The sequence below is a fragment of the Bemisia tabaci genome, chromosome 3 (genome assembly GCF_918797505.1).
Source record: "Bemisia tabaci chromosome 3, PGI_BMITA_v3".
In the NCBI taxonomy this organism is placed as follows: domain Eukaryota; kingdom Metazoa; phylum Arthropoda; class Insecta; order Hemiptera; family Aleyrodidae; genus Bemisia; species Bemisia tabaci.
The window spans coordinates 28212063-28283650 of NC_092795.1; the positions used below are offsets into that span (position 1 = coordinate 28212063).

Here is a 71588-nt window from a genome sequence, read left to right on the forward strand (position 1 = left end):
AAAGAAAGGAGGAGTGGCTTTTAATCACTCTCATTTGTAGAAGGAACAGTTCACGATGCAGCGGACTGGCTCCACATTTCCAGGGGGTGGGCCAGTCCATAAGAAGATTTTGGAGGTCCTACCTCGGAAAATTTTTAAAAGTACGCCCCGCTTTATTCACACTTTCGGCTTTTTTATATTCAAAAATAACTGGACAAATAGCATACGAGATATAATGTTTATATCAAAAATCATGATCTCATGACCAAACAGTTTGTCTGGTACAGTCATAGGTATCTTTTAGGAACTTAAATTAATGACCCAGGTGGTGTGTTTGATGTCCACTTTTAAAGAATTAAAGACATTTTACACAATTTACAGTCCTTCAAAATGAGCTTTCCGTGTGATTTTACCAAGAATCAACTTTGGCCCCTAGCCCAGCCCCCCCCCCCCCCCAAATTTTAACGTACCTCAAAATCGTTTGACGTGCATAAGGAAATTATAGATATGGTCTTCTCTGCAAATTTTTAATGAAATTGAACAGATAGATTCTGAGATATGGCTGTACACAGATTTAGGGGACGCCGGCGCCGGACGGACGGACACACATTTTTTCAAGAATGATTATTTTGACTCAAGGACCTTAAAACGTCTAGAAATGATGAAATTTCAAATTTCTCTTCTTTTTTTTTGGAGGATAACAATACTTCCTCTATCCTAGGGGAGCGAGAAAGTAAAAACTAGCATAAACATGAAATCGTGCGGATCACAGTTTGAAATTTGCGTGAAAAATTTTGAAAGTATGCATTATCGAGTATTTGACAATTACGTGTAAGGTTTATCCTTGCTTATCCTGTACATTCAAACGAAGCAGGACGGCTCGTTGCCTAATGCTTACTTAAAACTTGGTTCTACGCGATGCATAGCTTGCTCACCTTCATTTCATCGATTGGTTGAAAGCTGTACTTACGCGTCAAAATAGTTGCATCTTTACAGATTGAAGGGACTCGGCGAGAGGAGGCTCATCCTTTCGAATACCGCTCGCTTGCCTACACAACTTGACGTATCACAAAGCCTGACCTTACACCAATCAATAACATATTTTAGCATTTCTCTATTTAAATTAATAATAATAATAAATAAATAAATAGATACATAAACAAATAAATAAATAAACAAACAAAAAACTCGGATTTGTTGTCAAGGGCTTTTCAGGTCCTCAACCCTTTTTACCGATAAGGAACAAAAAATTCTGAACAAAACTAATTAAATATTAAAATAGGTAAGAAATCGAAGACATTTCAAATCGAATACAACTATAAATTGGATTGTATTTTATAAAAAGGAACCAAGAGCATCCCATTGTCAATAAGATTGTGCAAGTTTTTTTACCTTGCAATTATGAACTGATCATCTAAACTCTGAAAAAGCTTTATCTTTACTCCTAATGAACTACAATTTCAAAAAGAAAGTTGTCTTTGTAAAAATGTTTTGAATGATTTTAGTAATCTTATTGCAAAGAATGTAAGTTGCACAATCCTAGCAACACTGGAATGCTCTTGATTCCTTTTGGCAAAATGGAATATAATTAAGTAACAGTATGGTAAAAGCTTTTAAACTATAGAGTCCATCCACCTTTGGCACTGAATTCAACCAAAGGGTGCCTGTTGAACAGATAATGTCGTGGTGATTTGAGTGTGTTTTTTGAAGGAAAAATACACCATTTTTTCATATCTTTTGCTGATGGCAATCAGCTTGACAGGTCAAGCGCCGTAAAGTTTTGGGAAATATTGTAATTTTGCAGGTCCGTTCAGAACTGTGCCAGTTATAGGCATTTTCTCTCCCTGACTTTTCTTGTTTTCCTGGCTGCTAGACAACCTGAAATTTTCAGTATTATTCCAAACGATCAGTTTTCATTTGCTTTTCTCCTTTAAAATTATCTTTTCAGTTACATGGAATAGGAAATATTGAAATGGTAAGTGGTTTAACTTGTCTTCCACGCCCCTCAATTTCGAAACAGAGTATCAGATCCCGCCAATATACAAAGCCAATCAAATGCACCCATTTAGCACGCACCGACGCAAGATGGCGATGGCTAATGTTGACATCACAGCTCACGCTCACATTGCTGCCATTTCTCCAGAATCCTCCTCATTCCTCGCCCTCGCCATGTGTGCATCTCTTCACTGAACTGAGGTCAGACGAAGCGGTGGAGTTTAATTACTTTCTTAGCCGTTGAAGTAATTCAATTCAATTAACGGTGAGCAAGCTACATCCTATCCTCAAGTAAATCTTCAACAATTTTCTATTAAGTAGAGCCAGATTCCATTTTGACTGTACGGTCGGCAATTCACATTTCTGCATGCTTTCTGTGCTTTCAGCCTAGAATGATATTCCATTGTTCAAACAAGTTTCGAATGAGTCTATATACAGGGTTTTTAATGTACTTGGGAAACCAATTGGTGAAATTTCTCAACATTTTAGGGTAGCTCTAGTCGATACTCACTCTTCTTACTTCCCAAACCCAGTAATGAATCATCAGACTGATCGTGTGACCATTGGATGGGACTCCTCGTAAATTTAATTTTGGATATGTACCACCTCCCTTCATGTGAGTGTCAAGTCTGAAATTGCATACTTGTCCCTGGATGCTGCTAAGTGTTATCTACTGAAGTTGTAGGTTGTAGTGTTACTGCTAGTTGTTGATCCAATGATGTTGTCCTCTGTTAGGTTAGGTTTTTTTTCGTAGAGGTGTGCTGCTGAAGTAAACTTATGGATGGTCGAATATTTAGATAATTGTATATCCAATGTTCATATCATTGGCACGGAAATAATCGCATCACATCCAAATATTCACTTCCGAAGTATTCGAAATTTCAAGATTTGATTCCTCAAATAATCGCAATTGGAAAGTTTTAAATATTTGAATAATTACATTCAAATTCGATAACCGTCCATCCCAATTGTCAATCTCGTTATCAATCAAAACTCGTCCACAATTCCACACTAGAATGACTGATCGTCTTCGTTAAAAATGTCATTTATCTGTATTAATAACGGTACCACGTTCCACAGTTCAAAAGAATCTAAGTGATTATCGAAAATATTGGAATATTCGCAAGATTCGATTTCTCAAACAATTGCAATCAAAAAGTTTCGATTAATTGCATTCGAAATTGACAATCGTCTATCCCAAAAACTTAGGTCTTTGTTGAAGTGAACTTGTCCAATTCCGTTCTGTTAATCTGTTTGCTAATCCAACCTAAATGGTTCCACTGACCCTCTGAGATTGTTGAGCGTTTGGTACATACGTTGGGTTTTCACATGTAAACACCAGTCACAGGGCAATTCTAACGAACTCTATAAACGTCAACCGTTTGTAATCGGCCAATTCTGTCTCTAAACAGTCCCAAACAGTTTACCTTGACAACGCAGCTCTTATCTGCTGCTGTTGGAGACCTCTGTTCACTAAATGCAACTCTACAGTCCCATCTACGCACTGAGACCCTTGAGAGTTTGGTGAAAATGTCTTGCATTCACTTGTAAACATGCATGTCATCAAGCATTACCATTTCTTTTGATAGTTCTACCATTTGAACACAGAAGCTCTTAATGTGTATTCTTATTTTTTTTCGTCTTCTGTATGTACATCTATTTGGCTATATTTTGCAATTACCAACTACAATTCCTGGCTCATTTTCAAAAACACGATAGGGAAACTAATCGGTACTTATGTTGCCTTTAACTGTTAAGCCGTACGCCCGCACACATACGGGCTCGGCGCACTGTCCTCCAGGGCCTATGCCTGGATGTATTCAAGTTTCTCCAAATAAATTTTCATTTTGATAAATTAGCTTAAAGCTTTTTGAGCAAAGCTAAAGTAATTTTTTTCAGGCATTGTTAATCTTCAAAGCATAAAGTATAAATCCTGAAAAATTCAAGTCAATTCATGAAAAAATAAGGGGTATACATACATTTTAGTGGAACTCCAGCATTTTCCATGATTTCCCATTCCTCAAGACGTAAAGACAGAGAGCTAGAAGAAAAAAATTATGCTAATTCATGCTAACTCTCTAATTGGCTAGAGAATTGGTGGCGAAATCAGGATAAGTTGGAAATTCAAATATTGGTCTGGAACTGAAGAAAATGGTGTAAACAAAGTATTCTAGGTTGACTGTTGCTCAAACTCACTAACCCACATATATTTTTTTAACTTAAGGTTATTTTTGGTCCTTTGTTTTGGTCTGTCATCGACCGATTTATTTCATTTGGGAGTAATGGTCATCTAGGACTGTAATGGCCTGTTCGAACCGGCAGGACCACCATGAGCAGAAGAAAAACTAACTTTATCTGTGATCCTTGCTTGTTACCTAATCAAAATAGGTGTATTATACCGAGTCACCGTCCCAACTTTATTTATTTGTTTGTTTTAGTGACTTAAAACGAATTTAGAACAAGAAATGTGCAAAAATCAAGGGTACAAGTTTAAATCAAATTTCCGTGTGCCGCCATGGATTATTCCTGTGCTTATTTACACACTCACACAAAAGCAGAGCACCAGGGCTGCATCCAAAGCTGCATCACTTCTTCCCTGTGCTATTAGATACCAGTGCTCTGTCTTTATGTCTTTGGTGCATACTCTGCCCACCTTAACCTAGGGCTGGACAGTTAAACTAGGTCAGGAATTGTAGTTCTAAATTGCAAAATATAATGAAATCAGATGGATTCACCTGGAATAAGCCTATCTATGGGAGACATTGCCTAATTTTCACTGATGTGTTACTTTTTAAACTGAAAACAAAGCAACACAGAGACTTGACATGTATGAGAATTTTCTCCGTTATCTCGAAAAAATTAATCCTATTAACTCAGAGAAATTAAGCGCTGAGAGATGTAAGCAACTAGAAATGCAGCCAGACTGCTCGGGTCAAATCCATCCAATTCACTGTGTAGAAACTGATTGACCCTGAATTGGACACTTTGCAATTAGGAATTATAATTTCTGGTGCATCCATAAAATACTAATGCGCACAAGGAAACTAATGGTTCTCGTGTTTTTTGTCAACTGAGCCGGTAATTTTAGTTCCGTATTGCAAAATGTTGTCTGATCATAGCTGACTTACCCGCTTCTCTGTTTTGGTTCATAATAAAATACTTTGTTTCAGGACTCAAAGATCTCGCTGCATGATTGAAAAGTTCCAGTTGATAGTTTGATTAACGATGGACAACTTGAGGATTGTCATTTCCAACATTGGAGCAGGAACAACTTTTGTAAGTAATTCCACTCTTTTTTTCTTTCCTGTCTCAAAATGTGGTACTGACGTTATTTTATGAACTATCTTATAGCTCGCGCATCGTATGTTGAGACAAATGTCAAAGTATTGTTTATGTCACCATTCACCAGTGGTGCCACCTGACTACATGTATTAACCTGTTGAGTGGTGCGAATTCAGAGCTAATCGGAGATTGACGTTTGTCTCAACATACGATGCGGGAGCTCTAACCGTGTTCTATATACTTTTAATGAATCTCTACTGAGTACTTTATGAGGCTTTGCAACTCAGTGTCACTAGAAAGCAGTTGTTTTTATGAAGAATTAATATAGAATTTAGGGCTGTGCGAATATTTGCTTCGTCTGACTCGCGCATCATTCGCAAATTGGGAATATTCGCGCTGTTGCAAATAGTGAATTTTCTAACCGCTATTTTCAGTATTCGCACCGTCAAAAGTAATGAACTTCTGAGTGGCAATTGTGAAACGTTGCAAGGACCTGCGCAAGGCTTCCATCCAAGACATTGCAAGCGGTGGATCTTCCTTTATGTTAACCTACTTTGCTAAGTTGCCTACGTGCACGTTTGCAATTGGCCCCTCGTATCTTGGTTGCTCAAAGAGTACCACATGTCGAAAGTTAATTAACCTAGACGGAAAGAGGGAAAAGTTCATCAACACATTTTCATTACCTAAGACCGAAAAAAATAAAATACTAAATGTGTCTGGTGATCCTTAGATACTTGTTTGACTGCCCGCCCCGTTACCTTTAAATCCTGGAAATGCATACATGACTGCAGGAACAGTCAAGCCAGCATCTGGGGATCTTGAAACACATTCTTAACAGCCTAGGTTACTATCATAACATGTCAGTGTGTCTAAGCAGGTGTAGGAGCAAATGGAAAATTCTAAAAAAAATAAATCACACTTATTTGTTGACTTTAGTATTATTTGCAAATTTTCGCACTTAAAAAAGTCATCTTAAATTATTTGTTTTAGTATTCGTAGTTGTGGATAATTGACTTAAATTTTTCGCCATTTGCTTCGTTTGAAAAATTCACTCTTCGCATATCCCTAATTGAATCAACAATGTTCTCCTGTAATTAGTGGAACTGTTATTCATGGACTGTAGGATAGTAAGGCTGATCCTGCATTCTCCGAAGTACAGGTCACAATGAATTCTCAGGCTTCACCTAATAATTGATATGTCAATACTAAACGTTTGAGTATAAAATAATGAACAAAATTGATCTTAAGGTACGGTAAATAAGGCCCGCAATCCGCCGGGCGGAATGCGCTGCGACCGATGACGGAAAAATCTGTCTTACACTTTTTGCATGGGCACGGCAAATAAGCAATGGAACGAACGCCTGGTGGATTCCGCCCGGATCTATCCAGGACACATCGGGACGGAATCCGTCAAGATTTTGTTTCGATTTCACAAGTCGTGCCTGTTATTCCCTGGTAGCCCTAATGAGAGACCCACCAGCTTCAGCACTTCCTCGAACTCTTACCTTGTCAGTCTAAAATATTCCTTGAAGAGGGTGTCATTGTCCACCCGCTGTGGGGAGCAAATCCCGCCTTTATGGTCCCTACGTATCAGAAATGTCGCGATACCGCAATGCGCAGGTAATTGTGGTAGGACTGAGGTATTTCTGATAGGGACGGAGGAAAGGACTTTTCGGGAAGAGGTGGTGGCAGCAAGAGGTGATTAAAAGAAAAACACAGATTTTCCTTTTGATGAAGTGGACAAATCACCCTTGAGAGGGGAAAAAAATCGGGGCGAAGCCACAGCCTCCTTCGGTCACGAATTTCCAAAATACTCTGTCCGAACTCTCTCGACCCCGCGATGCGGCGTCCGCCGATCGCGGATCCTCGCTAGTACGCGCATGCGCTGTTCGAGGTGTGTATCAGTAAAAAAAGATGGAAAGTAGAGTTGTCGAATAACCTCCTCAAATCGAAAGATTTTATGGCGGATATTTGGAAACGAATACTTCTCCGACACCGCAAAGGAATAAGGTGACAGGATATAAGATTTGAGAATGTCCCTTCCCTCCTCCGCGCCTGGAATACTGCACTCGAGGGCTGTCGTCCAAATAAGTTGCGCATGTATGTGAATTGCTCGAACTCCTCCTGCTCTATTTCCTCTTGCAAGAAGCTTAGAAAAAGTAAATTATTCATTTTACACAGCACGTCCCCCGTGAGTTAACATGGAGAACTGACCGGTCGATATGACGGAATGAGGGAGTCAATCCGCCGCTTATTTGCGGGCACGACAGAACCGAATCTTTGCTCGACTCATCGCTTGCTTCAGCGTCGGTCGCGGCGGATTGTGTGCCTTATTTGCCGTGCCTTTAAACTTTGATAAGGCAGAAACAAAAAGGTATTATTATCTGTCTGTTTTGAAAAGTGTATAACCTCCTTTCAACCAGTAAATAAAGACAAAAATTGAATGAAAAAAATGCATTAAAAATGAGTTGTCAATCACTGTTATTGCATATAATCATAATATTCATCCTGATCAAACAAGAACAAATCATTTTTCCTCCACTTTACTTAAACTCGGATGGATTTTTTAACATCTTCATTTTTCTTTGCACTTGATGTAGCAAAACATGAAGTTGTAATACAGCTGAAACTTAATGTAACTCAGAGTATTTACATTAATGACAAATGTCAATATCCTTAACGATTGTGGCAAAATTTTCAGCTTTCTGCAGAATTTTAATTGAAATGATCTAATGGGGTTGTTGCACGTTTCATTTTAATTCATTTCCAAAAGGATGTAAGAAATGAGGCAACACCTGTCTTTCCACTGTTTATTTAACCAAGTTTAAGCTGAAAGCATGAGTTACAAAATCCATCCTTTTAGTAACTGACATATATTGCAGGAACAAATTTCACATGATGCCTCCTACTACATCGACCTCTTTGTATTTTCACCATGAACGCTGTCAGTCTTGAACACCATGCCACTTGAGGTTACGTGGAAGCACCAGAAATTTCCTAAGTAGGAATTATAGGAATGTTCTGAAATATGAACAACAATGATCTTAATGTATGCAGCTATATCATGTGACATTGTAAAATCTGTTGGCATGACATTTTTCTGCATCAAATGAAGTTAGATTTTCTGTAACTCGGAAAATCATTTCCTAAGTTATAATTCTATTGCATTATAGACAAGTAAACACTCGCTCATTTTTCAAATACCTACCGGAATCAAAAAGCATTCATGCAACTGTCTCTTTTGCTGAGATTAAAGGTTATCTCATTTTCGCCCTGCTGTCAACTCCTGTCATCACAGGCAGGCACTACATCACACATCAGGCAATGTAAGTACTCCTGTGGCAATAAAACATTCATAACGGACTTCATCAGTATATATTTTATGAATTTTCTTGGTGAAAATTCCATGCTATGCAGTTTTGCAGATATTTGATCGAATTTGAAGGCATGACAATTTTTTTAACTTGTTCTCTTTTTTCTAGCTTGAGTTGAATGATCTTTTCGCAAAGTATGGTAATGCAAAAGTTATCTCCTTGGTACAGGAGAAATTTGGTGGAGACAGGCTACGTGCGTTTGTAGATTTTTCTTCTCAACAGTAAGTTTTCTTTCATGCTCTAATTTTCCTATTTTTCAAAGTTGAGGGGCTATGTTCCCTGGCCGCTTTGCAGCTCAACCCCTAGAGGGTGCCTTTTAAAGCGCCCTCTAAGGCCCTTTTTTAGCCCGTAATCTGAATAAATGAGGCTCATCTAGGGACTATGTCCTATTGATATCTGCCATAATCTTGAAAATCCGCTTGGTAGATCTTCAGAATGAACTGTGACGAAAAAAGAAAATTCATATTGTTAAATGGGAGAATTTACAACTTGATCATGTAATTTTGACTTGTAACTTGGACTTTTTTAATCATTTAACTTGGGTCATATTTCTTAAATCTGATTTAAGCAAGCAAGTTAAGTGACTATTACCTGTCAATGGCTGGAAAAGTCATGAAAATCGGCCAGGTAGAACACTAAAACGAACTGACAAGAAATGAAAATTAGAGGTTCAGAGAGCTTCTATAAATAATAAGTAATTTGGATCAAAATCCTTGGTTTGTTTTTCTTTACGTGCATTCCCTCAAAACTATGGAGACCACTTTAAAAGTTGGTCATTAATTTACTATAGAGACTTGTGTGTCAAAATTTTCTCTTGTATGATGGTTTGAGGAATGTTTAATCTCGTCAATTTATATCTTTATGTGGGTAGTTGTGGCAGAAAATATGGACTTTACAGCCATGTATGTATTTTCATCTAATTATTCCTGTACAAAGTTTAGGAATGTGATGCTACCCCATTACTGAAAGAGTAACTTCCTTTCTGTTCAGAACAAAAAATTTTAAACCGAGACACTCACAAGAGTAATTTCTGTTTTATAAATGGAGCCTTGTAATTTAAGTCACTGAAAGTGAAAATCTATCTAGAGAAACATTGAGATAACTCTGCTCAAGGGGGTGCAAAACTTCTGTGACCGGTCCGGTAATAGAAATTTGAAAGCCACCAAAAAAGGGTTTTTGAAATGTGAAGGCACCTGAAAAGGAGGGAAAAAAATGAAGGCAGCACTACCTCTTTTGATTGACACTACTGAGTACATTATTTTTTCAGAAGGGAATTGCCATGTGCATTACTTTTAGCAAAATAAACTGTGAATTGTGTTTTATGCAGAAAAAATTGTGAAATGTGCAGTCTTATATGAGCTACAAAATGAAGGCAGCCTCAAAGCATATGTAGGCTGCCTCAAAGCATATGTAGGCTGCCTCAAACAATGTGAAAGCAAAAAATTTTTCTGCACCCCTGCTCTGCTGAATTTCTATCGGCAAACTAGTTTAGAAGTTCATGAAAGTTCATTTCTTTGACCCAATTCTCTCCAGCGTTGAAACCTAGGAAGTTCCTTTTTTTACTGTTTTTGAGCTCTGAAAATCTCATAGAGCATCATTTTTAAATATAGTGAAATCTAGCAGGTGCCTTTTAGTTTCAACTTTTAGGCTCCACCACAACTATTTTCAATAATTTAACAATCTTCAAACTCTATCTTTACCTACCAATAGTTCAGCTCATTAGATGATTTAATTATATACTTTTTACATTTTGAAACCAAATTTGTTCCAAAATTCTGTCCCATTTATTCTGTTTTTGTTACGAGTTGCATATTTGCTGTGATGCTTTTTAGGTAAAATATATTCATTTGGTCTCGTCATTTTTTAGGGGGAGTTTTTTAGGATTGGGCCGGGGTGGCTACCACTATCTAGAATCCTCGACTGTATTAAATAATTCTCTGATTATTAGTATCTGATTCAGTAAACATCTCACCCCCACTAGACAGGAGGATAAATTTTGACTATTTATGTGAAAGTTATTTTTCAATTTCAGTTCATTAGGAATGTAATTACCTCAATTTCTAATCATTATTGTTCTAACAGTCATGAGTCATCACACTCTTTCTGCAGTCATCAATAAATACCAATTTTATGCTGCACTCTATAGACTGATTTAGCCGTTATGTCATTTGATATAATATCAAACTCTTGGTTCAAACTAAACAGACTAATCTAACCTCATGTACGAATTCTTCATGAGGTTTTTGTGTTTATTCATTGAAATTTAGTCGTTGATTGGTCATAAATCAACTGAAGACTCATTAAATACGCAAAATTCTGATTGTAAGAAACACTTGGACGTATTTTACCACCATGGCGCAAGGGGCGTGAATCAGAAACAAAGTTCTGTGTTTGTTTACGTTTTTAACCAAGGGTTCAATATTATATTGAATGATGTAACCACTAAATCAGTTTGTTCCTGACTTTTTTTTTTTTCAGTGCAATAAATCAAGCTAGAAAAGATTTAAGTAAGCAACCGCCCGGCTATTGGGAATTTTCAGAGCCTTTCAGAGGCAAGAAGACTTCCTTCACTCAGCATGATAGTGCAAGGTGAGTGATATCTCAAGCCAAATCACACTGTATTACTCCTCTATTCTCAGCAGGAACTTTGTATCTTTGCTGCAGATTATAACTACTTTCTCTCTCTCTTTTCTTCATCTCTCTTTTCCTTCTTCTTTTTTTCTCTCTTTTTCTTTTTTTAAGCAAAATTTTCTTCTAATGATACCCTTTACATCTCGTGTACACTCTTTGAGTATGAGTCTCAAAGACTGAACAGTCATCCTGGAAGTATTAGTGATGAGTCTTTGCTAGATCTCCGATCAAAGTGCGTTTTGTCACTCAAAATGTTGTAAAATTTACAGTAGTGCAGGGTTGCCAGCGACCGGGAAAACCGGGAAAAGTCAGGGAAAAAAAATCAACTGGGAAAAGTCAGGGAAAGTCAGGGAATTTCCGTGTTGGTCAGGAATTTTTCTGATTTTTCGTGGAATTAGGCGCGGGCGGTCTCGGGCTCGCGTTGCGGGATCAATTGGATCAATTTCACTTTAACAGACTGCGTCAGATCCATACTTAAAAGTCAGGGAAAAATATTGGAAAGTCAGGGAAAAGTCAGGGAATGGAAAAAAATAATTTGGCTGGCAACCCTGGTAGTGGTACAGCTTTCTTGCTAATAACAACAGCATTATTGATTCCTGAGGTTATTGACTTAAACACTCAAGTTTCTTTCACTGTCTCTAACAAGTCTGCCTGAGAGCAGGTTAGAATAATCATATTAAAAATCAGGTCCGAAAAAATCCTGTGCAACTGGAAAAGCCTAGTGACTGTGAATTGCAGCACTGGTTTATTGACTAGATCAGTGCAGCTCAACCAATAATTTAAAAAACAAAAATAATTAAGTTTAAGTTTCCCAAAGTAAATGAACTTTGAAATCTGGAAATATTACCTATCAAAGGACTTACAATGTAAATATGTAGTTTGATTTTTACCACTACTGCGGTGGATAACGTCAAAGATTGTGTTTTTCAAAGAGCGATATCTTGGTTAATATTGAACATGGAAAGTTGCTGTTTGGGTATATCTTATTACTTTTAGCTCTTCTACAAGAATAAAGTATTAGAACAAGATTTGGTGACCAGCGTAACTACTGTTGATGTACAGTTAAGTGGTAACCTCAAGTTACCATTCAAGCAACTTTTCTCAAGCAGCTTAGATGTTAAGGCACAATCTTGAGATGAGAAATCCAATAAAAGAACCTCTTTCAAAAAGGGATTAAAGCCAGTAAACCAACAATGGAAAAAAAAAACCCTTTGAAGATTTGATGTCAAGGTTGAAGGTCAGACCATGTTGGTATTGTGCTTCATTCTAATGTGGTTTGCAGGCTGTATTGTTTTCCTGCCATAAAAGCTGATGAAATAGTTTTATCAGTTTTTTTTATTCCAATTTATTTATTTACTTTTGCAGAGGCAAGTCCAATTTTAAAGATCTCAGCACTAAACAACACTCCCAAGAAAATATTAACCCTAATATGGATATTCCACGATCAATCAGTGTAAATTATGAAACTGGTGTCCGGAGGGCATTTTATGGTCATGGGTCGCAAGAGTCCTCAGTGTAAGTCTAAAAACTTAAGTATTATATTCCTTGATACACCCTCTCAAAACAGTGTTAGTACGCAAGATTAGTTAGTTAGTTAGTTAATTTTATTTAACGACGATCAGCATCTAGGGCTATTTACATTAATTGTGGGTTCTTGTTTCTTTTTTATTTTAATCATGGGATTCCTCAAGTATCAAATTGCATTTATTTCTCAAATTCATATCTACTCACTCCGCATTAATAGCCGAAGGTCAGCCCATGCCAAATCAAGCCAAGGTGTTGACCTACTGTTTCAGAATTTGACGAAATTTGGTTCACTCATTCTTTGTATCAAGTATGGTCATTTTTTTTTATTATTATTTAATTTGACTTCAAATTTGATCAATTCTGAAAATGGGGAAAATTGCCCTATTTTTTGGGAGGTCAGCACCTCTGAATTTCTTCATTTCAGAAACTCGTTTAAAGTCGTAGGTCACATATTATTTGAAAGCTCTTCATGTTATTCATGGACCTAAAGTTTGTAAATAAGATGCACAAATTAAGGTTCTTTTTAAAAAAGGGGAAAAAAATTCAATCCTATAATGTATATTTATCAAACAACAACGTTTTAAAATTATCATGTGGATTTTTATAGATCACTGAGCACCTGTTCAGCAAATTTGAAAGTAGAATAGAAAGTTAAAGCTGTTAAAATGACAAAATTTCAATTGTTTTGTTGCGCATGGAGGCCATAAATTCATACTTTATGAGGAGTGAGACAGTGCTCTTCATTAAGTACATAACTGGCAGTCATTTAAAACAAGTTCCGAGCAGGGTTGCAAATTGTTCTTGACTGCTTATTGCGACCAAATTGTGGAAAAATTGTCTCCTTTTTTTATCTTTGAAGGTTTTCAGATTTCAACTTTTGTGGAATAATGCTATTTCGGCATGCACCCTAAAATTGACCATTAGATAAGGTACGAATTTCAGCATTCTGATACATGTTTCTTAACCAAAAAATTTCTCGTAAAGCACGATGCACACAACGAAAATTACCGATATTAACTCCTTACGAAGATATTTAATGATTCTTGATGCGTGAATTCTAACCACCCGCTCATGAAAACTCAATGCTCTACACACATTCACATCGCGCGCTAAACATTATCATGACAGTCTCTGTGATATAAAAATCTGGCAACCTCAATCTTGACGCTTTGGCTCAGTTATAGCAAATTGCTAATAGTTTGAACAACACATGGTGGGAAATGAACATTGCTCGATTGAGAAGCTTGCTGAGACCGTTGTAGTGGGCGATTTGACTCACGTAGAGCTTTGAGTTTCTTGTGAGCAGGCGGTTCAAATTCCTCGTAACCAATGTGAAGTAAAAGCGTTAATATCTTCGTCAGGAATTGGTTTCAGTAATTTTCGTTGTGTGAATCGTTTTCTACATAAAATTCTAGTTCAGAAACATGCATCAGATCGCTTAAAGAGCCGTATGCAAAAACGACATTTTTCGCCCCCCCACTAAAACTTATTCAAACTTCGTCTATCAGTTACTAATACTGAAGCGCTTCTTTCCCCAAATTTTCAGACCCCCAAAAAATTTTGGGGGGGCGCTAGGGGGGGTGGAAGTCAAAACCTGTGACCCTCGATATCTCTCGAACGAAACAAGATATTGAGGCCCGGTTTGGACGAAAAATCGTCTAAAATTGCATACTTTAAGATTCTAAAGGTCAAAATCCCAAAATTAAATTTTTGGTTAAAACACTGGTTTTGGTTCAAATCAAAAAATGTGAAATTTCAGTTTAATCTGTTTAAAAGAAATTGTTTTTCCTCAAAAACTGAAAAAAAGCACATAAGTTAAGTTAAAAATTTAATTTTGGGATTTTGACCTTTAGAATCTTAAAGTATGCAATTTTAGACGATTTTTCGTCCAAACCGGGCCTCAATATCTTGTTTCGTTCGAGAGATATCGAGGGTCACAGGTTTTGACTTCCACCCCCCCTAGCGCCCCCCCAAAATTTTTTGGGGGTCTGAAAATTTGGGGAAAGAAGCGCTTCAGTATTAGTAACTGATAGACGAAGTTTGAATAAGTTTTAGTGGGGGGGCGAAAAATGTCGTTTTTGCATAGGGCTCTTTGTACCTTGTCTAGTGGTCCATTATCAAAAAATTTAAGAAACTTTTATCAGTGCGTTGTGTTTACAATTTTGCAAAAGCGCAGTGCGTTGCAGACAATTGCGGAGGCGTAGTACAACAGCATCCTTGAAGCTTTTTTATCCAGGAGAGTCTGCCATTTAGAGAAGATAGCTTAGACTTATATAACTTTCAAATGGTTGAAGAATACTCACTAAAGAATGAAAAGTGCCTAAAGTATGGCCCCGCAAAGATACTAACCTCCCAGAAAATGTGTCATTTTTTTTTTTTTTTTTTTTTTCTAAACTGGAAAAATAAAATATGACTTGATACAGCTAGATACATTTACATATGCAGAATGAGTATACAAGATTTTATCCAGTTTTAAAAGGGTCAGGACTCAAAAGTTGCTCTTTTGATCTGATTCGGCATAGAATGACTGCAAGGCAATGGCAGTCTCGTGAGGAAAGTGCAAGGTCCTCATGTGTGAGCTTAATATAATGTAGCATTGAAAGGAATGTAGCTCTCTGGAATTCCAGTTCAGAAGATCAAAATGTGCACTGGTAGTAAGAAGACAATCTGATTAAGTCGCATAGTTGTGTAAAAGTGAGTTAGTAGACCTTACAACATCAACGCAAGGAGCATTACATCAGCCTTTTTTTCAGTCAAAATTTCACGTAAAACATTGAACATATTGTAAATTTATCAAATCATCCATCCTTTAAGAAATAGATTCGCATCTATCATTCACTTTAAAATTGATTGATTCAAACTCTCTGCCTGCAATTAGTTCTACCTCTCCACTTATAAAAAATTAAAAAATAAAAATCCAAAATTATGAATGTATTTTTGGATAAATATCTATAGATTTGGGTTCCGTGAAAATCTCCATCTCTCCCCACGCACACTGTACCTCTTAACATTTTCTGACGAATTCACCTACTGAGAAAATCATTTGATTTTAATACTCTTTAAAATTAGATCAGTGTCCAACTTGATCTTTTTAGATTTTGGTTTTTGGTAAGGAGAAAACTTGAATCAAGGAAAACAATGGACGCCAATTTCTCATTTACGAGTTGAAAAGTTTCAATGTAGAATCTGTGTTTTTGTGAAATGTTGATGGAAAATTTCATTTTGCAACATCTTTGTTTTAAACCCTGTTTGGTGGTTTATTGGCTACTGCCAGGGTCTTTTTAGTTCTTGTTTTTTTTTAACATATGAGTTTTATTGCATGAATAAAATAATTAAATCATTCCGTTTGTACATTGCTCTCTGCTGGTAACATGTAGCACTGCGACTTGGCAGCCCTCTTATGTATCAACACTTGACATGCTTTTTGACCAGTCAGAATCCTGTTGTGTAACAATTGTAACAATCAATTTATAGATAAATAGCCGTGATTAGCTCTCTTTGCGAGCTGACACGCCGAGGTGGGGAGTGCTCCTGGACAGGAATCGATGTTCCAGGAGCGGAGACTGCATTATAGTGCACGGTCGCCATCTTGGATTTTGAAATGTTGAAAATCTGACCAAAAATTCGATTTTCCCATCGAAAAATATCCATTGACACTGGGTTTAATGAAATTGATTGAATAGGAGCCGAGATGGCATTTTAGGCCACGTTCGCCATCTTGGATTTTTAAATTTTGAAAATCTGACCAAAAATTCGAGTTTTCTGTTGAAAAATGCCTCTTCGCATGGGGTTTCACGAAAATCGATTAAAAATGAAGGAGAAAGAAAAAAGAGAGGAAGTCAAAGAAACATATGGCCAGTAAGGCGAATGACCCATAAGATGGAACGTAAACGCACAGTAAAAAATGGAAGATAGTTGTGAGGAGATTCTTAGGTGTAGGCAGGCTAACACTATGTTAAGTGAAAGGAGTAAAGAGATGGAAATGTTCAAGAGGGAGCATACAGTTGGAAGATCGAACGCGATCAACGGATCGAGGCACAGGAGTGAGGCTGCTGTGACATCACGCGACACAATTCAACCTGTTCAGAGCGGTGCGTGTAAACAACCTCGTATCCCCAATGCATTACCATAGGTAGAAACAATTTTTCACTCTTGCGGGTGTCCTGGGCAACGTATTGGACTCGGAATAATTTTGATCAACTCTTAACGACAAAAGCTAACCATGTACTAAGTTTAACCCATTGACTTATGATTTAATTTGGCGAAAACCAGTGACTTTGAACACTTCAAAATAATCCAGAAATTCTTTCTCTAAGGGTGAAAATTGACACAATAAGCATTCACAGTACAACGTTTGAGAAAATTGGTGAAAACTTTGAACACAATGATTTTTTTACTGTGGTTTATAGCTGGCAAAGCCGCAAAAATCGCAAAATCAGCGAAAATCAGAAAATTTTGAGGTTATTTCATGTACAAACGCACAGTACTATGAAAATACTGTAACAAAATAAGAAATTACCGTCCACAATAAGTCATAGGGTGGCCACACTACTCATATAAACATTGATGCGAACGTTGTCTACCGAAGAATGGCCGAAGTAACGCCAACAATCGACGGACGGCTGGGAGCCGTCAGTTTAAGTCGATGGGTTAAAAGAAATCGCTTCGTCCAATTTTTGTCTAGGGGGGGCAGAGTGAGCTGGTACGGTACTTTTAAATAGAGTAATGATTTAAGGAATTTTTTTTGTCCTAATTTTGCAGAATTGACTTTACCAGACCCAGTTATGAGGAAGACTATCAACAATTTGGAAGTGACACAAGGTTTGATAGTGGGAGAGGTCCTCCTGAAAGATTCGGTAGGAACGAGGTGAGTTTTCAAATATTGAATTGTAATAACTCTATTGAGGGAGGGGATTGAATTCATTCTGATTTGTCAGCAGTTGTGCAGTTTCTTCCTGGCAGTGAAAATTGAGAGCTCCTCAGGAATACAGTTTGGGGTATCATCATGTATTTTGTTCAAACCCTCAATCTCTTGGCTCGATTATTTTTGATTCAGATTTTTCAGTTTCAATCAAACCTATTTCTGTCTACCTGTGTTGTTCTACTCATCCTAAAGGGTGCAGGTAGTGCATTATTGGCTGATTGCAGGGGAAATGTGAGGGCACCTGGAAAAGGGAAGCAAATGTGAAGGCAGAAGGCATTCAAGATTCCTCTTTTTTAAACTGTTTTATTATTTCTTCTTAAGAATGCGATAATTTTTGTAAAGGGAATTATCAAATTTGTCATTTTTTGATAAGGAAACTACTGAACATATTACTTTTTGCGAAGGAAGGTGTGTAATGTGCTCTCTCTATGCAAAGAAAATAGTGGAGTGGGCAGTCTTAAGTGTTCACTGTAGTTAGAAATTTTCATTCAAAAAACATAAATACCTCCGTTATACTTACCACCCCTGTGATTTTAATTTCAATTGATCCAGATTTGTTGATTATTTAAATCTAAATAGTTTATAAAAACATGCAATGGTAAGGCTGCTTCAAAAAATCTAAGGGAAAAGTAGTCCTTTGTGAATAACATTGTGAATGCAGCCTCAGAAAATGTGAAGGTACAAATCTCTCCGCACCCCTGCTTATCACTCAAGCTTTTGATAATCATGTTAAGCTTCTTGTTGCTCATATGCTACTCTTCAGTGAATCCTTATTTGAAGCACCTGTTGATTGAATTAAATGAAAATAAATTTCTTATTGCTAGCATTCGTGGATGCCGCTTCATCAATATGTAAGTAATAAGTCAATGTCAAGAGTATCAAACCATCTATCCCAGTTTTTGATGTTGCGAAGCTCTTGTCAATTTTTACGCTCCTGAAGCAGACCTCATCATTGTTTTGGTTCAAAATTTCATTCAATTTTTCCTTCGGTCTTCCAGCAATATTCTTCGAAAATCTGGCGCCAAAAATTCAAGCAGTCTTTATCCCAATTTTTCGTCATCATTCATAACCTAAAATTGGTTAACTCAGAAAATCCACCTAGTTATTAAATTTTTTGGTCTCCAACTTACAAAGATCTTGTAAAATGTTCCGCCAACTCATAAATTCCCTCGTGGGCGTTTTTTATTTATCCTTTAATATTTTGTTTTGTTTTCCAGCGTCCGCCCTCACAAATGGACAATCGATATGAGCAAAACCCTTATCCACCAAGAAATGGAGGGCAGTTTAATTCCGCGCGAGGTCCATTCAACAATGACTACAAGCAGTCTTTTGGAAGAGGCGCCATGTTTTCCCCAGACAGTAATTACAACTACAATCGGCCATTCGGAAGGGGAGGTATGCTTCCCAATATAAATGAATATGAATATGGAGGACCTAGATCTGCAAGACCCTACTCAGACTATGGCTCCACCGGACGAGGAAGGGGAAGAGGAGCACCTCTGTACAGAAACAATGGGCCACCATTCAACGATTACGGCCCAGGGCCGTATCCACCAGGAAACCCTCCTTATGATCCCTATCAGAACGATTATTGTGGACCCTCTCCCTACTATAACGATTATGGAACTCAAGCATCCAATTATGATAATTATAGAGAGCCTCTTTCAAATCGTGGACCCCCTCCAAGAAACAGTTTTGGGAAAGGAGGACCACCTCCCCAAAATTACTCAAGGAATGACCGCTTTGAAGACGCGCCTCCACATTATGCAAGCAACCAAAATGAGTACTATGATTCACATGGTGACTTCCGAGCTCCTTCCAGGGCAGTTGGTTTCAGGAATGATTCTTATGGTGATTCACATGTTGACTTCCGAGCTCCTTCCAGGGCCGTTGGTGTCAGAAATGATTCTTATAGAAACCGAAACTCATGGAGTCATGAAACGTCTTCAAACGAATCTTTTTCACAAGGAAACACAGATTTCAGTAAAGGAAGGGCTTCACCGACTAAGACCAATCAAAGGCAGAAACAAAGTGATTCTCGCGATGGAAGTCGGCTCAAAGGCAAAAGTTCAGCCAGAGAGCGGCCAGATAGTTCAGATGAAAATGTTGACCAAAAAAAAGGTTATGAGTACAAGGAGGACGCTGATAAATCCATCAGGCCAAAAAGCGTAGCTGCCGGGTCCTTCAAAGATTCATCAAAAGATGCCAAGTCACAAAATTATGACAAATATAGTAAACAACAAGGACCAGAACGTTCATCAGGCGGAAGCTCTAGTCATTTTAGAGGCACTGGACTGAAGAAAGAGGCAAGTGAAGACTGGACCAATAATCGAGGTCCAAAGAGCTCTGTCAACGAGCGTTTACAACGGAAGAGGCAAGACGATCAGACTGTTGAAATTGTTGATGACTCTAACAAGGACAGGAAGTCAAATAGAAGGCCAAATCAAGAACCTTCCTCCAATAATTTGGACGGAGCTAGAAGGAAGTCAGATGGTGACAGAGGAAAACAAAAAAGGCAAGATGACGGTGCCTCTAACTTTAATGGCACTAGACAAAGTAATTTTTCAAATGAAAAAAAAGACAATGCCCCGGAGAAATCTAGAAGCAGAATGCCTTCACAGAAGGACGACAATAATGATGAGAGATCTAGTCAGCACGCGTCCGCATATCGGAAAGACGGCCGCGCTGATAGAACTAATAGCCGAGCGGCATTTGGGAAAAAGGACGGTGAATGGGACAGGCCGAAGAGTCGAGGAGGGTCTGAGAAGAGAGACTCCAGGGGACCGAGAAAGGGGATGGAGGCGGCAGCAGCAGCTTTCCCGGAGCCAGTTAATGAAACAGAAGAGGACATTCTCAATATCTCTTCCAGAAAAATTGAGATCAATGGTGATGGTAGTAGCATGGTCAATGGAGAAGTCTCTATGAGGTAACCTTTCAACTTATATTTTTGCTATAAATTTGCATAGGTAAAATTCTGTGTGTACTTGTCAGTCCAAATTTTGAATCCTCTGTTCGTATCAGCTGAAGATTTTGCATCAAGAGATGAAGTTGCAGGCACATTAATAGATCAATTCTTACCAGCAGTGTAACTGTTACAAGATGACCGCATAATTGCCCAATGCATCAAACGGGCAATCATCCCCCCCCCCCCCCCCCATTCATCAATTTTGCTCAGCTGTCATCCAAAGTGTGAAAAAGCACTTAAGCCGCAGCCTGAATTAAAGTGAGTTGAATAAAATCGAAATAAAAATCAGAAGTAACTCTTCTAATTATAATTAGTGTACACCCTAATCTGAAGGGGTGATAAGACAAACCGCAAATACGCTTATTTCTGATGCCCTTACATTGAAAAGTTCACCCTGTCATTTTTTTTTTTTGCTAGAGCAGTATATCAATGGCCAACGAACAATACCGCTTATCTGCAAACTGACGAATTTGCTGAATGAAAAAAAAAACTTCAGTATCCTTGTAATTTTAAGGTTAGATTTGCATTATTTTCATACATTACAGTGTCACTGAAGTCCTCCCCTACAGAATTGGAAAAAAACGAAAATCATCAGCTTGCATATTTTATACTGTAAAATGTTGTAAAGTCGCTAATTCTTTTTTGCCAAAATTGTCAGTTCAGTGCTATTGTTATTCAGCCCTCGATATGTAACCTTGGTTGCTTCTAAAGGAAATTTTTTGTACCAGTTCTTGAATACCTGAGCTGTTTTGAAGGACTTTTTTCGAAAAATTTCCCACCCCAGTTCTTGTGTGTAACATAACTGCATTGAGCAGCATGTGTTTAATTCACTTTTAAATCAGATTATGGCACCTAAAAGAGGGACAGCTGCCAATGGCAGTAAGAATAAATAAGTGCAGCCCTGATCCCTGTTTCATCTTTGCTCCAGCCGAAATTTCATACTCTGCGATGGAAAATCATTACAAGCCCCGAAAATTAAGCTTGCAAGGCCAATGGATCTGGAAACCTTGGAGTGAATATCGATATCGAATATCGATTTTTACTCCCACCCCTCCTCTCTCTCCTAATTATGATAGAATTAAAGAATTAATTCTGTTGATTTTCCTTATTATATCTCATGCTTTTTATTAAAGCATCAAGTACATGAAAAAGCAAAAAAATTGCTCAGTATTGTGGTTTTTACTGCGTTTATAACCTCCCCTGTAAACTTAAAGTCTGTAAAAAATTCTTTGATTTATCTATTTTTTTCTGTCTTCTTTCAGATCCCAAAAATTTGGCCAACAGAAGCATGGAACCCGTGGAGATACCACGTCACACAAACACTCTGAAAAACCTCATGCTGATTCATCAACGGTAAAGTTTTTTTTTATTTTCTTGGTAGTTAATATTCAGTCAAACCGCCATTCAATGCATTTTTAATACAAAATGAATGCTTCAAAAATAACCTTCAAACCTACTATATAGCTGGTAACCGTATCTATCAGTGAAATATCAAGAATTGTTACAAAAATGAATACAGTCTGTTGGACTTGAATAGTGGATATTGCAAACAAAGCGAATAGCGAATAATTTTGTCAATTATTTTAGAATACAAAGCAAATAGACAATAATTAAAGTTAATTATTCACAACTACGAATATTAATATGAATAATTTAAAATGACTTTTTCAAGGACGAAAATTAGCAAATATTACAAAAGTCGACAATCAGAGTGATCAATGACCTATAAGTGTGGTCTGATAGTATCAAAATTACCAAGGAAGTAGTGTAATTTTGCTCTGAAGCTGTGAATTGGCTCCTCGAAACAGCCAAATTATTTTGCTGTAACTCTCTGTTAATTCCTGCGAGTTTTAATTGAATTATTTTGTGTACCAAGATAATATAAGTCAGAAAATTTTCTGTTTAATTTGTGATTTTCATTCCCCCCTTTGTTATTTGCTGCAGGCATCAACATCCGCCAAGTTATCCTCCGGAACTTTTACCAAGGTATGTGTACTTGAATTGGTTTTCATTTTGCAATCGTCTTGGAAGGGGAAATTACTCTTTATGTATCTTTCCGTAGTAGTGGCAGCTTCAAGGGAGGGTCATATGGACTACTGCCTATCTCTATTAATTGTGGAGTACAATATATTTACAATGGACTATAAGACAGGGCAAAAGCCACCTATCGATAAAAAATGCATCCTCATCCAAATTTCTCATAAAACAAGTTTGAAAATATGGAAAACTTCCTAAATTCAGTTGTGAGTGAATAATCCTCATTCATAGTTTACACTGAAAATAATGAATTCAAACTTCCTCCTTGTCAAAAATCATAGTCAACAAGGGTCAAATCCACCATCAAAAAACAAGCTGTTGAACAAATGACTAGAACATGGTTTCACACTCATTTCCTTCCGCCTTTAATACAAGGCACCTCTAATCTTGCCAAAGACAAATCAGTACACAGAAAAATCCTTCCATTCAAAAGTAACTGAAATCAGTTAGTCGTTTGACTCTGGTTTTTTAGGAGCGTGAAGTGTCAAGTAACATGCACAAAAAAGCCATTGATTCACTTATCAACTGAATTTGGAGAGTTTCAATGTATTCGTTGTATTCTACGTACAATTTTAGCAAGGGAACAAGTATTGTGGTGCTCAATTTCATTCTCTTTCCAGTGATCCATTTTTAAGGACAAAATATGGTCTTTTTAGGAAGTGATGTGTAGCAAAATTGCAGCTTATGTGATAGCATGTTTCTTTTTTTTGGAGTCACAAACATAAAAAAAAGAAAAAAAAAAAAAAAAAAAAACAGGTTTAAAAACTACTCTCAAGGTTTATGAAAAACTCAGTTTGGCCCATGGAAATAATTTCCTCAACCTTCCGTTGTAAAATCTTGGATGACGCTAGGGTGTAAATATCTTGCTATGATGGAATAGATGAATGGACAAATATATGTATCCTTTTAAATTTCCAACTTACACATTTTGTATCTGATCGCATTTAGAATGAAATTAGTTTTCTCAATTGATCTGGTAGTTCTCATTTTTTGTTGAATAATTTTGCAGTCTGAACCCTCATCATGAGTTCACGTTTGCCTTCCTCTTAGCCCTCAAATTCCTTTTCGAGGTCAATTCACCGGCATTCGCATACTAAAACTCAGGCGCAACTAGTAAAGGAACTTCATTTATTGAGAGGCAATCTTTCACACCTGCGAAAAAGACCCATCAGCAACTTCTAATAGCAAAAACTGAGCAAAGGATCTTAAATAGTTCAGGAACATGCCTACAAAGGACAGGGCATCATTTTACCACTGAACTCTCTGTCGAACATAGTTGCAAGCTTGCCTGTTCAACAGTTCTATAAATTAAGAGTCAGCATGCAAGTGTTAAGTTTAATTTTGTACCAATATAAAATTGAAAATCATTAATTAATACTCTCTTTTTCTACTTCCTTCTTTCTTGCTCTAGGTTTTTGTGAGCCATAGAATTTCTCCTGGATTTTTTTTTGTACAATCTACTGCTGATGCAAATAAAATCTGCAAGCTAACATCAGAAATCAGTAACATCAGTGATGAAGCTCCTCCACTGAAAGAAGTTATAGTAGGCGCAAAGTGTTTAGCACAATACAAAGATGACAAGCTATGGTACCGTGCTCATGTTAAAAAAATCAACAAGGAAGAAGTCACCGTTGGTTTTATAGATTACGGAAATCTCGAGGTTGGTATTCAATTCGTCAGTAATTCTTTGAGAGGATTGAAATGCACACATAACACCAATCTTTTGCCATGATTGTTATTTATTCATAACAGATGTGTTTTGGGTTGCCACCCGTTTTTTGTGCTAAGTAATGAAATTATTAAATAATGAAGAGATCATATCATTAAAAAATATAAAGAAATTTTAACAATGCATCATTAATATAAAATATGGAAGGATGTAAAAAAGACATTATAAACTAGAAGTTGTTAAATATCTGTAGTGTTACACCAATTTTTCAACACAAGATACATTGATTTTATCATATTATTTGCATAATACATCAGTGTACAAGATTTTACAAGACAAATTTGGCACTTCTTTACGGATTTGAAAGATTAGTATGTAAGTAAGTAAAAAGTGTGTAGAATTTCTGTGAAAAAGCGCGAATCTATAGGACTTTAATGATGAACTTAACAGAAGCCTGCCTCAGGGGCTTTCAATTTCCGAGTATATTCCATTTTATCAAGTTTCAGCTGTTCGATTTCTTGCGTTTCGGTTCATTCTAAAAGAAGTATGAAGTAAAATTTGCTAATGGTTCTGTTCATTATTTTTTCTGTACAAAATTTGACAAGTTTGAGATTGACAACTTAGTATCAAAGCATTACGGACGTTGGATACTGTAGGCTAAGGGTGAAACAAATTATCAACTAAGTGGTTAAGAGGACAACCATGTAAGGGACTTGTTATTTACATTTTTGTCAAAACCTTTTTTTCTCTAATTGAAGACCAAGTCTCAAGGTAGTGAAGAAGGTAGCCTTTTTGTAAAGGGGTACGTGCAAAACGGGCCATTTCACGCTCGTGTCGGATACCATTGAAACTTGCCCTATTCATTCATCTAACAATGCCCCATGTTTTCCCAAAGTTTCAAGTCCCCAAAAAATTTGCTCCCCCTCCTCGGTTTGGCGAATCACCCTCCTCTCATTGTCCGACCTCGCATTGTTGCCACATGTCTCCTGATCCGTCGCCGCGCGCAGTTTAAAATAGCCGATTTTCCCGACCTTCGCTCCTTTCCGCGCTTATAACTCGCGAACAAAGCGTTTTCCCAGGATACGGTAAAGACATATAGGTGCCATAGAGAGTCAGGAACAACATATCAGCTTTTCAAAGAAATTAAAAATGGAGTATTTTGGGGATCGGCCCGAACGTGACAAAAAAGCGGGTCATTTTATAGCGTTCCGGCGCTTCGGAGGCGATAACTCGAGTTTAAGTCGACAAAACCCTATGGTATTATACATTTTCTGAAAGCTCTTTTCACGCTAAAAACGCTCGTTGAAACCGCGTTTCGAAATATTTCGCGGTTTTCGAGTAAAAAATTTGCGAAAATCTAGCGGATTTTCAACTTTGACCCCTCGCCACTTCCCCCAAAAATTTTTTGGGGACTTGAAACTTTGGGAAAACATGGGGCATTGTTAGATGAATGAATAGGGCAAGTTTCAATGGTATCCGACACGAGCGTGTAATGGCCCGTTTTGCTCGTACCCCTTTGTTGCAAGCCCTTTAAAAGGATGTTCTCAAGCCTGAAAATTTTGTTCTTTCGCTTTTATCTTTGCTGTTAATTCAAAAATTTGTATGATTTTTAGATTTGCCAAAAGGCTGAATTAAAAGAACTTCCCAGTCAATTGGCTTCAGTGAAACCTCTTGCTTTCAAGATCAGACTAACGGATGAGTCACCAAAAGAAGCAAAATTTACGAAGAATAACGAGACTTTAGATGTTCGCCTTGTTGAAAAGAAGGACGGCGGAATCTGGCTTGTGGAAGCGAAGGAAAAAAGGCACAGTCATGATGATCCAGGCAATAGTGTGTTACCAACTGTGGTATGTTCCTTAGAAAAGCATCAATAATGATAATGATATTCTTGTCTAAAATCCTAGTATGATTCCACTCTGGAAGTGATTAAATATCAAACCAATTTTGCAACAACACTAGTTTCACTTTTAACTTATTAGAAAAAACCTTTAGCCCTTAACTTAAAGAACAAAACGGATCACTATTACCATATTGAAAGAAACAGAAAACAACAGTGTTGAAGCATGCTGGCCAGATTTAATTTAAATTAACCCTAATGCATTTTATAATTGCCTTAATTGCCGCATATGTATAATTCTTGTGTTTTATTTCTCTCACTGAAAACCAAGCTACTCATTGCCCTTACACTCTCTGTCAAACTACCACACATTATGGAGAATATACTCACAAAATTTCAAGTTTCAGTGTTGCCTAGTTTTCTGTTAAAATAATAAGAATCAGAATAACAAGCAAAGAAAATTAGGCACTGCTTGATGTAGTTAGTCTAATTCCGGTTGACTCTGTCCATTTCAACTCTCTATTTCTGAAAGTATATTTTGAAAACTCTGAATTCAAACTAGGTATAAACCATGCTAAACATGAGGAATTGAGGGGTATAAGCCCCGAGAGTGTCCGCTCTTCACAGTATTGGCAGTCGGAAATTTTAATTTCTAGCTACTAGAATGATTTTCATGCTTGGTAGGCTCTCTTTTGCCCTTCCCCGTGTTCCTTCTTGGAAATCTCTGAAAAAATATGAACTTTAATTACAGTTAAACAAAACTGAGTGTGCAATGTGAGACAAACCATGAGAGGATTTTGTTAAGTTTTTGACTTACTGTTAAACTCCATTACCCCACAACAAAATTCCCTTTAGGCAACAGTGCACCCTCAACATAAGGTTTTCATGCTAGCAGGGATGACGACCACGTTCTCAAATCTCGGGCTACCTTGTGAGGTGGGTCAAAAAAAGAATGGATGCAAACGTTCTCAAAATTCATCAAGCAACTGAGTTTATACTCTGTCCAGCAAGTTATGGCACTTTGTTCATTGGATGAAAAGGGACAATGTGGTGGCGGCTAGCCGCTACCATTTTTGTTGTCTGTTAATGCACTGACTCAGTCTCTCATCGCATAATGGACCACGGAACGGCAGTATTGTGCTACAGGCTGTATTTTAGGAACAAATGAGTTGAAGGTTGACTGAATCTCTTTTAGGTGTATTAAGCTTTCATATGATGCTCTTAATCTTAACTTGAGCTCTTCTACAGGCGATGATCAAAGATTCTTAAGATATAGACCTTTGATTGGTGATCAATACTATCCACTGTGCGAAGGGGAAAAGCCAGCAGTGTTGACAGGTGACAAGATTGAGAGTGGCTGTGCCGCCACCACATTGTGCCTTTTATTCCAATGTACCAAGTGCCATAACTCGCTGGACAGAGTATAGTTCCTGACTTCAGCAGAGTGTTTTTCTTCATTAAGTTGCAATCCTACTGATCTGGTCTGAAAAGTTGACCCAATCCACCCGCAGAAACTCGTATATGGCATTTAATCAATCTAATAAAATGATGAAATTTCATCAGTCCTCCAACATAAAGCCTCTTGATTTTTCTCGAAGGAGAAATAGTGCTTGAATAATTCAACGGAGTCAATCTAAATTCAGCTTTAATTTCAGTGAATGCTTTTAAATTTGGATTATAATGGTTCATTATTTTCAGATGGAACCATAATGTTGTTTTTCTCCTCTTTTTCAGAGTGACAAATTAAAAGAACTTGAGGTAGGAATGCAGTCCTCTAAACCCAGTGGCAAATCAACAGCTGAGCCTGCCTGTCCTCTACCTACAAATGAGTATTCTGAAGTAAGTAAAGAGTCTTATTTTGGTCTCTTGACCCAAGTTTATTTGACATTTAACTCGCTGTATTGATGATTTATTGCTCCTGAAAAGAAATTTTGCGGAGTTTGAGCATTTAATTTACTCAGCAAGTCTTTAATCCTTGTTAGCAAACACTGTATTATTAAAGACTTTGAAAGTTACAGGAAGAAGAGGGACGTAAGCCCTGAATGAAATGCCTATTTGCTAAGAAAAACTACTGACATGCAAGTTCTTTCCCAAATGCGCCAGAAATAGCTGTTCCTTATTGCAATATAAAGTCCAACGGTCGCCTGGAGAGCTTTTTTACGTCCTAAAACTTCAAACCAAAAAGGAGATATGATAGTTGGAAATTTGCCATGCAAGTGATGGAGTCCCAAGAAAAAGCTGTATTAAGTTTCAATCTGATCTGTCAGGGGTCCCAAACAGTTAGGCTGTATGTATCCTCAGCTAACTCCTGGCATTGAAACAATAACTTGTCAGCACCTGATTCTGTGAGCTACTGGAGAACGTTTTTCATGGAAAATTCAGATCCTAATTTTACGCCAAGTGGTCTTTCAAGACATTCGCCTCTTTACATAATAGCTTCCTCTCCTTGAATTGGTCACATATTAACAATGGAATCATCGGTAACTAGAAATTTGGTCCTGTTTACATAAAAGACGACCTGCATGGATAGCAGATACTCTTTTCTGCTCAAGTGTGTCCTAGATCTTAAGCATAGATGGATCTGTGTCCTGAAGGCATCGAAAGAACCTATTAGATCAATTACCTCTTGACCATAGGTGGTCAATGCACGAACAACTTAATAAACCAGCAATTTTTTTAAATTTTATTTCTCCTTGTATTTCAATTGTTTTACTCTCTTTTAATTTCTCTTCTTACTTGTTTTTTCAGGTTGTCGTGCAAGTAGCTGAGGCTCCAAACATTTTCTACGTACATACCATGGAAGGCGCTCGTAAAAGTCTTGAATATATGAAAAAAATTGCTTCCACTGTGGAACAACAAAGATCTTTGTCAAAAATTTCCAAAGATTTAAATTGCCTGGCTTTTTTTAAAGAGGACAATAATTGGTACCGAGCGAAGATTCTTGATTATTCTGAAGAAGATGTTTCAATAGCTTTTATTGACTATGGTAACAGAGAAAAAGTCAACCCATCCATGCTAAAAGAATTACCCCAGGAGTTGCAGGGTAAACCACTTGCAATCAAAATTAAGCTATCTGAAACAACATCTTCTGCACAGTTCAATAAGAAGTTCGGAGATAAATTACAAGTCAAACCAACATCAAGACTTGATGACGGAACGTGGAATGTTGAGGTTCTTAACAGCACCACTAAAGAAAATAATAATTCAAGAAAAACAGCTTCCAAGGAAGTCGCCAAAGAAGGGTCGCCACCAGCTGCCAAGAAAACCCCCTCGGATACCTTCCAAGAAGTAAGTCGTTGCTAACTCCTTTTGTATAACTTCCAAAGACATTGAATCACGTAGACCGTGCATCCTGTGTTACGGAAGGCGAGGCAACTTTTAAAAATTTGCATGTGATGAGTGGTGGCACCGACCCGCATCGATGAGTTGGTGTGTCCCAGTTGCGCACATCTGCGCATGCGCAGTAGCGGCTCCAGTGAATTTTTGTCGGTTTGTGAGGCTTTTTTCCTCGGTTAATAATTAGTTCGGAAAAATGAAACAATGCTAATCGGGTGTAAAATTATGTGTTATATAACTTTTCTTCTTAGGAGTTTTGTCTGAAAATGGACTCTAAACGAGATATTCGTGAAAAACCGAGCGCAGGCATGAATTCTCCATTGCCTCTTCGAGTGCGTGGGACACACGCTCTCTCCCCTTCCCCGCCCACCCATCATGGGGCTCCGAGAGACTTGCCTCGCTCCGCCAGTACTAAACCGAGCCGAATGCACGGTCTACGTGATTCAATGTCTTTGATAACTTCAGTGTTCTTATTAGTTACTTTCTCCTCGAAAGAATCATAAGACTTTCAGTAATAAAGGTGAAATGATCTATTCTGTAAATAGTGTTTCTTATTTTTTTATTAAAAAAAAGTGAGCTAACTTCCTGTGTGTTTTTTAGACGGTATATATTTTTCTCGATGTCTTAATTTTTTCTTTGTATTTCTTTCTAGCGTCTTTTTTTTCCAAGAAACTGTATGAAATTTATCTGTCATTAATCTCAAGAGAATTCAAACCATCGAATATGAGATGTTTTATATGTATTTTTTTCCGTTTGAATTTCCACTTTTAACTTTTTACCAAAGGGAAAACAAACTTAGTGATTTTCCTCACACTCAACCGGTGTTTTTTGAGGTCAGATACACTCGATCAATCACAGAAGTCTTAGTAGATGTAGTTTGTCTGGACTTATTCAAGATTGTCTGTTTGAATTTTGGGAAATACTGGCAAGTTGAACCACAACAAGATGGCTCTTGTGAATTTGGCTCAAGGTTCAAGCATTTTTGGCAGAGAAAGAAGCAGATGAGAAGACAGAAAGTGACCAAAAATAGAGAGAACTGTGAGCGTTGGATGCCAGGTCCTATCAAGATCTGATAAGTAGATTACAAGCTCTCAAGCAGTTAATGATGCAACAACGTCAGCAGCATTAGCTACATTGTTTAAGAGCATTATTCTCCCTCTATTGGAGGAGAAGTAAAGTATTGAAGTCGAGTGACCACTGTTTCTTGATAAAGAGAGATACCCCCATGGCATTGTAGTACTGTCTCTATTTTTTTTCCACTGAGGTTGAAGTTTAATTATCTTTTCTTTTCATGCCTCAGCACAAGTTTTCTCCAGTGAACGAATATTTTAAATCCCAATATTTGTTATTTTTAAGATCTCATAGTGAGGAGTTCATTTTGATGTTGGATTTCTGTGTCAGTGTTTCTCTTCGCCTTAATCGAAAGTTCGAGGATTTTATTGAAACCTTACGGTTTGATGTAGTGTTCAAGTCAAGGTCAGAAGATCTAGTAAAGTTTCATGCCGGAATGTAAGTGGAAAACGCGGATTATTGGTTAGAATTGCTAAAAAACTGGTAAAGTCTTCTTCTTCCAGTCATGGCAGAAGCTCAGAAAGTTCTAGAAGATTTGTTGGAAAAATTCAGCACTCCAAAGCTCTTGGCAGAAATATTGAAAAAACTCACTAAATTGGATGATTTGGAAGGTAGACTGATCAGATTAGAGGAAAACTCGGAAGAAAAATACAGAAAACTATTGAAAAAAATAGAAGCTCAGAGCCAGGAAAAAAACTGTGAAGAAAAATGTGAGAGACTGAAAGTGATTAAAAAAATACAAAGTAGTGATAATAATTCTCGAGAGAAATACCAGGAAATTGAGAAGAAAACTAAAGCTCCAAACAAGGAAAAGTATCGTGAAGAAGAATCACAGAGACTAGAGAAAAACATGGAAGCTCGGAGTAAGGAAAAACATAACCAAGAAAAATATCAGAGACCGGAGAAAGAGGTAGGAAAACTGAGCAAGGAAAATCAATATGAAGATAAATACCAAAAACTGGAAAAGGAAATAGAGACACAGAGAAAGGCAAAATATTATGAAGAAAAATACCGAAAACCGGAGAAAGAAATAGTAGCATGGAGTAGAGACAAGCACTATGAAAAGAAACATCGAAATCTGGAGAAGGAAATAGAATCACGAAGTAAGGAAAAATATTATGAAGGAAAATACCAAAAGCTAGAAAAGGAAGTAGAAGGATGGAGTAAAGAAAAGCATTATGAAGAAAAATACCGAAAACTGGAAAAGGAAATAAAAGCACAGAGTGAGGCAAAACATTATGAAGGAAAATACTGCAAACTGGAGAAGGAAGTAGAGGCACAGAGTAAGGATAGACATGAAGAAAAACACCAGGAAGTGGAGAAGAAAACAGGAACACAATGCAAGGTGATTAATAACTATGCCCCCAGAAAACTGTGTTGGAAATTTGGAATACATCATTACTCAAAAAATGAAAATAAGCGTTATTTTACCGAGAAAACCTGTGAACCATTTTATTTTAAAATTCTTTATGATCTTGAACAATATCTCATTAAGATATCTCATTCAGATAGAATCTCTTTTCTACAGAAGGACCCGTGACTAAGTGAAGAAATTTGTTTCTCCCTATCTTTAGTTTATAGGGCGGCCAGGTGCAAGGACGCAGACATTTTTTAGCCAATCCAATCTTTGTTTGCTCCAAATTTTTCAAAGTGTTTAATTTTTCAATCTCTGTATCTTCCCTATGCAGACTAGACGTATTTAAACAGAATCAACCCTACTGCTTTTGACATTGCTCGAAGTCCCATCAAGTTTTATGTTTTTGGTAGAGAACCCAATGATCAAGGTTGCCAGTTCGTAGATTAAAGTATGGATATTTTACATGGCCTTAAATGTGATTAGCACTCTTTGGTAGCAATCCCAACAATATAATGTTTTGGAACTTTCTGCACAGTTCCTGTGACTTGTTGATAATGCACTCACGAAATTTAAGTCAGAATGAAGATAACGTTTCTTTTGAAAAAACAAAGCATCAAAGGAAAATGGCTGTGTCTGAACAAGTGTCTTCAAACTTGTGCTTAATGTTTGATTTTCCTGCTGACAAGAACAGATCCTCCCTTGCTTAGGAGTTGTTTTCGCAGTTTTCTCATTTTTGTATGTGACCAGCTAGTTGCTAGGTTCAGAAGTTGCTGCACCCATGGTTTGGTTTGTGCATTCTAGGAATTTTCTAATGTGTAACTCTCAATTCCATCCTTGTTTCATAATTTTTTCATTTTCCCACTAATTGCTGTCTTGTAAATTTCTTCACAGGTTAGCAGCGGTCAAAATAGTTCGGAATCCAAAAGTTTGCGGATGCCCAAGTCAGCAACTTGCCCGATCGACACCAAAACAGTCTCAGAGGTATATACATTTTGATCAGAGATCCCCAAATTGTAGCATGTGGTTTCAACGGTTCTAAACATTTAAGGGAATCAAGTTCATGTGCTCATTGCTTCCCTTGCCAACTCCTGCTAAACATTTTTGGAATTCAGTGGGTGCTCTGATTCCGCGGGGTAGCTATATTATCAATTACTTTAATAGAGAAGAAATGAATGTGGGAGGGCTTAATAGGATAAATAAATGCTCTAGAAAGGTAAGGGTTTTTGGTAACATATTTTCTCTTGTCATCTTTTTATCCTTACCTCAGCTGTCCTGGTTCGCTAAGCAGCGTTTAAAATTTACTGGTTCATTGACCAAGTGGGGTCGGTTTTCAGCTCATGCAGCCCATACAATACCACTTCACTGTTTTCCATTTACTACTTCAGCTGTTTCACTCGGGAAGTAATCTGATGAAGGAAGATTTTATAGAGGATTGAATTTTTTGTTTCGATGTATTATAATTACCATTGCAAGTGACCCGTATTTTACTGCCTTTCAATGACTTTTAAGTGGATCTTGTGTGTTTTTGGAAAACTAATCTGCCCCATTAAACTGCATCAATGCCAAACATGCTGTTACAGCAACAATGCTCATCTGAAATATCCAGAGATTGATGGAATAGAACCTGAAGCAGAATGTATGTAACGATCAGTCATGGGGAGAATCAAATCTTTTTCATTTACTTTAGCTATTATTGTTCTCTCTGTTAAGAGGAAATCAAATCAACACGCTGCTTTGAGTTGATTTTGCTTTTATTTTCACTAGGCCTTGAATTATACAAAAATGAATTCTCTAGAATGTCTAAAGGTACACTTGAAAAAATTGTGATGCCCTCTGAGCTTCTCCATATCAACATAGAGCATTCGATGATGACAAATGTATTTGGCAAGAATGGATACAGCAAGTTAGATTGTCTTGATTTTCTGGCCCTGACATTTGCAAGTTTTAGTTCGATTGCCCTCCTTTAGACTAGACCTGTTGAAAGTTCATTCTTCTGTCCACCAGGTCATATTCACTTGTGCCCGAAACAACTTTTACTTCGGTCATCCTTCTACTAAAGCACCTGAGCTGCTAGCTCTGCAGAAGTCCATGCTAAATCAGGGATCCCTTGGATTCCCACTAGCGGACCCTCAGATCAACGATCTTTGTGCTGTGAAAGTGGAGCAGGACTGGTGTCGAGGTCGTATCACGCATCTGACACATGAGTTGACACCTGAAGTGACCGTCTTTCTTATTGATTACGGAGATCTCATTGTTTTTACGGTTGACAAGCTGAAGGTGTTGCCTGTTGATCTTGAAACGCCCAGTGGGTTTGTGTCCAAATTTGAAATCGCCGGTGATAAAAAAGTTGAACTGTTTAAAAAAATCAAGGTCAAGCCAGTCAAGCGTTCGGATAAGTCTGATTGTTGGATTCTAGCTGTTCAAGAAGACGCCTCTGGGCCTGTAAGCTAAATTTTATTCTTGTTCTGGTGGTTTATTGCTCTCGGGCTTCTGTGCATGATCAGCGGATTTCAACCATTTCGTTGCTTATCGTAGATTTATCTTGCTTATACTGTCAAGGAATCCATTGTGAATGGCCTCTTTGTGAAGGAGAAAAGCAAAGTTCAAAATCAATTCAGGAGAATGAACCGTGTTCAATATTTTGAGTAAAAAACCTCATAAAAACCTCTTCTCTGCTCCTATTTCTCCCTTATCCTGATTAATTGAAAGTTTGAATCTATTTCTCTCTGAGTGAATATGACAGAAGCCAGAAAGAGGTGCATATAATTATTAGGGAACTAATTTCTCTTTTATCTTCCACAAGATTATCAGCCATATTATCCATGCAAGTGCAGCACTTTATCTCTCTATCTCTGTCTAACACCATTTACTCGCTTTTCCTTTTTTCAATCCAAGCTTTTGATCAACGGCTCTCTCAGCCAAAGAAACAACATTCCTGTGGGCTTAGAACCAAAGCTGAGAACCAACTGCAATCCCTATTTCAAAACTTTCCTGTGCATTTCCATGGTCTTAGTTTGATTTAGAATAAAGATCTGCAGAGAAATCAACAAAAATGAGGAAGGGGGGATCCTTCACAGGGTTGATTTCATTCAGGATTAGGTATTAAATTTGTAGGCACAATTATTTTGACCGTTTAATATTTGTTTACTCTTTATTTTCGTTTGGAGTTTTTTTCTGGTCAGTATATGAGGTTTAAGAAAAGCTACGCACCAACTTTCTTGCCAAGAATCAGCTTTGAGTAGAAGTCCAATCCTGGATTCAATTCAAAATCTCAAATTGCGGAAGGTGCTGCCCATGTCTTAGTGTGTCCCCAATAACCAATATTGGACTGGACTCCCAAGCTTTTCTTTTTATGCGTAACTTTTCACACTTACGCAATTTTAAAAAAGATCATTGGAACATATGCTGTTCCTTCTTTTAAACAGCCATTTATCATGGGGAAAGTAATTATATCATGCTGGGAATACAAGTGACAAAAGAGAAGGTTTAACTTTGCGTGTGTCTTGCATGTAATGTGTACTTTCAGTCAAACTCCTTCAAGGCAAAAAGTTCACAATTTCGCAAGATCAAAACTTAAAAAACAGTGATTTAAAGGAACACAGTAGCACTGTGAAATGCTCAGAAAATGGGAATCAAATTCTAGATTTCCCACTTGACTTAAGTTTTTCGGGTTCTTGCCAGTAGCCCTGCTGCTTAGCTTGTGTCACTAACTTTCTTTATTTTGTGCCAACTTTCTATGGACTTTAAAATCGAGGTCTGTATGTATGCTCTTGCATGTTTTTGTTAGCTCCCATCTTTTCCTGTGCCAGCATCACTTTTTTGAGAAGAGTACATTTTTTCACTGGTCCTGGCGATCAATTCAATTAGATCATATAATCTAACCATTGACTCTCCAGGCAGTGACCATTGGTATCTGAACAGTCTGCCAAATACGAGGGCTGTCCCAAAAGAAACCGGACTTTTGTCATAGAAGGCGAACCGAGCGTCGTAATGAAGTTTTCTTGAGCTTGTTTGAAAGCTGATAAGCTACTGGAGATGCTTGTTTTTACAGAATTCAAAAATTCGTCTTGGTAAGGAAACTACACGCTTTGGAATAGAGGAAAGTCAAACTCGAGTTGCGATTTTTGTCTTTATTTCAAGAAAAATTTAGATACAACTTTAAAAAAAACCCAGGTTTTAAGTTAAAAACTTCGTTGCTCTCTTATTCAAATGCTTAAAAATAAGGAAATTAACATTTTAAGCAGCTTACCAAGTCATCACCTATCTCCTTCAAAATACTTGCCAGCTTTGTCGATGCATTTTTTCCACCGTTTCTTCAACTGGGAGAAACACTGTTGGAAATCCTCAGGTTTGAATCATCGAAATTCCTTCAAGGTGACCTGACCTGGCTCCGTGTGATTTTTTCGTGGTTCCACGACTTAGATCTACCTTGAAAGGTCGACGTTTTTAAACCATTCCAGAAATCCAAGAGAACACCTTGTAGGAATTGCAATCATTCAAATCTGAGGATTTCCAACACTGTTTCTCCCAATTGAAGAAACGGTGGCAAAAATGCATCGACAAAGCTGGCGAGTATTTTGAAGGGGATAGGTGATGACTTGGTAAGCTGCTTAAAATGTTAATTTCCTTATTTTTAAGCATTTGAATAAGAGAGCAACGAAGTTTTTAACTGAAAACCTGGGTTTTTTTTAAAGTTGTATCTAAATTTTTCTTGAAATAAAGACAAAAATCGCAACTCGAGTTTGACTTTCCTCTATTCCAAAGCGTGTAGTTTCCTTACCAAGACGAATTTTTGAATTCTGTAAAAACAAGCATCTCCAGTAGCTTATCAGCTTTCAAACAAGCTCAAGAAAACTTCATTACGACGCTCAGTTCGCCTTCTATGACAAAAGTCCGGTTTCTTTTGGGACAGCCCTCGTATACCTGGGGCAATTATTAGAAACAGCCAAGTAAGATTAATAATTCCACAACTTCCGGTTTTAATTTTGCATAACCAGTTAAAAAGACTGGAAAAGACATCAGAAAGTAACTAGTAAGTAAGACTAGTAAAGTAGTTAAGTACTGTGTGGTTTTAAAAAAGTAAATGTTGCTTGAACCTCTGCTCAATTTCTTGGCCTTAGCTTACCATAAATAAAAAAAAAAAAAATCTGATCAGCTCGTTTTTCAAAACAGGAGTGCCAAAGAAAAGAGGAAGAGACTTACTCCTTACGTTTGCGGGGTCTTGATTTCAGCTCATCTAGCTTTTGTGCATCATTAAAGAGGGCACAAGACAGAAAAAGAGGAAAGTGACATTAAAAGAATGCATTTCCTGGAAAATAGAAATTACCTCAATGTGCTTTTGCGCTCAAGAAAAGCTTCTTTCCCCTCGAAGGTGTTAATTTTTGAGTGGAGGAACAGCTCTCTTCAGCGAGTCTATCTTTCTTAATATTGACATACTACTGTAGATCCTACAATCTTGCGTTCTCTAGATTTATAAATATAAAAAGAAAACCAAAGATGCCTCACTGAAATGATAAAACAAAGACAAATTGAACTATGTGCCACTACAAACAAAAGTTTAAGAATTGTTCTCATGTTCAAATATTTTTTCTTAACCTTGAATTTTTGGGAGGAGAAAATTTATGATTATGTAGTTGAATGCTAAACTACCTCAACTCATTTTTTTCCAAATTGCAACTTGGTGTTTTCTATTAGACTGTCCAACTGAAGTCTGTGAAAGCGCCTAAAATTCATCCCTGCACAGTGCATGATGCTAGACCTCTAATGCACGTCTCGTCACTAGCAGCAGGCAGGGTTGTGGAAAAGTTATCTTCTTTAAGTTGTCCCTCGCTCTCCAGTACTTTCCTGTTAAAAATTCAATTGCAGTAACAGAGCCTTCGTATCCTCAAAAATTAGGATTTCACTTTGAAATTGTACTGATCTTACCGCAGAGAATAAAATGTTATTCAAGCGGCTGTATAAAAATTACGTTAGGCCTCTTAAGAAGGAGGAGAACTAGAAGCAGAGCTGAGTGTGTTGGTTTGGTTGTTTGTTTAAACTTATGGTTTGAAACTTAAAGGAATCAATTAGTTTTTTGAGAGGACATATCATTTTTAAAATTTTAGCTTTTTATCATGCCTCCTTCCTCCCCCCTGCCTTTCCAAAATTAAGGCAGGGGGCTTCTCATTCTCAACCATGCAACATTTGTTAGTAAGGATCTAGGGGTGTACCATAAGAAGGGGGGGGGGGCAAGGAAAAAAAGAAAAAAGAGGTGTTGGAACACTGAATAAACTCAGGAATTTAATAAAATATAAAATTTTGATTGGAAGAGAGTGAGGTAGACCAAGTAGATGCATAGAATTACATTTTACTCAACCAGATGCATTGCAGACTCACTCTCTTCCAATCAAGTTTTAATAGATGCAATATGCGCTCTTTCAAAATCTGAAACGTCAAAGGTTTTGGCTTGATTGTCATTTCCTGGGTCTGCAGTCCCGATTTTTACTCTCTTTCAATATCATATGCATCCTTATCTACTGCATATTACCACTCTGTAACTTTTGTTTACATACCTTATTTTAGAACTCTAAAGATAGGTAGGTCCTTACTCATGAGTGACGTTTAATTGTAGCTCTGCAATCAATACCCGAATTTTCAGCACTAAATTTTGACCAGCAAAAATTGATAAGGGATAATTTCTAACAGCTGTTCACAGAGAAAGCCGAATGTAATTTTTTTCACCTGCCATATCCTCATTTGTTGCAGAAGTCAAGTGATGAAAAACCCATGACGTCAGCTGAAGTGAAGACTTGTACCAGCTCCTTGCCTCCAGTATCCAGAACGTGTCCCTTACCCCAAGATCTTTACACTGAGGTATGTCCCCTCCCAGACATCTCCAGTTCTAGTGTTAAGAATTTTTACAGTTTTAATTAACTCTTTGGAAACCTCGATGCTTTTAACCAAAATAACCTTGGGACATGTCAACTGTCATCTCATGACACCTAACGCTTCCTGAAAGTAAGTTTCTGCTCATTTAATTGGAGCCAGAAATTTCATGAATGTTCTGAGCACGCTAAACACTATAAAATTATTTTTTAAAGCAGGGAGTAGAAAATTCCTTGGAAGACGCTTTCATTAGCAGGCACAAATTCCTCCTGTGGCCCATTACACTGCATGGCTAAAATAAATGTAACCAAAAAATTAGTACGGCCCAGTAATTTTGACAAAAATTAGCATAGTTGAACTGATACTGAATTAAATTTTACAGTAGTTCATCCTGTTTGCATTCTCTTCAAATTTAAGGTGTTTGCAGAGATAGCAGAAAAAACCTTACCTTCTCAATCTTTTCAAATCCATAAACGGCACCCAGTTATCTTAATTTCAATAAAAAAAAAACTAATACTATCAGCCAACTTACTTAGAGCTTACTCAAATAACTTGAAAATGTGTCCTGTCCTTTTGTCTTCGGACCTCTCAAAAGCTTTTATTCTCCTATTTGATGGAGGCAAAGATATTTCTAAGATGAAGCCTTAAGTTGGAAAGCGAAATAGTTTGAAAATGCTGACACGTTGAATTTACATTGGCTTAGGCATCACCCACATTGAGACTATGTACGGCAGGTGCTTTCTCGAGGGCAAATTTACTGTGTTATGCCTGTTGCAATGTCTATCAGCCTTGGCTGTGTACACAGTGCACCCGTGAGATATTTCTTGCTGGTTTAAACTCATATTACCGAAGCACAAAATATTAATTAGTGCTCATGAATGTTTACCAAATAATTCAGCGTACACCTGCTAGTTGCTAACATGCTAACTAAGTTAAAAGTCTTCTTGGAACAAACTGTATTATTGGTATCATTGAGTGTGAGCTGTGACATTTTATTTCAGTTTTCTCACCATCTGATCAATGTTTTTTTTTCTTTTCTCTCTGGAAATTTGATGTACCACTTGAATCCTCCATTTTTTTATTTTGAATTCTACTGTCCACAATCTATCCTATTGTTATTGAATTACATCTCAAAAATTCATCAAAGCCTCAATATTTTTGTCTCTCAGGTGTCTGTACTGTGTTTAGTAAGAGATGACACTTATTATGGTCAACCAGCCACCCTTCTGCGTGATACCAACTTACTTCATGAGGAGCTGCAGGCTCAGGCCGACAAGATCGATAACTTTTGCCTCATGAAAGATATTGCGGTAGGCAGTTTATGCTTAGTCAAGTATTCAGGTGACTGGTACCGTGCAGAGATTCTATCCATCGCACCTCTGAAGGTGCAATTGCTTGACTATGGAGATTGCATTTCATGTCCCGCTGAAAATCTCAGGGAAATACCCACGGAGCTCAAGCCAAGATCCAGGACCATCTTCAAGTTCAAACTTGCTGAGAATGCATCGAAGAAGTATTATAAGAAAAGCGTTTACAGTTGTTTGAAGATCAAACCTCTCCACTTTTCAGAAAAGGATAACAGTTGGGTTGTGGCTGTGGAAGGAGATCCCTGTCCACCAACTAGTTTGGTGAGTAGTTTCAAACTTCTAAAATTTAAACCGATCATCCTAAAAATGTTAACCATGTTTGTAGGAAAAGCGTCTCAATAGTCTGGAAAATGCTATCAAGCACTCATCATCATCTGTTCTTGCACAGTACCTGACTCATAACCAGTTGGCAGTGGAAAGAGGAAATAAAAAAAAAAAACTCACGACTCAGCGGACAGCTGCATTGTCTTCTGCTGGATGGAAGATATGGCAAGAGAAATTATTCCTGACAACATAACTAAATAGTGTTTGAGGTGTGCTTTTGTGATGGACAACTCGAACTGTTGGACGAGAGTACACCGAGAGGAATACTCAGAGAGAGGTGCAGACTGTAAAAGGTGCATAAACTCTTGAGGACATCAGGAATTTCATTAAGAACGGCATGGTGGTGTAAAAGGGAAAGTCTGAAAATGATCTGCAGTCTGGACATACAGGGTGCACGCAGGTTTCCAAGACGAAATTACATCCCAAAAGCCTACACAAGAAGTTAAGACTGTTAGAAGAATCCTAATCTCTATGCAAATAAAAAAATTAAGTAGGGATGGCAGTCACATTCTCGTATAGCAAATGAATGAGTCGATTGACGCTATCAAAAAGAATTAGGATTTATTCTTTTCTGATGAAAATCATCAGCAGAAACGACATGAAAAAAGTCGAGTAGAGCCCATCTTTTTTCCTCCATTTCCTTGTTTAACATTCATTTGAGCCTGAGACTTTTATGCAATCTTCCTTCTCCAAACATTTAATTTTGAAATCATCATAATATTAATCCCACCTGGGTATGAATGTTTTGCAATGTAAAGTCGTGTTTCAATGGTGACACTGTCTCCATCTACATCAAGTGTGGATTATGTTAATGTCTTGGCCAGTTAAAGAGAATTTTGAAGTATCTAAGTCACTTCTAAAATGTAGAATTCCTGTGGTAAATCAATATAAGGAGGTAAAATAACTATGTTGGCTACTTTCTGTCCTGTTAATTCTTATTGATCAATTCCAGTTCTATTATGTTGTTGCCACTCTACATTTCGATTTCTTCCAGCTATATCATGTTGCCAATCTACATTTGGACTACACTTGGCCATGAAGAACATTCCCGACTAATTTTAAGCACAACGTATGTGCCACAAGTCTCCTCATGCATATAAGTGTTTATGAGCCAGATACAGTAATTTCTTATTGCAAAGTGTAATCCAATTTAAAGTCAGATTTTTCCACCCAGATGGTAAAAAAATCTACACCACTGAAAAATGTATCCCCTCACCCAACCTTCTCTGTTGGAAAGTCACTTTCGAATTTGATCGTACAATCATGAGTTAAATATTTAATCGAGTTTTTGCAAAACTTATCAGGAAGCTCTATTAGCTTGAGAATGGAAGATCCAAAATGCACATGAATATTATCCGAATAAGGGGGTAAACAGTTGTCCGGAAGAGATCATGAGGAATCAAGGTGGTCTCTGGTGAGTGATATTGTTACCACAATAAAAGTGAGAAATGGAATTTGTTGCAGAACGACGTCACTGAGAAGAAACCATCTGTCCAACCAGGAACATCTCCAGTGAAGGCAAGCCCAAAATCTGACATTCCCGCACAAAATACTCCTCAAGATCAGTGCCCTGTAAAAGAAAACGTATCCTCCACGGTAAGCAAATTCTGACTCCTCATGCTCTGTGAGTCTCGAGAGGTTGATAGTAGTTTACCGTCTCTTGAATTCCTTGTCAAAAAACTTGAGGTGTTGAAGTCTGTCATTCTCCTTTTCAATGCTCAATGGAATCTCATTTATCTTACAAAAATGTAAAGAGATGAAGAAAAAAGGAATGCTATCCTTCAACCTCTAGGCACCAAGTGCTTACTGTCCCACTGAACTGGTGTAAAGGGTGAAAGAAATTCAGATATGTAGTAATTTATTCGTGCATAATGTCCGGAAAGTTGAATAGTCTTTCAAGTTTCTTGGAGGTACCCAATATTGCAATTATCTCTATCAGTTTGTCCCCCACGATTCAACCAGAATTTTAAGATTGCTCCAAAATTTTGAAAGAAAACGTTGAGAAAAGACAGTTAAATAGTTCTATGAAAAGCCAAACTGAGAAGTAACTTGCATTTTTTAATACATTCAGTGTCTATCCCTTTTTTGTGTGTCTTGGGTGTTGGTGTTCTATATGCGGGCTATCTGAACTGTCTCTTTGGCCAGTTGGGTTCAGTCCTGATCAAATCAGACACTGAAGAGTCCACTCCATTTCTTTCTCCTTTTCTGTTTCATGGGAAGCTCAGGTGTATTTTTTCACCTAATTAATGTCACCTGCAAGTTTAAAGCACTATTTTTCTCAAAGTTAACTGTATGAACAAAATTAAGTTTAAAACACTTCATGAGATTATTAAAATGAATTTTAGAATACCTATCACATTCATTTATTCATCCCCCATTGTAGATCACTCTCCTACGAGCAGAGAACGAGTTTGTTCGCCATGCAGAACTCCAGTCTGCAGGCTCAGAGACGCAATTACATACTTTTCATTAAAATGAATAATGAATTGGAATTCAGCCCTCCACCAAAATTGGCTGAGCCAGCCATCGCAAAATTGTCAAAGTTTTAGCATTGTGCAGATAATGTGTAAAAATTGACCATGGCATTCTTCCAAGAAGAGGAATGCCCCCAAACTTTAGGAACTCATCAAGTCTTGTCTGTTGCAGGCATCAAACAAGCATTCAGTGGAAAAATCACCAGTGGAAGTAACCCAAACACAGAAGCCTACCTGTCCCATTGACAGGAACTCATTCACAGAAGTAAGCAGTTTGTCCATTTATGGCCTCAGTTATTGCTGCATATGCGACAATAACTGAGGCCAGTGTCAGGGAAGATTTTTTAAGAACTGAATAGCGGCTCTAAAGCAGATGATAAATGGGAAAATAGACACACAAAATTCATTGCTGGAAGGGTATTAATGTAGGCTTGGAACCTAAACCCTCATGAAACTGTTAAGCAAGACAGGCGTGATGGTCAGTCCCTAAATCTTCCAGAAACTGTCAGAAAATGGTTCGCAGTATCTCATCAGAGAAAATAATAAATTAGAAGTTTGCAAGTTTTGTTCCACAACTGTAAACAAGCAACATATTTGTATCAAGTGAATTTTAGAGTGTTGGCAATTAAGCTCTCAGTTGTTAAAAAAGCGGCCAACATAATTTAACGGTTCATTGCATTGGACTCAATTGACACTCATTCTTCTTATTTAGTTTTCAGTTCAACCAAAGCATTATTCAATGAAGATTTTTCTTAATTAAAGCACAAGCCATTTATGACCAAAGTTCAAGCTTTTACTTATTTAAGAAATAAGGAGTTTGCTACCTGACGTAGATCTTTTGATAATTTTGGTTTTTTTTCCCCCCTTTCTTATCAATGCAATTGTAAAATACCAGGCCATGGACCAAGAGAATAAATAAGGACCCCCAACTCCGGTTAGCGCTGACATCAGCGCTCCCTGGCAGAGGGTGTAGTGAACTAAACCGATGATTGGGTCTTCCTGTTTATATTTCCATGCACCACCTATTTAGGCTTATCACTCAGTAGTGCTCATAGAAGTTTCTAGATCCTCGTATCCTCGTGGTCGCCCTGCAGTTTTGAAGAGTTTAGTGTGAAAAGTTTCCCATTTTCATTTCAATCTTCGTCAGTCTTCGTGTACATAAACTGGTATTAATGTGAAGTGTTGGAAGTGTTATTTCTAACCGTTTTACTCAGCAGCAACTGCTGTTGAGAAAGCCAAAGGAAGTGTGTATGTAGTGTGCAGCAGGAATCAGGATTGTACTTTTAGCCGAAGGCGCCTCTCTGTTAAGTGAAATCTTTTTAGTGAGAAATAGTGTTGTACTGATAAAAATCAACTGAGTGTCACAAAATCAAAGATACTTGACTTCAAGCATTACCTTTAATTTGATTATTAGCAAGTCTCTTTGATTCTGCGTCAGAAGTTGACTGAATCATCTTTGCTCGTGTTTTGATAAGATACTTCAAATCAAAGTCTTTCGCATTGACCTCTGCCGAAGGTATGTATCTATACAATTTCATTAGTTTGCGAAAGTAAAATGTATTAAAGTATCTACACAAATAAATAAATCATAGATAAACAAAGAACATTGCATGGAATAACATACTATAGAGGTACGATCGTGGACCGCTGCGGCGTTAGTTCACCGCACCCTCTGCCAGGTTCGCTGCGAGCGCGCGTTAACGGTTTTTAACACAGGGTAGCATAGGGAGTTGGGAGTCCTTATTTATTCTATTGGTCCATGACCAGGCACCATTTTTTCGGGAAAAAAGTATCATAGAAATTTAAAAATACAACCTTGTGTACAATGAAAACGCTTACTTTGCTTCTTTGCAGGTAACCGTTACATCTGTTCAGAAAGCCAAAAGTGGTGTGTTCTTTGGACGACCTTCTAGTTGTGAGGAAGAAATGATTGAACTTCTGAAAGTCCTTCATTCAGTCGGAAAAAACTGTGCAGTACTCGAAAAGCCTGCAATCGGCGATATTTGTTTTGCCTTGTATGAAGAGCTATGGTATCGTGGTAGAATCATAGCTGTGGACAAACAGGTCCGGACTGTGGAGCTCATTGATTATGGAGATGTAATTACCATACCCTTTGATTACGTGGGTGTGATATCTGATGACCTTAAGAGCAAACCTATCACGTGCTTCAAGTGGCGATTCGTTGATGGAACTTCACCAGATCTATTTCCAAAGTGTGCGGATGAGAAGATAATTTTGAAACCAGTCCAGTATGATGAAGAACTAGGTGGATGGATCATGACAGTCAATGTGAGTGAAAATATTTCCAATACCCCTCTGGGATATTTTTCTTTTCGAAACCAAGATTACAATATATTTAAAAAATAGAAGAAAAAACTGTCACGAATTTAATGAGAATTGATAATCAATGTCTTCGCACAGTCTGACAATGGCTCAAAAACTTTCCTACATTGTTTTTTACTCAGGTAACTGAAGAGAATGGGCCAAGAATGTTAAGAATGCCCATTCCTTGCCTCTTCAAGGAACTGTTAAAAGCAGGCGTGCTGAAAATGCCCCCTGTAAATTCTAAAGCAAGGAGTGTCTTGACCCCCTCTCTTCTTTGTTTTCTCCTTTTAATTTTGTATTCTTTTATTTCTTCTTTTGTTTCTCAATACACACCAACTCTCAGCATTAGTCACTGAAAAATTAAAGTTTTCTTCAACACAATAACTGCTACGGCATATTGGTGGTATGTCCCATTGTGCCATGCTGGTCCGACAAGACCAGTGCTCACAAAAGACACTCATAAATTATTGCCACTGAGTGGAGAGACCACTATATGATTGCATACCTCAATTTCACGTCACACCGGCCTCTAAGAGATAGCGCTACTGCTGTCTTAGAGGGATAGTAGTTTTACTTGCCAGTTTTTTGCGCCGTGCGATTTTTGTGCCCTGATTTTTAAGGCAAACCGTGTACTGTGCCACTGCTGAACAACCACTGCTGGTCTGTAGGGACCAGCAAGGTAGTAAACGTGTTTACACAGGGTGTCCAGAAGTTAACGTACTTAACTTTAAGGACAGTGGCGTGGCATGCTTTGCGATATATCGATTGTCAGACCATTTAAACCTATGGAAAAGGATCTATAAACAGGGTGTTCGCAGCGAACACCTTAATAATGGATCCTTTACCATAGGTTTAAATGGCAGAACAATTGATAAATCGCAAATCACGCCACGCCACTGTTTCAGGATCAATTTTTCGGCTCAAAATATGAATTTTTTTCCTACACACGTATGCTGGAAAACCCTTTATAAATGAGCTATGCGCTTACAAAGTATCCATTTTTTTTCTTTCAAATTAATGTAACTCCTCGTCAGTTAGTCGTACATGTATACATACATGTTTATGATTCCGAGTTCCAATAATTTTTTCAAGAACTGTTAAAAGAGTCTGCGTTCTTTTAATCTTTTTGCCTTTAATTTTTCAGCCTCAGGGTTGTATGTTACGATTATGCTTTCTGACTTTTTCTCATGATTTTATCATGTTAGATCAACTTTCGGATTGCAGTATATCGATGTTGAAACTTAAAAAATATTAATCTTCATTGCAACGTTTTTAAAAACAGATTATGCTCAAAAAGTTTAAAGCAAATAACCAACGAAAATGATAATAAGCTCCAACTGTGTGCATGGAGAATTTCAACATGGTTGATGATTCTTTTTATCCCTCCTGAAGCCTCTCTCAGGTTTGTTAACTATTCGATTGTTTTTAATTTTTTTAAAACTCATTCCTTTTTCAGATGGAAAGCTCCTCTGTCCAACCGCCGTCTGTAACTATCAAGGTTCCTCCCATCCCAGCAGATGAGTTCACATCGGTAAGTTCCTTTTTCTACTCTCAAATTACTTTTATTTTCTACTAATTGGTAATATACATATGTGTTTGATCATTTACATCACTGAGATAATGACCTTCATTATTTTTTCTAATCAACGGTTGTTAGTTTGAAATTTTTTGTCGTATCTTGAACAGCGAAACTTAGGATGAGTTTATGGGAACTAGAACAGAAAATCTTTTATCATCAAAATGAAGTCAAATAGATCATATGTAACCTTTAGCACCTCAAAAACAGCAATTGGAAAGGAAGTAGCAAAATTAGATGCTTTACTAAATTGCATGAAGACACGGAAGTGTATATAATCGAGGGTTGCAAATTTGGTGTGAACAAGCATTTTGTTCCTAAAGGTTGGTGTTCAGAACCCTAAGTGCTTCAGTCTTTGCATGATGAGTTTTTTTTTTTTAACATGTTGACTGCCTTGGTATTTTTGGTGCTCAGTCTCACCGTATCAGCCGAGACTGTAGGGGCTGGAAGTTATACAAGCTGTAGTTAACTATCTTCTCAGGGTTGCCGGCGGTCAGGAAATCTTGGAAAGTCAGCAGGGTGGCCAAAAATCTGGAAATCCGGGAATCTGTAAGGACCGGGAAAAATGATGGAATTTAAGGGAAATTTGACAGTAAGTCAGGGAACTTTAATCCGATTACGTTGTTCGTGTTGCTGATGCGGCTGTGATGAGCTCTAGGCTAGAGGGAGCTCTAGTGCATTTCAAGTGAAATATTTGTTGATAGTCTCACCTGATTTCTGCTACTCACGTTGCTATCGGCAAACAGGGCGTTGTGAAATGGGTTTAGTCGTTTTTTGCCTCTCAGTACTACACGCAATCCCGGCTGCCTATCTATCGGCTCACCAAGAAAATCCTAATGCACGGTATATATTGTAAATTGTATTATACTGCCATGCTAAGGATAAATGCCGTATGAACACTTAACAGTTGCCGAATTCTCTCCAATGAGATGCTAATTTTTGAGGAGAGTCTAACGGTCGAAGGTTTTTTCTCCATGCTTTGTTTCTCCGTGTGTCGTTCTTTGTGACATAACCTCAATACTTCTTCAAGTTCTTCAAGAAATTATTTATAGTTTCTTAAAATTTTCAATTTTTTACAATGCACAATAAACAAACACAAATTGTCTGCCTTGCAGGTGACCACCACATCTATAGAAAGGGCTGAAGATGGTATTTTCTTTGGGCAACCGTCTAGTCATGATGCAGATATGGTGAAACTTTCTCAAATCCTCCAAAGAGTCGGACAAACTTGCGAAGAACTCATCAATCCTGCAATTGGTGATCTTTGTTTTGCCTTCTACGAACAAGAGTGGTATCGTGGTAGAATCGTAGCTGTGGATGAGAAGGTCCGCACTGTGCAGCTTATTGACTATGGGGATGAAGTTTCTCTACCTGCGGACTGTGTAGGCATCATTCCTGATGACCTCAAGAATAAGCCTGTCTACTGCTTCAAATGGCGGTTTGTGGATGGAACGTCACCAGACTTATTTCCAAAAAAATTCCTTGCATCTGTAGCCCTGAAACCAGTTCAGTATGATGAAGAATTTAACGGTTGGATTATGGCAGCTAATGTGAGTCCGAATTTTTCCATCTCAGTTGGAGTGTACCTTTATTTTTTAAACTAATGATCACATTAAAATGAAGTGACAGTAGCTTAGCAAGGAAACAGTATACTTAAATACCACATTAATAGTGTTATGGGACTACTAGTCAGTATATTTTCCAGTGGACTTGATAGAATTTATGGTATCATAATTTTCATAAACCTTCTTTACCTAAGGCAAAACCTTAATTTCAAGAGAGCAATATCAAGCGGAGAATGAATCTGTTTCAATTATTATCAGAATATGAATCAAAGAGACCAAATTTTTGTTCAGTTCACTGAGGTTACTTTGTGAGCAAATTTTAGTTTTGCGCTCAGGAGCTAGTTTCGTGGTTATTGCGCAATGCATTTCTTGTCAAGACGTGTGAGTTGATTTCAGTGTGAATCCGTAGGCGAACAAAGACATGGCAATCAGTAGAACTTTTTTGCTGTGATTCTTAATCTAGCAGTGAATAGTGACTTGGTGAAGCCTCAGAAATAGTAAAACTTTTTTGGCTTGATATTATCTTATTTTTATGCGCATGTCATTTCTTTATCCAGTTTCAAGCACTAATAGTTTCTTGTGATCTTGTTTCTTTTTCCGGTTCCTGTCAGGAAGGCTGTGATAGCGAGATCCCCATCCTCGAAACAAAGTTAGGGCTATCGTGTCTGGATGGAGGAAGAGTATGTCCCTTGCCTTCTGATAAATACACCACTGTAAGTATACAACCTATTGAACTTTAAAGCTTTATACAGAACGCAATTTTTGGATCATTTAGTATTCTCCCATACTTGACCACTCAAATAAGCAGAAACATTTAATCAACTGTCACTTATTTAGTACCTACAATTTTTATTGATATTGATTTTATTCCCTTATCTAATTCTTTAAAGATCTTCAACTGCTACTGACCACTATTGTAGCTAAAGAAAATCCTTTTAGATAACAGCAATGTTCATTAAGTTAATGTACAGTAGAAACCGCATATCGACGGTGAAAGTACCAAACCACGTATCTCCTTTGCGGTGTTTAAAAATCTACGCTCGCATTTTATTTTTTTGAAGTAGACCAAATCAATATCATTCCTTGAAATTTTCACAGAATTTTCTCCGCACGATGAGGAAAAATCACAAAAATTTTCAAGACTGGACGTTCAGTAGTTTTTCATTTAAAAAATAAAGTATGACAGGAAGTCTACGACGTCGCAAACCGAGATACGTGGTTTGGTAGTTTCACCGTCGATATAACAGAACGCATCAGGATTGGCCGAATGTTACGTTATAAGCAGGATTCTGGTACAAGCGGTTTTTGCGTAAATATTGAGTTCTATGAGGCAACAGCGCGGCCCGCGCCTCTCCGCAATAACTGGGTCTGTCTGGTCCGTCTTCATGCCGCATTGTGACAGCTAAATACCCAATTTCTCGGGATCGATTTGAATTTTATCGCGAGCAGTACTTATTTTTGTGATAATCGGAAGAAATAATTCCGTTCTTATCAAATACAAAACTGTAAAACTAATCCATGCAACAAGCTGTCATTTTTTTTTAAACTGACGTGAAATAATGTTCATAAATTTTGGGTGAATACTGCAATGATGGACAATTAAAATCTCTCAGGGGTCATCGATATTGTTTACATCGCGTGCCTAGGATGCAGCGTCGGCGTTTGCGATTTCACGCATGACGTGAACATAATAGCCAATCAAACAAAAATGCACCTGCTATGTCATCCCATGTCAACAGAACAACCATGCAGATGGCCAATCAACCATGCATCGCTGGCTCGTTAACATAACCTTTGACCTTCTGCTTATCTGAGAAGATTGGAGTTCATGATCAAAGACATTCAGATGGAGCGCTTAAAAAGTTTGAATTTCAAATGTAGGGCGAGAACTAAATAAAATTGCACAAATAAAGTATTCTAGGTTGATTTTTGCCCAAATTCACTTACCCACATATATTTTTTATTATTAGGTTATTTTTGGTTTGTCATCGACCGATTAATTTCACTTGGGAATAACGGTCACCCAGGACTGTAACGGCCTGTTTGAACCGGCAGGACCACCATGAGCAGAAGGAAAACTAACTTTATTTGAGATCCTTGCTTGTTACCGAGCCAAAATAGGTGTATTTTACCGAGTCACCGCCCCAACTTTCCTAATATATTCGTTTGAGGCATTTAAAACACGTTTAGAAGAAGAAATGTGGTAAAACAAGAGGACAAGTTCCAATGAAATTTTCGTTTCCTGCCCATGGATTCCGGCGCTCATTTACACACTCACACAAGCGCCCAGCGCCAGACCTGGCTTCACTTTATCCCTGTGCGTTTAGATACGAACACTCGCCTTTGTGTCTTTGTTTGCAATTAACTCGTGTTATTTATTCTCTCGAAACTCGGCACAGAATTTTTTCGGGATAATCTCGTTTATATCGGAATTTTTTCGATTTGGGACCAAAATTCTTTCCGCCATAAGCGGGTTTCCGATATAAGCGTTTCCGATGTATGCGAGATTATTTTACATTGTTCTTTTGGGCAAAAAAACGGGACTGCGCGAATATTACAGTATAAGCGAGATTCTGTTATAACATGTGTCGTTATAAGCGGTTTCTACTGTAATTAATTAAATGGTCTATCTTCATCAAATTTTGTAAGTGTTTTTATTTAGTTTAGGAGAGTCCCAAACGTAAGGGAAAAGCTGGCAAAGTAAGAGAATTAAAAAAAACTTGTGAAGTATGAGAATTTTGCAAGAGGTCAGGGAATTTTTTCTTTTTTAGAGGAGACTGCATCAAGAGGACACTTTTGTCGACCGTGTATTATCATTGCCAAACATATGAAAATATTCGCCATGGTATTCTCAATGGAGAAGATCATGCTCAAGCGTCTCAGTATTTGCCAGGTCTGGCGACATGTCTCTAGTCTTATATGAATGCAGCAGTGCTAAGTTCACATTCTCAAAAGTAGCCAAGCTATTTCTTTTCTTTTATAAAGTCAGGAAATTTTGTCAAAATCAGTCGGGGAAGTTTTTTTTTGAAAAGTAATGGAACTTTTATGTCCTAGTGCATATTTATGTCAGTGCATTTGCCAGCCTATCCAGGTAGGATTCAAGACAGTCAAATACGGTTCCCTAGCAATTCTTTATCAGTTTTCCCAAAACATTGCTATGGTTTTGGCTTGGTGAGAGTATATTCAACAAAACCACTTCTAATCGAAGTTTTGGCATGTGAGTCCTGCCCTCTGTTTAACTTGCACACTGGTCCAATATGTGACTGCTTTTTTCAAGTGCTGTTATATTATACATTTAATATGATTCCGTATCGATGTATTTGATACTGTCTCCATAAAAGAATTACTAAACAAGATCTTGTAACATTCTAAATGCACAAAAATATTTTTTTTCCTTCTTACAGGTGATTATTACTTGTCCAGTACGGCAAAACGTATTCTATTGTCAAAATCAGGAGCTTGAAGATGAAATGGCTGCTGCGGATAAGATTGTTCAGTCAGAAGGCCACAACGCTGTGGAACTAAAAAATGGAAAACAAAATGATTTTTGTCTTGTACAATATCTCAGTAGGTGGTGGCGCGCGAAAATTTTAAGTATTGAGCCGGACCCAATTTTGCAATTAATTGATGTTGGGGATGTCATCAAAGCTTCTGTTAAAGAATTAAAGAAGTTAGGTCCAAAATTACTTGCCTATCCCTGCTTTTCTATCAAAATTATGTTTTCAAAGAAAACTTCACCAATACATTTCAACAAAAATGTCGAAGAATGCATCGCAGTTAAACCTGTGAAATTCTCAGAAGAATACAATTGTTGGATTGTTGAAGTGGATAGGTGATGACTTCTTCTAGGTACAATCTTTCAAAACAGGTGTTAGAAATTTCCTGATTCTCTCTTATTTATCCATTTGAACTTCACAGCGTTACAAATTAATCATGTCTGAATATTTAAAAGCAACATTTTTGTGACCTCCAAAACAAATTGGATTGCATTTTGCAAAAAGGAACCACTAGCATTGCAATGTTACCAAGATTGTGCAACTTCTTTTGTCTTGGAGGAAAAACCCGATTATCCATTAATAGTTTCTATTTTACTCGCTAAAAACTGTAAATTTAAGACAAAAATTACCATCTAAATTTTATAGTTTTTCACGATTTCCGCAATTTTATCGCAAAAGATGAAGTTGCACAATCTTAGCATCATTGCAATGCTAGTGGTTCCTTTTTGCAAAATGCAATCCAATTATAGATTTCTAACATAGCTGTTTGGCTGAGTAAAATTAAGGCATGCTGTGGACACTCTAAAAAATAATTTACATTCCTCATTTCATTCACTGAAGGAATGATGGCCCTAGCTTTTTTTCCCTAGTGATCAATTGGAACTTAATTTTTTCAAAAATGTTGCGCAGCTCTCTGTTTCTGAGTCAAGGATTTAAATTTGAATTTTACTTACGTTTACCTAATTAAGTACGAGTGAAGTTTCTGGACAGTTTGGAACTATCCTCCATGAATTTGTTAGAAATTTTGATTCATCGTTCAATCTAGTGTATCTGATCAGTTCATAAGACAATACCCTCAAGTTTTTTAAGAAATTTATGTACTAGTTTTAGAAGCTGTACGGTGTATGCTTTGCATTTTTGTTGGATGTACTGAAAAGAAGCTGACTGATGTATCCTTTTATCGAAGAGTCCAGTTTAGCACCTAATTTATAGCTGTATTATTTCTACTCCCTGCAAAACTCTTGAGGGTTTAACATGTTACAGTAGAAGGAAATAATCGATTGTCTTTTTGTCAGAAATATATTGTTAATATCTCTTTAGTGAAAATGCACTTTAAATAACTGTATGTATGTATTTAGATACAAATTAACGGTTTTAAAGAAATTTAGCTAACGATATCATCTCATTTTCGAGCTGTAAAATTGATTAGGTAACCTAATTCAGCTATCAATTAATTAATAGACATAGGTCGTGATCCTCAGCCAAAGTATCATCATGTCTTTGCATCCTGCAAAAACACGTCTCCTTAGCTGATTGTTCCATGTTCACAACCTGTGTCTGTTGATCAGTGCATCTGTGGCTTATTGCTTCTGTTCATTGTAATTAATAAGTACAAAAATTTCTTCCAGATTTTAACTTGTTGCAATTTTCCAAAACTGCAGACTTAAACTCTAATTTCGTCTCTCTGATTAGTTTTCAAATAACAGCTATAGAAGAATCACATAGGTTATCAAAGGTGGGCTCTGACAATTGAAGTCCCCAAAAGTTAGTTTTTATTTTTTGACAATTGTGAAACAGAATAATTTGTAAATTAATGAGATATTATTTTTGTATTTTTTCCACCCATATTGTCTATTTCTAGGTTTTCACAAATTTTAATTTTGTGATAATATTTTTAGTTTCCCTTTCTCTTGTGTATAGCTTATCTCTGTTTTCATTGTTATTTTTTAGTTTACGGACTGAATCTGGAGCTTTTATGTATGTTTAAAATGTGTAAAGTTTCTTGTTTGACTCTAAGTTTTTTATAATTTAGCCTTTGAAATTTTTTTATACATTTTGTCCTATCATTATCATAAATGCCTAAGTAAGAGTGGAGATCATATCTATGAAATACATTTGCACCCAAAAAAGGAAGAACCAGGCGCGTTTGCTAAAATTTTGACAATCTTGTCATCATATTGCATTTTCAATGATAGAATCATACCCACGTAGAACATTGATATCAAGAATCCTCTCTCTGCCAAAGACATGTGTAGCAGTAGCACAAGAAAGATTCCACCACTGTCAAATGATCCAGAAGATTGCAAGGTTAAAAATTTCATGGACCTCTCAAGTTTGCACAATGGACTGCTAAAATTAACTTCCAACATGCACATCATCCCACTGTGCAAATAAAAGGGAAGATTGAAGCTCAAAAATTTCTACCGGGTGAATTTTAATAATCGAATTTATGTTTTTTTCAGTTTATTAAGGTATCTCATGACTACCATGATTTATAAAAAAATGACACAATATTAAGTCGGAACCTTGAAGCTAGTTCACCTAAAGATGTAAAAGAGTTTTTTCATTGTTTCGTTTTTTTCTGAAACTGTGTGGTGTGATTCTATAAATTAAATTAATTTCCTGAAAATTTACTAGTTTGTTTTAGGTGAATATCAACTGACACCTAAAGTGAATTTTTGATGCTTATGAACACCTTGTTTGATGAGTCATCAAACAAGTTAAGTGCGCCAAGAGATCAGTTTTGCTTTCAATTTCTATTAAAAGAAATGTAAAAACGGCAACTCTTAGCAATCTTTTATTCCCTATTTTTCTTGCGTCTCCTTGGGTTATCATATATTTAAACCAAAATAATTTAACTGGTGAAATCGTTCTTTGATTGATGGAATCGACTGTTGAATCCATATCAAGATGGATGGTGTTACCTTTAATTTGGGGTTTATGAGGGAGATTTTATCAATGTGGATAGCCTAAATGCGTTGCAGACTGAGGAAATATGTCAACAATGAAAAGCCAAAATATATTTGATAACCCAAATTTTGTTTATGTCTACTTTTTATTCCCTTGAAGTCGCAAATTTTCAGTTTTTGACAATATTTTAAATAATTTTCAATATTTCAAAAGTAAGAGGTTGATTTTGTCTTTCGTCAAGCTCCAAACTAGAAGTTACTTTCTATAATCATTTTCATGATTCATATCGAGTAATTCTAGGAAATAGTGTATTCCTGAAATGATCTGAATTTCATTCCGAAGTGCATTACTCTAATTTCATACCAGAGAAATGATTTTCTGTTAATTATGTTTATATTTTGTTTCCTTATGAAATTATAATCTCACTTTTTTAAAAAAAAGTATCATCTTGTTTCAAGTTAATGCAATCTCCCTGTCTGCTCTCATCTCATTTCGGGATTTCAGTGGTCATTAAAGTTATAACAGATAAGCTATTTAATATAGCTGTTTAATACCAATGAGTCAACACTTGATTTGGATTTTGTATCAAATAAAGTCATCGCAACTTAAATCATATACCAGTTATTAATAGGTAATTAAAGCCGTATCTTTTATTTTAAAACTTGTATTGTTTCTTATAGGATTGTGAACAAGTCTTTTATATTTAACAATTCAATGTCTAATCAATTTAGTTGCAGTCAAGTGACCACTTATCTCAAAATAGAAAATCAGGCCTTTTTCTTAGTATTCACAACCTTTAAGTAATACAAGTACGATCTATGAATACACGAATCTTAAATTTATGCTGACTTTTTATGAAAATAGTCTTATCTTCGGTTCCCGAGCACAAGTCATTTGTCCGTAATTAAGCAGCCATCCCATGCGCAAACTCAGCCCACCAATTGGCTCATTGGTTACCCTCAAAGAACGTCGGCCCAGCGTTCTTTGAGAGGAAGCTGTCACCAATGAACCAGAATCAGTTTGTGGGCTCTAGTTCGTGCATAGAACAGACGCCTTTTGAGACAATTGTAGCCTCATATTGAAAATGGCTTCAATCGCCTGTAGGAGGGTTTTATTGGTCACAATACCTCCAACCCCTCGAATGCCAGAGTTGAACGAGGACATCAGCAAAGAGAGTAGATGGATAGCTGCGTTTGGAACCCGAAAAAAAGTTGTAGTCATCGATGCTTTCAAATTTAATGAGCCGAAGGCGCCTTTAGACATCACTTTGTTTGAAAAAACATATGTCTCTGGAAAAACGGGTCCTGTAAATTTGAATAATAAGGGTCTAACACTCCTAGCAGATGTCATTTTGGAATGTTTGGACCCAACCATGAACAGGATCCATCCATTCCATTGGTTGAATCACGAGAAGAGGCTGAGGGGAGCAAGTTCTGCCCAATATTTACTATGTAGGTGCAAAAACGTTAAATCCGACGAAAATATACAGTGAAAATCTGTCTTATTTGATAGTACTCATACGTTAGAGAGTTTTAGAAGTTGACGCGGCATCGGGTCTAGATTGGAACATATATTGATATCTATCTCAGGCAACTCCATCAGTGCATTGAAATTCCAAGTTTTTTTAAAAACCTGTGTGGTTGTATCTGCTGAAATTCAATAATGGAAACTATGTCAGTCCATTCAAAATCAAAAGCTGTTGAATCCTTAATTTTGTATCGAGTACAGGGGTTCCATACACATATTTCTCTGAAATTTGAGATACTGTCCCATGTGCTAGTTCGTATCTGTTGATACCTATTCTACATTTCGTCACCTTCCGGCCGAAGTATCACAAGCGCCATGCGACGTTTCAAAATTTCGGCCGTGCTTTTTTTTTACAGAGAAATTTTTGGTTGAATCTATTTGAAAATTTCACTGAATTTTATCGGCAGTGCAAAGAAAATTCAGTGAAATTTTCGGACAGCTTCGTTGAACGATTTCTCTGTAAAAAAATAAAATGACTGTGGAAATTTTAAAACGTCGCATGGCGCTTGTGATACTTTGACCGGAAGGTGACGATTTGTGCAGGCCATTTTTAAAATTAAAGAATGAGGACGATGAGGAAGGAGGTGAGTCCTTTTAGGATCTGTCCAAATTACTCAACTTCAACGTTTCCTTGCGGGTGCTGTAACATGAATGTCCACAAGTTATTTCCTGTAATGTTTCCTTGGTGCAGTCATGAATGATTTAGATCTCAAGTCCTTTTTTTTATGAAACCGAAGGTAGCAAAATTTAGACAATGACTGATGTGGCTTTTATTAGGTACTTTAAAGGAGGATTACTTTTTACCGTGGGATCCTCACTCTTGTTACTGGCAGGTGAGAATGAATCTCCTCTGTTTTAGAACTGATGAGAACTGTGATTTTAATGGAGCATCAAGGGTAAACAGAAATAAAAGCATTATATATTTGAATTAGTGATATTTTCCGTATTTTAAATTTCATCCCTCAGCACATATTCTACATGACTTTCTTTGCAACTTCAAAACTTGTCATAATTCACTAATTTATACTAAAGAACCATAGGTGATTCAAATCTTTCCTCAGGAGGCTTTTAGTGAAACTGTGATGGTTTATATAACATTTTTTAATAGTGGCTGAGAAAGAACGAGAGTGAAGAAATTTGGAGAATCAGAAAGATAATATCAATAGAACGACTCAGAATTGCTTTATGAGCTTATGATGTACCTCTGAATAATGTTCATTTGACAAACACTGGAGGGAAACCCTATTATCCTATTTTTGCACATTTTTGCATTAGTTATAAGTAATCTGCAGGACAACAAGCAGAACAAAGGGGATGTTTTGAACTCAGTTTCTTCATAATTTATAGTCCACAGAATTTGTTGGTAAGAATTATACACATGTATTTCACACCACTCGGGGGTCACTCGATCTTGCAGAAGGTGTTGGGTTCTTTTTGGAAGAATGTTAGTTTTGAGCGTTTTCCTTCACCCACTAAAATGATAATAATCTTAAATCTCTTTCATTTGATCTCATCACTGGCTAATAAATGGATCACATTTTGCAACAAGGAACCACTATTTCTGGCCCATTTTAGAAACAACATGCATGCCATTGGTTTCCCTTTGCAGATATGTGCTTTTATAGGCGAGCCAGAGATAGTGGGTCCTTATTTCAAAATGTAATCCAAATATACATATGTATTAATATGAAAGCTAGGAAAAAAATCCACAAGAAATATTGAACAAAAAATGTATTTTTTACAAAAATAGTGAACAAATGCTCTCAGTAAAAATAAGATTTTCATCTTTCATATCAGTCTATTTTAGTCTTTTCGAAAAAGATCACAATTTCATGGAAAAGTACTCGCCTGTAGACAAAAGCACCATGTTTTGTGACTGAAACATTTTTATCACGTATCAACTGAATCACAGCTGTATAACTTCGAATTACATTAAATATATTTATTTACGATTCTTAAAATATTTTGCAATCATTCCATATATTTCCATATATTTTGCAACCATTATAGTTTTAGTTGCAATATCACCCTGAGAGGGAACATTTGATTCAGCTAATGCTTATACACTCTTGCTCAGGATGGTGCCTTTTGATCGCTGTTAATCAAATGCTTATGCTGAGAAAATTATTTTGTGGTGGTAATTTAAACTAAACATTACCCCTAAATCTTCTGCCTGAACTAATGATACAAATTTACAGGCAGTTGCACAATTATTTGAGAACATCTCAACCAAAGAAAAGGCTTGTGAATGTCGCCATGCTATCCATTAAACCTGACATCACTGTGTAGTTAAACTTTAAGGACATCATCAAAGAGTTTGCTCGCTCCACGCTAAGGAAGAGGAATTTCTAGAGAGTTCAAAAGCTCACAATCAGTAAAAAATCTAGGAGGCCTCCTTTGATTTTCTACCCTACAAATTTTCTCTCTTCTCATCTAAATTGATTTGTAAGTTTTTCAGAAAAATTAGTATTTCATTCAAATTTTTACCATGTTTCATTTATAGTTCATCATTTTACTTTTCATTTTTGTCTTATCGTGTCATAAATCCTAATTTCATGGGGAATTATTTTTTAATCTAAAATGTTTGTTTGCGACATTTTTCAGCAAGAATGTGCAATTTATTCTCACTGAATAAAAGTGTAAATTTCACACGCATTGCTCATTGTCCTTTCATGCGCACACCTTACGGCTGGGAGAGGGGAGGAGGCGGCGGCGGCTAGATGATTTCAACAGCGGGCGTCCATGCGCCAATTTTTTGTAAATTCAAGAGTTATTGAGCCAAATTTAGTCAAGAGATCAGCTGTAATTTACTTTCCTTGAAACTGTGTTTCGGTTTGTGGTCTTTGATCGGCCAGCAGAGTTAATAAAAATATTTCTCGTCGTTTATGCTATTGTCGGTTACTTTCTTCATTATACTATGTAAGTCTCTGATTTTTCACTTTATTTTGGAAAAGTTTGTGTGGTTATGTGTGGGTGTTTCAAGGTAAAGTTATGGATTAGAATGAATGTAATCCGCAAGGTATTACTAAAGATGTTAATGGATGAGATTGACATATTAATTGGCATGTACTCAATATTAAGAGCAAATAAGGAGGAAAAACACGCTTGAAATTTTAAATTTCCTAATAAAACGTTGCACGATGGAACAGTTTTTACTAATCAATAGATAATCACGTGTCCTAATTTTTTTTCTAATTCCTGTTAGGATAACAGTTAAGTTCCAAACATTTAATTTATCATAAAGTGTTGTCAAACAGGAAATTTAATAGTAGAAATCCGTATTATCGTTTTACCAATACACTTTATTTTCATAAAGGTAAAATGAAGTATTGTCATTACTTGGAAATTTTGGCAATTAATTCCTTCCGCTCAATGCATCTAATGTTTTTCTTCTCAAGACTTAATGTGAAATGAAAACATTTTTAAAGGGCAGCAATTGTGAAGTAAAACATGAATAGTTGCACGGAACTATTTTAAAATTTCACGTCGTCGGGCAGGAATAGAACCCGCAACCACGTTTTCAGTAGCGAGGACACTCTACCAACTAGGCTACAGCTTCAGCTTCAGGACGTGCTGAAACAGTTGCTCTTAAACGCGGGTTGCCTGAGTTGCGCGCGCAGCGCACTGCGCACGCACTTCTCCCCATGCGACTCTGTAATCTGACGCCAAACCCAACGGTACACATTCATTCTGAGCACATTTCCACTTCCTTTTTATCAAATATCTCCTAATGGCGCAAGGATGCGCACCCGGCCTAGATGATTTCAACAGCGGGCGGTCTGGCTCTGTGTATGATAGAGGTGACAATATCATCTAAAACACTTGAAGCTCCAATTCGGAACAACGAGGGATTTAGCCACTCGTCTCCTAGTTCACATTTGACTAATGAAAGCCACTCAATCGCATCTTTGGAAGTCTTGATCCCTCCTGCTGGCTTGAATCCAATCTGAAAAATAATAGAACTTGTTATGAGTTAAGGCTATAATGTGACTATATCCTTGGATAAAAAGAAATGGATCCTGACTTAAAACTCAGAATTTGGATGATGCTGATTATTTGATCTTTCCCTTACCTTAGAACTTCCTAGGATTTCATCTCATTAGAAGTGTCAGGAAGAAATTATCCTTTAGTTTGAAGTTCACATTCAGCACTAGTCATAGAGTTGTGTTTTGATGGTGCTGGAAATGTCATGGCAGTAGACAGTTTGTGTAATAGCGAAAATTGAAATGATCTGTCCATACACCAAATTTTTACGTACGGCATTTGTGGAGATAAATGCCGTGGTTTCTTTCACCATGGTTTTATCGGTGTTTTACATTGAGCGACCGATGCAAATGTGTGTGTTACAGATTGATGAAACCGATTGGAAGTAACCGTGGTATGGACGGCATTTTCAATGAATCAGAGAGTCGATTTTGAAGATGTTTTCATTGACAATGAGATAGAGCTGAAATGTAAGATTGATTTGTTGTGCTATTTTATTTTATTGTTTAGCTTTATTGGGTTGAATAATCAATGAGTTTTCAAGTGCCGAGGAAAATGTTGATAGCTTGTAGATTATATGACACAATAAAATCACAACTATTAAATAGAATTGTTCCAGCAACCAGTCGCAAAATCCCATTTTAGCTAAGTCTTGTTCAATTCAAATGTCAGAAACGAATTTTCTGTTACCGGCCTGTTGGATGTAATGAAAAATTTAAGGGGAAAATGTTTCCGATTTGATGCACCTTTTTTCCTGTCACTTCATAGATTGTTCGGATGGCTCTACACATGATGATTCCAACATCAAGAGTGGCATTAACGGTCTCTTTACCTGAAAAAAGAAATTAGGTTTTTGTTATGAGATTTGCAAAAATACAAAGTTGGAATCAGTCAAGTGTCAAACAAGTTTAAAAGACCAGTCAACAATTGAAAAAGGCCAGACTTATTTTATAGTACAGTTTTCTAATTCATGATGAAAGCAAAAAATTCCTAAAATTATTTCCCAAAACTTGGATGTAACAATTATTTTGCCATTTCCAAGCATAGCTAACATTTTATAGCAGCATGTCATGTAAAGGCTCCGAAAAGATCTCTCTTTAACCCCTTTGGGTCAAAACTGAGAAGCATTTACAACTTAAAAGAGTGCCGCTGACAAATTGAAGTGTTTGTTGAAGCAAAGTACAAACTCGGATTTTTCGAGGTTGCTGTTTTTACAAATATTGAAAATCTGACTCAGAAAAAAATCCAAATTAGCACCTTTTGTTGAAAATAAATGATTTAATTTAGATGGTGAGACAAGAAAGAAACAAGACTAAACTGACCAGTGGATGTTTTGATGAAATCAGAACCTGCTAGAGCTGCAATTAGCGAGGCTTTGTAAATATTCTCGTAAGAATCACATTCTCCAACAGCCAGGATTGTTTTCATGTGAGCATCACCACAAGCTTTCTTCATCTCTGATATTTCATGGTACAGGGCATCCCACTGATCTGTTAGAACGAGACATCGACTGATGACCACATCAATCTCAGTGGCACCTTGCTCCACTGCATATTTGATTTCCAGTAGTCTTGACTCAAGTGGATATTGGCCAGTTGGAAATCCAGTTGCCACTAAAGACCAAACCAACACATGCAAGATTATCTATAAGAAAGTAAGAATTTAAAATCCAACCCCCCTGTTCACATACAACAGACTTGGCACAGAGGCTCAGGTAAAATTTTAACTTCGATCAAGAACAATAGTTTCATTATATCCACCTCTTGATGGAGGGACTGCAGCTCTGTTCGACTGAAAAGCGCTCACCAGATAGACCTGGGTAGACAGAGAGAGATGATTTTTCCACCAAGCGTTGAAAGGCAGTATGCATACAAGTAAAACTGAAATTTGCAGAGCAGCTCTTTTGATCAAATATTTCGTTCCAAGAGATATCGGTGGTGAAACTCCCAAACGACGTATCTCAGTTGGTGACGGAGACTTCCTGTCATACTTCATTTTTTAAAAGGGAAAATACTGAACGTAAATTCTTAATAACTTCTGTGATTTTTCTTCTCTGTGCGAAGCAAATTCTGAAAAAACTTCAAAGAGTGATGTTGATTTGTTCACCTTATATTATTAATTATTAATCATATTAAATGCTCACTGATACATTCTTCATTTGTCCATTTATTTTGCTTTCTAGTTGTGCAACGAGCTCACAGCTCAGGTTTAAGAATAAGAACCGCAAGAAACAAAATACTCTCACTTCATAGCAGCACCAAAACATTGTGAAGAGTGTTTGTGGCTGAATTATTGAAAAATTTCCTTCTCCACAGCTTTGGGATTCTGTTGCATGTTAGAAATATTGCCCTTATTGAGGCTTGAAAAAAAAAAACTTACCAGAAGCAACCCCCACATTTTTGATTGAGCACTCCTTAAAGAACTGAACTGCGTCGGGAACTCTCTGAGGATAAACGCAGACAGCTGCAACTCGTTTCCAGTGTAGATCATTCATCCACTTATGAGTAGCAAAGCTGGATAAAGGGTGAGAGGCCTAAGTGATGTAGATTTAAAGATGCAGCAATTAGTCAGAATAATACCTATCTCTATTTTGATGGTCGCAGTTAAAAAATACCAATCATGGAATGCGCTGTTGCAAGCTCTACTCATGTTTCAATTATTTAGAAGAAAACAATCCAAAAGTTTCTGCAGGAATTTTTTTCTCCCATACTAAACAAATTACACAAAATTGCAAAGCAACTTTTGGATTCATTTTCCACAGCTGGATTTGCAGTATTGCCGCCCTTAGCTCCCATAAGTGATGATCCTTGAATTCTGGGAAGAGAAAACAAAAGTCATCTTTTAAAATCTGCCGCTGTGTTTCCGTAATTGGCCATCTCCAAAAATCTGCTGCCATGAGCCGCATTCCTTGTGGTCCCTTTTAAATACAGCTCAATCTTTCTCCTTGAAAAAATGAAATGTAACCAGAAATTTTGAGATGCTGCATTGAGATATGCATGTTTTAGATAGCCATTAATTTTCAGGTGATTGTCTGACTACAATGGAATATTTAAGAAAGAACTTGTTTCTTTAAGAGGTGGGTTGGGTTTTGAGATTGGAGTAGGGTAGCTGACTCAGGATAAATTTTTTACCCTAAGAAAATTGCCCAAATAACATTTTGAATTTTTAAAATCCGGGCGACAAAACTGGAATGATGATATAAACGCTCTAATTTATTAATTAATATTTCCTTATTAAAATTTTAAGGTAAGCAAACTAAAGTTTTAATCAAGAAGTTTTGTAAGCTTACACTTAAATTCAAAATTTAATCCTTCTATCATGCGTTGTATTTATGTGTTAAAATTTAAAAAAAATTAATTTTAAAATTACATAAACAGCCAGAGCATTCATATCAACATTTCAGAGATATAATGTAGATTTTGAGCATCCTACATGTTCATATGTGCAGCAATTTTGTTTATTTATCTGTGACGGCTATTATAGATGAATGCCTGAGCAGATCAAATAACATAAATATTGTATCTCTCTTGAGCACAATTTTGAACCATTATGTCATGAGATTTATGATAAACTTTTCATAAAAATAGAAAAAGCTTAATGGCACAAATCCGTTAAGCTCATTTTTATAACTTCTACTTTCGAGTTAATGTGATCAATTTTACTCACTTTGCGGCACAGGTTCCTGACATTGACAGGAGTGTCATCTCCTGCTAAAGTTGTAAAATCTAGGCACTCTAGCGCAAGGATCAACCATGGTAATTCATTTTTTATGTGACTGGAGATGAGACGTAGTTCTCTCAGCCTCTGTTTCACACCAAAAGGAGACACGAAAGAGTACTTCAAAACCTCATGATCTGTAAAAGTTAGATCATTCTGTAAATCAGACACAGTTTATTTCTCATTCAGAAAGAATATCAAGACTAAATGCAAATTTGGGCAATTAATTGATTGATTTTGGTTCATAAAACAGTCTCAAGTTATAGAATGGGAGTTCAACGGTGTAACCCAGTTGAGAATATATGAGTAAGTAGAATGGTGAAATTGACCCAACTTTACCGTCCTGCGTTTGAAGGCATGAAGAAAATAGCATGAGTATCTTAGGTTTTTTAATTATTTTGCTGCAAGTTGCTCATAACCACCAACGGTACAACTTTTCCTGTTTTGGTGAAATTACCTCAAAGTAAAGCTACAATGTGAGTAGTGGTAAATGCATGTTCTTAAACTTAGCTCACTTCAATGTAAAGTTTGTTTATGTTTTTTTAATGCATTAAATACACTTTCAACAAATTGGAACTGGAGAATTCCAATTTTAGCCAAATGGAATAAGTTTACTACAAATCAGAGATATATTTTCAAAATAGAAATCGTTCATTGCACTTTTTAATACAACTATTGCTGTAATTCTCAAGAATATATTTACCTAGAACTGATGATGCTGGATTCCCTTCTTTTTGCGGTTGGCCTGAGACCTTCAGCTCTGAGTCTTTCATGATTTTATTATCTCAGCCAGAGTTCATACAGCTACCAGAATTTCAGCAGTTTGTGAGCAGTAGTTAGGAGCAGTCGTAGTGCAAGGATCTGAAGTTTGAAAGGAAAAAGTTATACAAATTTTCTCATTGGACAAACTGATAGATAGAAAGGAAATTACTTAAATAGTACTTAAAGAAAAGAAGAAAAAATTCCTCTTAACAAATAGCCGCCTGTCAACACTTTCCCTATTCTATCTATCGTTCTTGTCCCTATTGTGGTTTTTATCCTATGTTAGTGTCTCTACTTGTCTACAGCTTCTTTAAATTGTAAGTTAGGTCTTTACTTGTACAATGCTATTTCTTTGGAGAGTGAATTTCTGTTGTACATTGTGTCTTATGGAAATAAAGAATTAAAAAAAAAATTCATAAAAAATAAAAATAAAAAAAAATAAAACTTTCCCTACTTTTTCTAGCACTAATATTAAATTGTTTATTTTGTATAAAATCTTTCTTTCTTCAGTCAGTTTTGAATCCAATTCAGTTCAAAAGTCTCCTTTTCAGTTCGTTCACCCCTTCATCTTACTAATTATCACTCTGATTAGGATGACTTGATTGACAAGATTAGAGACAACTGAGGGGTCATCAACCAATGAGAATCAAGTGATTACTCTCCAGACGTCTGACGCAAGCTTACATATAAAAAAGCTGAGAATTAAACCTTTTGAACCATGGTTTTCTTCCATCTTTTGACCAACTGATTCATATTCCTCTTTCCCTGAGTCATCTACCACCTTCGACTCCCCGTGTTTCTCCCTCTTGAAATTGGTGATTTTTCATCTCTATAATTTTTTGCAACCTGTTCTCGACTTTTGATGCAAAGGATCAAAAAACTTCACCTCTAATATTATTTTGCTCTACCACACCCAAGCTCTCCCGCTTGCATTATTCATTTATTTTTGGTTGGACTCTTAATCGTTCACACAGTCTGTTGATGATTGCATAGCCAAGACAAACTCGCTGGAAACAAATGATAAAAGTTGAATTTTGTCAGCTGAAATCTAAGAGACTGAATTCAGAAGTCAATTAACTATGTTTAAATGCGAATGCACATATGTTTGTAAACTAATGTCTGGCTGACTTACTGCATTCCTCTGATAACAAATCTACCCCACAGTCTGTACTTAGTGCTGCTAGAACCTTCAGAAACTATGAGATAATTATTTATTTACTCTAAATAACAAAGTCTCCAGAATGAGTATCGTTGAGATGATGGGCATTCAGAAAATTCCTCATAAGGTGATTAGTCAAGGTTTCTGACATGGTCAAACTCAACTAGCATGCAACACATCGCGTCAATCATGCCAAAAATATCTTGACAAATATTGAATTTTTAGCCAAATACCTAAAGGACAATAGCCCCTGTACATGAGCCTTAAGAATCACTCTAAACTAAAAAATTAGCAATATTCAGAGAAATGAGGGTGGAATACTGTCTGGAAAAAGACCTCGTATTCGATACAAAAATTGATAAGTGTACCGAATGCAAGGTTACTATCCAAACAGTATTCTGCTTTCCTCTCTATGATTTTGCCAATCTATTGTTCAGTATGATTCTATGGGCTCATGCACAGGGGCAATGCTCCTGTTCTTGGCTGAATATTCAATATCTGCCAAGATTTCTGGCATTATTGGTATGATAAATTGCATGGGAGTTCGACTACGTCAGAGACCAAGACAAATACCCTGAAGATCATGGAAGCTTGCTTTACAGTGCTGTTATCCCTGTTATCACATGCTGTCTCCATTCTCGGCTAAGGTCTATGGAGCATAAGTAACTACCCATACGCAAGCTCTTGCGAACACTCGTTTACCGTAGAGAACAATCCCCTATCTCAGGAATCGGGATAAATGAGTAGACCAATTGTTTTTTTTTTTTTTTTTTAGTTGGTATGTTAACAACAATCTACAAAAAGCATTCAGTTGACTTTGGACAAGAAACCATTTATGGGTTCTTGAATACTTACAAAACTATGTTAATACTTACTATTGAGAAGTCACCGAACGGAACAAAATGATGATATGAGTACAATTATTATTACCATTTATGCACTAATGCACTACTACTGGATGAGGATGAAGACAGACAAGATATTGTGATAAAATGTTTTCAATTTCAATTCTAAACGTGCAGTCCTCTGAAGTGATAGGTGTTCTCGCAAGGAGTGATTAGGATTAGGACTAGTGATAAACACAGGTGTGATAACAGGTAATAACAAAACACTGCTGTCAGCTGATGAGCAAATAACAAAAACAACCGCAACTTCCGGTGTCGGCTTCGTTTCCGTTTCCGGTCGAGAGGACTTGGATCATGGCCATGAATAATCCATGACTTTAACTATCATTTCGTTTCTTTCTGCTGAATAGTATTGGTACAGCTTAGTACGGCTTGCTTTTAATCACGAAAATTTTATTTCAACTACGAAAACTGTCAAATTCGAGAGTCGCAGCGCCGAAAGCACCCACCGCCCTCACCACGCATTTCCGCTCCTCGGAGCATCGGCCATCCGCCATCGGCCATCTTGATTTGTTTATCACGACTTGTCTCAACGTGCCCACACTGCCCACGCGTTTGCTACATCGTTCATCGTTGCCTTCTTGCCTCGTGTTCCTGCACACTTCAAAATCAACGACTCAACATCCTTAGACTTTTGTAAGTTGCAATCAGAAGTGTTCCTGACTTAAGTTTTCAGATCAGGTATGTCAAAACTGTCTCTTGCCTCATGCCTATTTTGTCTAGAACTCTCCTCATGAAATGTCGTCAGATCACTTATTGACTAGTCATCGAATACATCGAATACTACCTCCTAAGAAGTTGAACCCAGTACACACTTTCTCATTGGCACTGGTTGCTGCGTAGTTGACTTGATATATGTACAATGGAAGACTTCCGCTCAGTGCGGATCCTGTGCATTTTGAGATTCTCTCATGGTGTTGCCGTTGTTGCAACTCCCAGCATTGATGCCAGAACTTATGTCAAATCAATTCTCTCCGCTTGCAGGCAATATTGTTGCTGCTATCCAATAAGCAGTAAGGACTATGCAACATCCTTGAAGTTGCTGCACGTTAGTCTGGAATTTTGCTGTGTTCAGATGTCCAGAAGGGTTCCATGTATGGGCCAGTCTAAAGTGTATAATTGCCAATCTACACATGATACTAACTGTAGCCGATCTTACAGTGTGTAGTCTTTATCTGAAATAGCCTTCTCAGGTGTTGAAAAGGTGCGTTGGAGAGTCCAATGTGCCTACTTACATCACCACTTAGCTAAGAATACCAGGGCTGGAGACAAAGAGCAAAGTCTCTTGAGCGATGGAGTCCAAGCCTCGGGGATGCTTGGCAGAGAGCAGCCGGCGTAGAATGGAAGGGAAGGGTCGAATAGTGCCGCACTACAGTCCGTCAGGCGGTACCTCTGTTCACGCATTTAAAATGCAGTATATCTTGAAAACAGCACATGGGATCTCTTTGGGCCTGTCAGAGCTTTTGATCAGAATGACTAGCTGAGCAACACATCAAAGTTTCATCAGATTTGACGGGGGGATTTCCCACAAGGATGGCGCGGGGTTCTTTTTTAATTTGAACACATCCTGCCAATAGGCATCATACCTCTTTTCCCGGTCTAGATTTTGTTCCATATGACCAAATGAAGCATGAACGGCCCACTCCTCATCTGCTCTGGTCTGGTTACTATTGTCCCTGACATTGGGGAGCCTCTTGAAGAAACCTGATTATGATTTCGTCTTGTAGTCCTGAGATGCAGCTGGTTGCAAAACATTGTTAAATACAAAATCTAACCATTTTTTAATTTGAGCCACAAGTTCCGTGTACTAATTCAGAATCGCTTCGTAAAAGTGACTCATGCTCCTCTCATTGATGTTGTGACGGCCTTGCAATTCTTCGATTGAATGATGGGCTGGCGGTCCAAGATACGAACTTGTTAGTGGCAAGTGATCGCTTTCATACCTCAGATTAATATCTGGAAATTTTGTTTCCTGCTGTAATTAAATTCTGAGAAATTTTTGCAAATGTGTTTCGTCAACAAGTTAAGCTCTCCTCTGAGGCGATGTAACATTGAATGGTTAGATTGAAACAGGATGTTAAAGTTTATTTATTTATTTTATTATTACACAACAAAATTACACTGAAAATCATATTTAAACTGGCAAATGTACAAAATGAATAGAATAGGACCCAGGATGGAACCCTGAGGTACTCCTGCTAAGTCATTGAGAAGTTCAAGGACGTACGACATAAATTCCAAATAAGGCATTGTAGGAGGGTATTTCAATGTTGATAGGATCTGTTCATTTGTATATATGATGGATCACTCTTACATTCTTCAGTGACAAATCCAACTTAAGCTGGATATTGCTCTATTACCCTATCGCGAGCAGCTTAAAGGCTTAGCCACCAAGTTTGCCCAGGAGATAACATCATGTGGATGTCAATGCTAGAAAAACTTGGAAAGGTCGGAATTTGTCAATCCGTAAGGTACTTCTGTGGAAATGTCCTCCTAAATTTCTGAATTTTCGTCGAAATTAAAGCACAGATTATTTCTAGTCAAAGTCAAAACACACAGCTGCATAGTAGTCACATATAGTTCACATAAGTAATAAGGAAGTAACTTAAAACATAAAATTAAAGGGTGTCATTAAAATATTTGTTGAGGCTAACAATATGCCTTGGTTCTAAGTGCAATTTTTACGGCATTCATAAATACTGAAGGATTTACTATTGTTTTTAGATGATATGGCAAGTGATTAAAATTTTTTGTACACATCACTTTTGGGCTTCCGTTATTACCCCCTTTGATGCAGATGTTATTACAATTTCTATTTTTATACCCTGCTATATCTCTGTTAAAAGTGAAAAGAGTCCTGTTATTGTTGACATACTTAAGAGATTCAGAAATTATACCCAACACTTGATCAGGTTATACGTTATGTTTTTCCTCGTCAGTTCGAGTCTAGTTAGGGCAAGCGGTAATACACTCTACCTTGAAATGTAGAGTGTCGTATGCAGTCACAGAGTTTGCGAATTAATTCTTCCGAAAAGTGCCTCCCCAAAACGTTTGTTGTCAATGCCGGCGCTTTGGTTCTCCTTAGAGAAATTTCTTGAGTCGTATCAAGAGTCTCTGATTGTTTCAGCAATAAAAGGAGCATAAACATCCAGGTGCAAGAAAGGTAAGTTCTGTACTGTAAGCATGGCACAGAGCCGTAACTCAATTTTTCGGGTCTCGAGCATTTTGCTAGTCAGCTGGCAATCCTTACTGGTATATGCTTCCTTGCCATCTTCAGTATCTGCTCGCTTCTGGTGTTCAGGTTTCTGAGAATTCAACTTTATGACGCTTTTTTGAGCGATCATGTTATCATTGCAAAGTTTACAGTGGGCTGTATCACCCCCTTTCTCTGATTTTGACAAAACTTTTTGAAGCCAGCCTTCAAAAAGTTTAAGATTTAATCGACTATTTTAAATTGTTTCAACTGCGGAGCTTTTTTTTTTTTGCCTTTTCTGGCATGTTCGGAACTATTATCTGATACCTTTTTATCGTTTGAAGGAGCTTTGGTTTCCTCATTTTGGTTCCCTGGTGGCTCCTCATTATTTTCATTCCTCTCATCAGGATGTGACACCTTACCACGGTTTGAAGGAACTTTAGTTTTCTTGTTCTGGTTTCCTGAAGGCTCTTCAACATTTTTATAGGTTGTTTCACAATCTGGCAATTTTTTCCTGTTCAAGAGTTGTTTGACTTCACCCAAAAAACAAACAAAGAAGAATTATTGCAGAGGAATGTTCGAAGAAATAGGGTCGGCCACTATCGACCTACTAACTGACGTTCCTCTTTTTTAACCTCACCTTATCATCTTAAAGTCGTTAACGTCATCCAACCTAACATAATTAACCGTCAAATTTTACTAGTTTGTTACATTACACTTGAACCATCGTTAAATACTGTATATTCCATCCTAAAAACAGTCATTAAGTCACTTTCCATCACTACATACAAACCAAAGCTACAAAGAGCATTCCAAGTATCAAACTCGTCAGGAATACCATTGATGGTTTTTCCATGCAGTCCAAGTACTGAACTGCAACCGAAGATAGGGGTCTCGCTGTGTCTATATTAGTAAGTGCATCTTGAAATGATTAAAAATTATTTTTTCAGCCCACTTTCCTTCATATTGGCACATAGAATGTTCCACTCAGGAGGTCGTAAAGAGCATTACATTAAGTGATAGTAAAAGCTGTCGCTGAATTCTTTAGTTTTCTGTGCAGGTCCCTTTCCACTCATCTTTCGAAATTTTTGAGAGAGAATCGTCTAGGAATACTGGTAACAGATCAAGAAAAGAAATCTATCAACATTTTGTGCCAATATGATAATCAGGTACCTTTCCTAGTTGAGAGCAACAAAATAGGACACATGTAATGCTGCAAAACTACGGTATCAAGTCTAGTCCGTTTGCCATCAATATGTCCTCAAATGTTTTAGAAAAACTCATGTTTTTTATGTTAAACAGTCACAGTGGTTTCAAGTTAGTTGCACGATTCTAACTTTTTAATTTTTTTCTTTCAGAACAGAAAATGGCAAAGAAAGCTAGAAACAAGAAACTCTACAAGCGGATGGTCCCTAAAATGATCAAGTTTGAAAATGAGAAGTTGAAGCAAGTTTT

General features: G+C 37.1%; 3 protein-coding genes across 12 annotated transcripts in view; 2 read left to right on the top strand and 1 right to left on the bottom strand.

Annotated features, from left to right (window-relative positions):
• The first annotated feature begins 2084 nt into the window (after window positions 1-2084).
• Window positions 2085-55329, top strand: LOC109031053 (uncharacterized). Of its 7 annotated transcripts, none has more exons than XR_011899514.1 (25): window positions 2085-2239; window positions 5145-5250; window positions 8739-8851; window positions 11109-11219; window positions 12627-12776; window positions 17550-17655; window positions 18537-18563; window positions 18930-20638; window positions 21940-22030; window positions 22622-22663; window positions 24126-24374; window positions 25997-26230; window positions 27955-28059; window positions 28969-29508; window positions 32876-32965; window positions 33989-34426; window positions 38729-38836; window positions 40018-40476; window positions 42004-42135; window positions 43186-43278; window positions 44868-45302; window positions 46795-46869; window positions 48030-48464; window positions 49095-49192; window positions 51884-52181. XR_011899514.1 is itself a non-coding variant. In XM_072298107.1 (25 exons), the coding sequence occupies exons 2-25, from the start codon at window positions 5200-5202 to the stop codon at window positions 52313-52315; spliced, it is 6327 nt and encodes a 2108-aa protein (XP_072154208.1). In that variant the 5' UTR covers window positions 2085-2239; window positions 5145-5199; the 3' UTR covers window positions 52316-55329. The 7 variants fall into 7 exon arrangements, 6 of the variants coding, with proteins under 6 accessions (XP_072154208.1, XP_072154211.1, XP_072154210.1 ...); XM_072298107.1 differs by having other exon boundaries at window positions 49091-49192; window positions 51884-55329; XM_072298108.1 differs by having other exon boundaries at window positions 2124-2265; window positions 49091-49192; window positions 51884-55329.
• A 2800-nt stretch (window positions 55330-58129) lies between these two features.
• Dera (deoxyribose-phosphate aldolase) lies at window positions 58130-67129 on the bottom strand. 3 transcript variants are annotated; one of them, XM_019042345.2, is made up of 9 exons: window positions 66911-67129; window positions 65763-65883; window positions 64818-64975; window positions 64064-64251; window positions 62777-62930; window positions 61720-62010; window positions 61144-61229; window positions 60168-60359; window positions 58130-59129 (listed from the first exon to the last, which is right to left on the bottom strand). In XM_019042345.2, exons 3-8 carry the CDS (start codon window positions 64885-64887, stop codon window positions 60168-60170), a joined length of 981 nt encoding a protein of 326 aa, XP_018897890.2. In that variant the 5' UTR covers window positions 64888-64975; window positions 65763-65883; window positions 66911-67129; the 3' UTR covers window positions 58130-59129. The 3 variants fall into 3 exon arrangements, with proteins under 3 accessions (XP_018897890.2, XP_018897891.2, XP_018897889.2); XM_019042346.2 differs by lacking the exon at window positions 65763-65883 and having other exon boundaries at window positions 66966-67128; XM_019042344.2 differs by lacking the exon at window positions 65763-65883 and having other exon boundaries at window positions 66911-67128.
• Window positions 67130-67430: 301 nt separating this feature from the next.
• Window positions 67431-71588, top strand: part of LOC109031057 (uncharacterized) — a 6975-nt gene continuing 2817 nt past the window's right edge. The window contains exons 1-2 of one of the 2 annotated variants that reach the window (XM_072298112.1): window positions 67431-67576; window positions 71492-71588. The exon at window positions 71492-71588 is cut by the window's right edge and continues 110 nt beyond it. In XM_072298112.1, the coding sequence (XP_072154213.1) occupies window positions 71500-71588 (89 nt within the window). In that variant the 5' untranslated portion in view covers window positions 67431-67576; window positions 71492-71499. Of the gene's footprint in view, window positions 67622-71491 lie in introns of both variants that reach the window. The other variant, XM_019042348.2, reaches the window with a different exon arrangement.

Bases quoted from the DNA above. Each gene is read 5' to 3' on its own strand.
- LOC109031053 (XM_072298107.1), top strand. From the start codon at position 5,200: ATGGACAACTTGAGGATTGTCATTTCCAACATTGGAGCAGGAACAACT. The intron at 12,777-17,549 runs GTAAGTCTAAAA...CTAATTTTGCAG, and splicing joins GGGTCGCAAGAGTCCTCAGT to AATTGACTTTACCAGACCCA. The intron at 42,136-43,185 runs GTAAGCAAATTC...TGTCTGTTGCAG, and splicing joins AAGAAAACGTATCCTCCACG to GCATCAAACAAGCATTCAGT.
- Dera (XM_019042345.2), bottom strand. From the start codon at position 64,887: ATGAAAGACTCAGAGCTGAAGGTCTCAGGCCAACCGCAAAAAGAAGGG. The intron at 62,931-64,063 runs GTGAGTAAAATT...TACATCACTTAG, and splicing joins TCAGGAACCTGTGCCGCAAA to GCCTCTCACCCTTTATCCAG. The intron at 60,360-61,143 runs GTGCATCAAATC...ATTATTTTTCAG, and splicing joins ATGAAGTGACAGGAAAAAAG to ATTGGATTCAAGCCAGCAGG.